The sequence below is a fragment of the Chamaea fasciata genome, unplaced genomic scaffold, assembly GCF_029207755.1.
Source record: "Chamaea fasciata isolate MVZ Bird 193981 ecotype frontalis unplaced genomic scaffold, bChaFas1.0.hap1 SCAF_1, whole genome shotgun sequence".
Taxonomy (NCBI): Eukaryota; Metazoa; Chordata; class Aves; order Passeriformes; family Sylviidae; genus Chamaea; species Chamaea fasciata.
Window position 1 is genome coordinate 137305028 of NW_027094086.1, and position 72089 is coordinate 137377116.

General features: G+C 41.0%; 1 protein-coding gene and 1 non-coding gene across 2 annotated transcripts; one reads left to right on the top strand and one right to left on the bottom strand.

The window, feature by feature from the left end:
• The first annotated feature begins 12369 nt into the window (after positions 1-12369).
• On the top strand, positions 12370-26001 carry RAB18 (RAB18, member RAS oncogene family). The gene is made up of 7 exons (XM_066199478.1): positions 12370-12510; positions 15069-15124; positions 20296-20357; positions 21398-21470; positions 22983-23101; positions 23182-23248; positions 24740-26001. The coding sequence occupies exons 1-7, from the start codon at positions 12443-12445 to the stop codon at positions 24916-24918; spliced, it is 624 nt and encodes a 207-aa protein (XP_066055575.1). The 5' UTR covers positions 12370-12442; the 3' UTR covers positions 24919-26001.
• A 4030-nt stretch (positions 26002-30031) lies between these two features.
• On the bottom strand, positions 30032-30105 carry TRNAN-GUU (transfer RNA asparagine (anticodon GUU)). Its single transcript has one exon. It is a non-coding gene; the product is annotated as a tRNA-Asn (tRNA).
• Between the last annotated feature and the right edge of the window lie 41984 nt (positions 30106-72089).

A 72089-nucleotide genomic window follows, 5' to 3' on the forward strand; every position in this document is an offset into this window, starting at 1 on the left:
ATGATTATAATCTGAACTTTTGCCCTGGACCTAATCAATCTCTTTTACAAATTAATAATTAATTTAGTTTTGGCTTTAGAGTCTATAACCCTTTAAAGCCTGTAGTTCCCTATAATATCCAGGCAGAACATGCCAGCTTCTTCAATGGTACATATGAATACCTGAATGAAAAAGCAGCAGGCTTTTGTTTATACCAGTTGAATCAATAGGATATTTTTGCTGATAGCCACACATCTTAATTTAGCACATATTTATGAGACAAAGAAAAACTATTCTAATTTTGCTTATTGAAAGGACAAATCCTGAAACCTGCATTCAGCTTGATCCCTCATCCTGGTGGAAGGATATTTTCATGGAAGCTGAGGGGAAAAAACCAACCTCTTCTATGTTGCTAGTACAGTCTCGGGATTACATTGCCTTGTGGAGGTAATCTATTTCAACTCCATGGAATTAGTGAGGGAATGGATGGCAGGCTCGGGCTGTCCTGTTCTTCGTAGTAATAATGACATCTAGCAGTGTGCCCTGCACTGTCGGCTCCCAAAGCACAGGGACCATGTACAATCTCCTTTTGCTGTTCCTTAGATGTTACAGGCAGCATGGCAGGACTATGCCTTCAGCTTGGATTAAGGAAGAGGTAGGACCTGACTGAATTTGGCTGGAATATGATCTTAGCAGACAATGCAGCTTTAGAAAAAAAGGAAGCTATGAAGTTGTGGACAGGACTGCTTATGTTTGTAATACAGAATTGCCTTTCCCATGTCAGCCAGTCTGTGGATGTGCCCTCTCTTAAGGCATCTAAAGGTCAAAAGGAAGTCTTCCACTATCCCCTTTCTTTGCTTTTGTAATCCTTGTAAGACACAGTGCAGCACACAGAGCTAAAGTTTCACACTGTTTCTGCCTCACAGTATGGTTCTAAAGAAATGTCTATCTCTTTCATGCTTTCCATCACTAGAAATGTTCTGTAAAGGAGCTTATTTTCTTGTACTGAATTTACAGATGAAGAAAGGAAGGTAACAATAACCTAAATGCATAGTTTAATTTTTATAAGTCATCCAACCAACTGCCTCAAAATTGCACCCTGGTCACTAATCACTATGGTGTGATCTAACTACATAACAGAGCTTTCCCTGTGTGTACTCAGCCAGAGTGGTACACCTGTTGTTTGTATGGTAAGTCATATATCATGAAACTTCCTGCAGCCATGCTCGGGGAGAGATTGTTTACATTTAACACAAAGGGTAACATAATAAGCTCTAAGCAATTTTAAGAGCTGTTGGCTTGTACATGTATCTAAAAGGTACTAGTATAGAACATGTGCTTCTTTATTTGGTCAAAAATTAGGCTGTTGCTAAGATTTCAAGACAGGAGGAGTTTCCGATCTGTCCAGACCCTTCTGTGTGACTGAAAAACATCCTCTGGTTTCCTGACTAGCCTCTTTTGTTCTGTCTCTCCTCCATAAATTAATCTCCACTGTCACTCTTGTATCCTGACTTCAGGTCACAGCTCTCCCCTTTTTCCAAGATCCCTTCATCAAGGTGAACTCTGTCCCTGAGAACAGCTCTACACTAATTCTTTACCATGTTCATATTTATTTGTACTAAGAAGCTGACATTTTCTGATAAATTACATCATCCAAGAGTACAGGGAAATATTGGAGTATCTCAAATAGCTCAAGATGCTGACTGTTGGTTGTCCTTAATAAATTTGTCTCCAGCCATTTCTGCCTATACAAGTCCAAGAGCACATCCTGAATAGCAAAACATTACACAAAAATACTTCCTTTCTTATAGCCCTGAACATTGTCCACTCAACCCAACACACCAAATCATATCAAATGAATAAAAGCTTACAGAAAATATATGCTTGCAACTGCTTGTTCAGTGAGTCTTAAAAAACTTAGCAATGTAAGGTGATGCACAAAGAAATCACAGTTGAGATAAAATTAAAAAATAGGGAAGAGACAAAACCAACAGAAGACTAAAAAAACCCAGCAATTCTATTGAAGAAATCACTACAGCGTGTGAAGGAAGGAAACCATTATGAATTAGTTCTGATTATACAGAAATTAGCATGACATTCTAGTTTGCAGGAGCAGGACCAAACTCTGTATAAGTGGGTAGTGAATGAAAACAAGAGGTCTGGTACTGAACTGGTGGCAGTTAACATCCTCTCATGCCCAATGTCTGCATTTAGATATTGCAACATGTACAGATGCAAAATAACAAAAGCTCATGGTTAAATAGCTCTGTAAAAAGTTGCCAGGTTCCTGGAAAGCAATTTAACACCAAAGGTTGTTTGCCCCTATAGGGAAAAAAATATCTAATAGTTTCTTAGCACCATCTGAGCACTCTCTAATATCACAAACTACATTTGCATATAAATGTATTGAAGCAGACTGTAAAGCTCAGAAATGATCTGCAAGTAAAAAAATTATATATATATGAACTTTATGGTGCTGACATTTCAGTGAAAATGAGATTAATTTCACTGATCTTAACAGGAGCTGAGAAAAAGCTAAAATATAAAGTAATTTTAAGTATTTATACTTTATAGCAATAAAAATGAATAAGCACCTATATATAGTTGTCTACTATAAACAAATACCTCTGTGGACATGAAACTCTTGGAAAAACCAACAGCCAAACAAACTCAAAAGTTCATGGAGGTCTAGATCCCTGACTGCCCATGCAAATGCCAAATAACATGTTTGCTGAAATGCAATAGTAATAGGTATTTGTGCATTGCCAAATATTAGTCAAGACAGGGACACAGGTATTGCATCTTGAAAAACGACTTTGTTTGAAGGTGTACAGATTACTCAAAGACCACGGAAAACAGGAAGTTATTGCTGTCACGGGACTTCAGAATAGAGGGGAACATACCATGCCTCACCAACTCAAATAGTAATGGAGGTGATTTAAACCTGTATTATCTTGTCAAAACTGTGAATGCAAAGGATTCTTAAGATCAAAGGATCAAATATATACAAGATCTGCAAAAGTGCTTCCAAAGTTCAGTGCCCTTCTAGGACCTGAGGTAGAAAGCTCAAGTGACAAATGGAAACCAAAGGCTTTAAAGTCCTTAGCAAATACTAGGTATCACTTCATAATTGAAATGTCTGTGGGAAAAACTACTTTGACACAATGGATGGCAGATGATGGAACAAAAGATCTTAAGGGTTGAATACAAGACCTTGGGGCCTCTAGTAGTCTGTCCAAAGACTCAATGACAGATCTAAAAACTGTAACTTCATTCAGGTTACCGGACACTCCATAAACAGAGTTGAGCAGACGAAACCAGAGAATCAAGGGGAAGTATTACAGTGATGCAGGAAACCCAGTGGAAAAGTAATCTTTTCAAACTCATGGGGGAAAAAAAAAAAACCCTATGTGTAACTATATATATTATATAACAGAGGAGGATTAGGAGAAAGACAAGGAATAATCCTCTCATGCCAGGAAAATGCAGTCATCTAATTCAAACTCCTGATACAGAAGAAAATATTTTGGTTTATTTGCAAGTGTTTTAGCTTACATGTTGTCATGAGGAGATGACAGCAGATTATACTTAATGTTGCTATGCAGGACATGTAGCCTGATCACTATCATGAGACAGATATCACCACAAAAAACTGTTATGTTATAGGAAAAATTCATGCCTGGATAAGTAGGGATAGTTTTCTCTTTCAACAATTTCAGAAGTCTGTGATTTTGCAGAAATGAATACAGTTGGGATCTGTTCTAATGAAAGTCTCCAGGCATTCATGCAGTGGAAATATAGGAATAACAGGAAATCAGTACCTCAGCTTGATATTAAGGAGATTTGCTCATTTACTGGCACTGTTTCGTATCTGATGAGAAATAAGGAAAAAGATCATGAACATGAGCTGTAGATTCCCATTGCAATTTTTGTAATAGTAGAAGGGTACTGTTAGTATCACTACATTTTGACTGTGTCCACCTATGTTTTGGCTTCAGTTTTAAATTGAGATTGTGTTTTGCCTTGCTTTTTCTTCTAAACTGGTCTTCAGGGTTGATGTGTCCCACAGATTCTGGCTTCCACCTCAAAGACCTTTGCTTCAATGGATGTCAAAGATCCTCCTACAAATTTTACAGATAACACTTAGGAGAAAGGGATTATACAAATATCTAATCACTGCAATTTTTTTATTATAGACTTGATAGCACTAAGAACTGACTACTACATCTCTTCTTGAAAGGATGGTGCAATAGATTATCAGCACGTCTCAACAATGTTTCAAAATATTAGCATACTCAAAGTGCAAGAGAAACCTGATGAAAGTGCAAAAGAGCTACTCAAACACACTATCAAATCCTTCCCAAACTCTGATGGTGCAGTTTGTATAAGGGAAGACCTAATGATGCACAATGTTTGTTATCATGCTGCCATGGCCACCTAGTAAGGAACCTCCTTCAACCAAAGTCAAATTACACAAAACTTGGCATAAGCCCTCTGTTGGACAAAAAGAACAAGGGTCCTCTGCCAAGTATATTGGTGGATGAAATAAACTGTGCTCATGAAGGAGAAAAGAATGTCACATTCTTCATGCTGAATTTCTTTCTAATGCCCATGCATTCACAATGAAGCTCAAACTTAGAAGGTACTCCATCTACTGGAGATATTTCCAGAGACAGATAGCCCAACCTCTTCCAAATGGCCATTCCCACTGCCTCCCTTTGCCACATTCCCAATGTACTATAAAGGAATTGTTACGTGGCTTCACTCCTAGGTTTGTAAGTTCCTATCTTATCAGCTGTCTTGGGTGTTAGAGCAACCTTTGAGCCACATGGTTATTATGAATATTAAGACTTTTCCTGATTGGAAACAGATTACTTAACAGTCAGACAACAACCATGTAAAATTAGGAGTGTGCAACATATTGCCTGACCAAGGTAACCGCAGGGACACTGAAGTGAAGACCTTCTCAGCCAGGTGGAGAGGACAAGAAACTCAAATAATAATGAAAACTTCAGTTAGCTCTAAAACATAATGTCTGGACATAGTCCTAGGAATAAAGGTCTGGATTTAAAAAAATGATTTCTTCACTTGTTGGGAATGACTGGTTTAGATCACTTAAAGAATCAACACCAAAGGAACTAGAAAAAGCAGGTTTAATATAAATTTAATGAAAGCATGACTTAATAAAGTTTGGTGGCAAGGTTTACTCTATTACTTGCTCCATGGATGAAAAATACAAAGAAAGTTAGATTATAATCAATTTAGAATGGTTTACATGGAGACCAGAGATGCAAAAGGATAAAAGAATCACTCCCACTGAATCATGAGGTTCAGAGAGGACCCCTTGCTTCCTAAACTCCTGCTGGAGTCTAAGTACAGCTAGATCTAATCTTAGTCTCAGATTGGGTAAGTGGTTTATATTTAAAGGATTTAGCAGCACTTAATCAAGGATTAATTGAACATTTACAAAGTGACCCAGTAGGATTTACTACAACCACAACAGTGACTTTATTACAGATCTGAGATGGCAATATTCATACTACATTTGTTATAGGATATTTAAGTCAATTCACACACATGCACCCCAGCACAAAAATATATACGCATCCCATATAAGGATATACCTGTTAAAAATTCCTTTTGAAATACTCACATCAAATGCATTGTTATTTCTCAGTGGGCAAGGGTTGAGCCTTGAGGAGTGGTTGGGAGTATCAGCCCAGGACCTGTCCTTGGCTTTCAGTGGCAGTCCTTCAAGTATTGTAAACATGAGAGTTGGTGAGCTCAGAGATGTGTCTCACTCCAAGGGAGATGCTGGTAACAGCCCACTGCCCTTCCAGAAAGCTCAAAGGGTGTCTTCGAGAACCACTGTTTATAGGGTCCCCAAAATTTTTGCTTTAGTTATCAGTAAATTTCTATCTTGGCCTCAATACAGGTCAATAATTACTGTAATATTCAAAAGTCCAGTCACAATGGTACCATTCCATTCAGGCTACAAATTGGGTACGGAATGAGCCAAAGCTGTCATGGGATGATGGATTAGCTCTTTTTCTTCACTGAGGTCAGGCAAGAGGAGTACCTGGTATGATCAGTGCTGCCCCCACCTTAGTCCTGTGAGAGTTCCTGCTGAGGTCAATGGACACTTCTCACAACTCATTATACAAAAGCTGAGGTCAAATGAAAATTCCTGAGAGCACTGAGTGGCCCCAAGGAGGGAGAAAGGGAATGCACCACCACATCTCTAAACAAATAGCTCAGCACAAGAGGAAGAACAACTATTGATATTGGCCTGGATGAGGGGAACAGAATCACAGAATAATAAATTCCTGAGTTGGAAGGGAAACACAGTCAAAATGTAACTATGAAAAAGTCTTAAAGTAACAATTGTATTCAGTAGTCTTGTAGAAATAGCAAAAGGAGGAAAACCCCGCATCTAAAAAAACCCCTAAAAAGCTCTAATGAAGAACAATTTAAAGATGACTAAAGGGTAGAATGGAGGTGAAATGCAAACTATATTAAGGACACCACAACTGAAGCTCAGAGTATCAGTAAGCCACCTGTCAGTAGCAGCTTTTGAATTATTGGAAAGGCCGACTTGCGTAAAGAGCAAGATAAAGGAGAATTTTGAATCCCTCATGGCATTCGTCATGGCTGTTTAGCCTGGAGAACAGATAGCTCACAGTGGATCTTGTCAATGTGGATTGACACCTGATGGGAGTGGACTGAAGAAGATAGAGCCAGATTCCCCTCAGCAGTATCCAGTGACAAGTGGCAATGGGCACAAATTGAAATGCAAGAAATTCTCTCCTTCTGCTCTGTGATCTTCTTTTAAACATATCCTAAAAGTACATTTGTAATGAAGAGCATTGGCCAGGCTGTCACCACCCCAGAATGAATGGGAGGGCAGGATTTCAGACAAATACTGTTTATACTGTAGGAGTAAAAGGACAGGAATAAATAGGCAAAGCAAGGATTTAGGAAACATTATAATGTACAGATCTATGAAAATGTTAACTCAGAGCTAACTGGTAACCATTAAAACCAACAGACTGTTAGAAAATATTAAAAAAAAAAAAAACAACCTCATAGAACAAACCAGAAACATCTTATTTTCAGGCCTAAGGACACAAATTTTTTCTGTACTTTCTCTAGTTTAGTCTTCTCATCTGAAATATGATACATCAGGAAAGCAACTGTACAGCAAAGTGAAAAGATGATAATTAAAGTTTTAATGGCTTCCATATGAGGAATGGTTAAACAGATCTCTAATCCTCTAGCTGAAAAATTGGAACTATGGGAGGGTATGCTGGAGATCTACAAAATCATGTGTGGTATAGACTAACAGTTGCTCACAGTTGTGCCTTATCTGAGAAGGGAAATGAATTGAAGGCAATAGGCAGAAAGAATAAAACAAAAATAAACATGTATATGTAGTTAATTTGTACAACTCTGCCGCAGGAGGCTCTATGTGTTCTTTTGGATTAGAAGTACATGGATGACAAATTACCTTCTATGAAGAGAAATAGTGCTATTCTTTAAGAGAAATACAGCTATTATATATGAAGACACCAGTACAATGGACTCAAAAAGGCCTGAGTCACAAGCTGCTCCAGTCTGCAGTAATATTCTTGGCAAGTGCTATTTCATGCTTGTCCTGTCTGTATGCTGTTGCTTAAGCAAAGTTACTATCACTGGTGACAGATGGACTTTGCTCTGACCTGATAAAACTGTTGCCATAGAAGGCCCTGATTTGCCCCCAAATGAATTTACACTTCTATGTGCATTTCCTACAATGACCATTACAGATTTAACACAAATTCTTTTTCAGCTTATTTGGCAATCCCTGCCTTGACATAGTGTCTCTGCACTTTGCCCACCAGATTTTCTGATTTACCAGAATTGCTTCACACCATGTTGAGCAAAGAGCGGGATACTGATGGCAGTGGTTAGTCAATCCACCCTGTCCTATTCTCACAGCTAACCCTGCAGGCGCGTGTGATCTAATGCTGGATGAGGTATGTTATCCCTTCAGAGGGGTTATGGATAAGATGGTCTCACAGCAGGGAAGGGGTTATTCCTCCCCTTCCCCCTTAACATTAACCATATTAAGTACTGAAAGCAACTGAAGAAGAAATAAGTTCTTTATTATATGCAAACTCACTCCATTCCATATTCCCCCCTCTCCCTTGAAATGATAATTTGAAGTATACCCTCTTTGAAAGCAGGAAGAGTTCTTTCAGAACAGCTGCTTTGCTGATTCCTGTCATAGCCCCAATGCTTTTTTAAACTGTGTTGACTATAAGCAGTGTATTTTAATTGCCCAGAGCTAATGTGCTTATAGTCTTAAATCCCCCTTACTGTTCACAGAAACCAAGCAGACACAGAAGATCAACAGATGGGAGTGCCCAGCTCTTGCTGCTGTTGGAAGTGGGAATACTATAATGTAGTTTCTTCGTAAAAATAGGCTGATTCTTTAGAAAAGGAATGGCCACACATAGCAGAGTGATTTACATTGCACTGTGGTCTCCAGAGGAATCCTGCTCAGAGTTCTGGAACTGCTGCAGCATTTTCACTCCTTGCTTTTATTCACTGAATGTGAAATCATATAGATATGCTGAGTGTGTTTAAGGATGTCACACAGAAAAGGAACCTCCCTTAATATGACACATATAGCGCCAGTTTTACAAACCTTGCAAATTACTTCATGAAGCAGCAAAAAAGAATGAGTGTGTGTATGTGTGTCATCTCTACAGGGAGGGACTGGTGAGTTTAGTAATCATGCTTGTTTCACTGTGAATCATAATTCTTGACTCATTGCCACAACAACATATGGGTCTGCCTCACAATGTGGAAATGGGACAGCAGGATTAGTCTTTGCAGCAGTAGATTGCTTTTGACTTCTCTCTGAAGTGGCTGAGCTTCTCAGCTTCTGCTGCACACTGTGCATGATTAGCCTAACTGAGAAAATCTTTGAGTGTCAATGAATTAAGGACTTTGACACCTAGAGAGGTGCATGCTCCCGAGACCTGTGTGTACCTAGACAGCCTAAACAGAACCTATACATTTCAAGGCCTATTTTCACTTGTGATGGCATAGAGAGACAGGAGGACAGCCATGTAGTTAAGGGAACACTCTCCCATCATGAATTTCAGAGCTCATGCTAAACAAAGCAGTGCTGGCAGCTTAGCTCCCTTGACCCATTGCTGTTTCTGCAGTCTGCTATAGCAAATACCATTATCCCCATATTTAAGCTGGGGAAGTAAGGCAGATGGTTCAAGTGAACTTACCAAAGGTTCCCAGGTGTCTTTCATATACAGAATGTGACTGAGGGAGCTCTTTGGTTTTTACTCCAGATTGTCTCTCATGGTAATGACTGATTATTACTGACACTCATCTCTGTTGCCAAGGTTACCCTGCAGCCGGTTCAGCAGGAACAAACTGGATGGAGATCCTTCTCACCTTTACTTGCTCTCAGTGCCTGCATAAGGGCACTGCACTATGCAACTGCTCTACAATCCCTTGAGGGTACATGAAGTGCAATGGTCCTTTCATTACTGATCCCAGCCCTGAGGGAGTGACTATAAATAGTTTCCTATTTATTTTCATGGTCAAAGATATAGCCCAGTCTGTAATACAGTGGACAGGAAATTTTAACGGTGAGAGTACACAAGATCATTGTCAAGACGTCTTTCCTTGTCACATCCCTGAAGTAATCAAAAGCTCAGGAACACTGATTGCATACATTTGCACAAGCTGAGATGGACCTGATATTTTTCTACTTGTCTGAGCCCTGTATCAAACCAGGAGCCAAGCAGAATTCATGCAAGACTGTAAAACATGAGGTGAAACTCTGAAGTGCAAAGTTGATGTCTGTCTGTCTGTCTGTCTGTCTGTCTGTCTGTCTCTGTGTCTCCCCTTGTCAGTGACCTGCCTTGGAATCAGTTATGCTAGTTTTCCACCATCAGACTGCTTCCCTTAGCAATGTGTCTAGAATAAGGAAACTATACATGCATAATAATTTATAAAAATTATCTGCTGACAAAAATGATCTGCTCTGTGCCATTCTGTCAGAGATCAGTGAGAAGAAATCAAGAGGAAACCGCATAGCATGAAACAAACAAACCAAAACCAAATCTCCAGTGTTCTTCTAGGAAGACTGATTATCAGGGAAGGGCTAACCACACTGCTCTGGTTTGACCCTTCCACATTTGAGGTCAGGATCAAACAGGACAGCAAATGATAAAAAGAGAAACCCTCCCAGACTTATTCAAGGGACTGGGCTAATTGTTAGGAGTAAGCAAGGACTCCTGATAAGTTCGGAAAAGTAGGCAAGGAAAAAGACAGGAACCTATGAATTGGAGCAGGTTAGATACCTCTCCCAGTTTAGAGATGGCTTCAATGAAGAAGCTATACAAAAAATCGTTGAAAGATGTTCTGATCATTGCACATCTTTCAATGAATAAATAATATTCTTGTTTAGAAGGACTGAGACACCTTGATTATCCAATAGCTGGTTCCTGCAATAGGCCTGGATTTCCAGAATTAAATTAAATGTGCAGACAGCAAACAGGCTGACTGCAGTACTCAGATCCAATCTCAATGTGAGAGACTACATAGTTCCACCTGAAGGAGAACAGCTTGGAGAAATACCTGTTCTCAAAGGGCATACCTAAGAAGGTCTAAAACATCACATCCATAAGTTTGAGTTATGGAATTGTTCATTTAGGGCAGGTTTTCCCTCTTTTCTGGTGCATGCTCATCATCAAAGTCAAAGATCTGAATGCCATCCTGACCAACCCTTCATTCTGAGTGAGGTATAGGATTATGATCTGAATCAGGACTAATATCCACATTAAATAGTTTAATTCTATGGCTGCAGTGGGGGAAAAAAAAAAAAACAAACAAATCCCAGAATACAAATACTGTCTGACTTCAAGAGATTCAGTAGCCTTAGTGGAATACTTTGCTCTTTGGATATACCTTCCAAATTTAAATCCTCATCCTGATCCATGCTAAGACCCCGCAGTTCCTGTACACTTCAACAAAAACTAGAGAGTATAGACATTCTGCTTTCTTGCATGACTGCAAAGCACATTCCAAACTACAAAAATTGTCACGCCAAATTTTAGATTATTAATTCAAATAAACAAATTTTAGATTATTAATTACAAACAGGCACAGCGCTGTTGTAAACACAGTCAGCCGTTTGCACATTTAATTATAGAATATGTTTCCATAGTTTAATAGGATAATTACTGTTATTGTACTCATCCTGGGACTTATTTTTCTGAGGTAAAAGCCAGGAGACCAGATCCTGAAAGTGGAAGAAGCCAGGCAACAGAGAGGTTTACCACAAAACTCAAGAGAACAGTTTCTGTGTTGACTCTGGAACTCAGGTGAAGGCAACTGCTCAGCAGAGGCAGGACTGCTGGAAGAACTGAGCCCTCTGCAGCCATCGTTCTGACAGAAACAACGTTGGTCTCACAAGTGCACCTGCCTTGTGCAAACTGCTGACATCGCCTGATCTCTTCCTTTAGAGTGACTGGTTGTGTGACATGTGAATATGGAAGAGCCTGAACTTGTTTATTTGATGGAGTCAGTCTCTAGCATGCCCAAAGGCTACCAGTCCCAGAGGACTACAGCACTGGTCGAGGAATCTCATGCTCACATCGGACATGTACTCTCTTAATTTTAGAAGAGTTGCACTTGTTTACACATGGCCTGAGGTAGGTTTCAAGCAGTAATAGCAGGTTAGCGAATTGGTTATAAAGAGACTTTCTCGTAGGAATCGGTTTAAAAATAAACCAAACATTTTTGGCTTTTAATGGAGAAGATGTTGGTAGAAAATCACGTGGTGTCACGTCTCAGCCGGCCTGCAGTGCTGGTTTGTCCCCAGACGAGCCCATGTTTTGGTGGCAGGCTCCGGACCAGCTGCTCCCCGCGGGAGGCGGCAGCTGCCTCTGCTTCCGCACCGGGCGCTGGCCGGCTGCCTTCGTGCGGCGTAAGCACTCACAGAATCAGTGAGGCTGGAAAACACCCGTGAGCTCATCGAGTCCAACCGATGACCGCTCACCACCTTGTCAATCACACCGCAGCACTGCATGCCACGTCCAGTCTTTCCTTAAACACCTCCAGGGGCGGGGACTCCACCACCACCAGCCTGGGCAGCCCATTCCAGCGTGTAATAAGCCGCTGCCATTTTCTCTGGTCCCTTTCCCCCCGCACGGCCCTGGATTCCGACACCGGCAGCAGCCGCCAACGCCGCCGGCCCGCCGGCCCCCCTCAGGTCACGGCCCGGGCGCGCCGCGCTCCCTCCGCCGCGGGCCCCGCGCACGCGCGCACGGCCCGGCCCGCCCCGCCCGCTGTAAACAAACGGCGGGCGGCCCCGCGCAGGCGCAGCGCTGCCGCCGCAGCTGCGCACGGAGCGTCGGGCGGTTGGGGCCGGTCCGGGGGCGCTGCCGGGATGGACGAGGACGTGCTGACCACCCTGAAGATCCTCATCATCGGCGAGAGCGGCGTCGGCAAGTCCAGGTGAGGGGGCGCCCGCCAGCCTTCCGCAGCCTCTCCTGGCCGGCCGACTCCGGCCTAGGCCCCTTGTCCGACAGCGCCGTCTGGGCGCGGCCTGCGCCCCGCAGGGCCGGGCCCGCGGGGGGAGCTCCCTCGCCCCTTCCCGGCCAGCTCTCCGGCGGGCGAGAGATCCCCCCCCACCGCTCCTCCTCCTCCTCCGCAGCGCTCCCCCAGCCGCCGGCCCCGAGCTGCTGTCTGCCAGGCTCAGAAGCGAACAGATGAAGCGGGGGTTCTGTCGGGTTGCCCAGGGTCACCTGGGCCGCCCTGTGCCCGGGGCAGCGTTGCGTCGTGGGGATATAGGTGCCCTTGTACATCTCCATAGCGCTTTGGGGTTAATGTCTAGTCCATAATACGTATATACAGAGTCACAAGTGACCCAGCATTGGGTGTGTGCGGGGGAGCACGGAGTCGCAGCAAAGTAGTTCTAACACAGGTTTTTTTGCTAATTACAGGCTTTATCAAATACCTTGAGGTTGATTTTTTCCTCCCTGTGGTATTCGTGGCTTTAGCTAAGCTGTAGACCCCAACCCTAAGGAGTTGGGATTTTATTTGTGTGGTGTTTTTAACTTCTTTTGATAGCAACATAGTTCTTACTAAAGGGTGTGAGATAGAAATGCAGGAGGGCATCTGGGAATGTACCACACTGGTAATTTTATATTTGATATTTTAATGACAATAATGCCTGTCATCTGCCGTGACCCTAAATTACATACAAGTTGCTAATTAGGGGGAAAAAGTGCCCACATTTGTTAAAAGTCTGTCAGTTACTCATTTGAGTTAGCTACTAAATTGATAATTAGTACAGTAGGCCCCTGGTGACAGACATGATCTGAGCAAATTTCTTTTAGTTGAGATCATCTCTTATATATGAGTGGCCATATGGAAGAATTTTTCCTGGGGCAGATAAAACACACAGTGGTTTTGCATACCTATTCATATACGTGTTTCTTTACATCAGAAAGCTTATTAAAAGAGCCATTATGTGAGGGAAATAAAAATGCTATTAAACGGTAACAGTGCAGTTGTTCAGGTACAGGAACTTAATATTGAATTATTCCTAAACTTGTGTCTCTTACCTATGGGTTGACTAGGAAAGGTCAGATGTTAAACAGGTATTAGCATGGTGGAGTTAGTGGTTGGAGTCCTGACTTCTGAACAAAGGCTCTCTTAAACATGGTCCTTGTGAGGGTGCTGTGCCTTGTAGAAGATGATAGCTACATATGAAGAAAAGGTAGAAGTTGGCTGGGCTTGGCATGCAGGACTGGTAAAATGACTGTTTTATTCTAGTAGCAGTATAAGGGTTCCATAATTCCTCTGGTCTGAATGAAACTAGTATTGGTTGTAACTAAAAATAGCTGCTCTTAAATAACATCCTTATACAACTATCTGAAGGTACTGGTAAAAACCTGTATGCCATGTTTGTTTTTTTTTTAATATTATTATTTTAATTATTCTTTGATAAATAAAGCTACCATTTGGTTTTGGGGTTCTGGAGTAAGGAGAGAAAAAATGTTGGTTTGTGATTACCTTGGAGTTGTCATCCTCATTGAAATAAAGGAATTTTTGCAGTTGCTGTTTTTGTCAATGCAGGACTGTGTCCAAATGCTGAAAACCACTTGACTTCTAATTTCACATGCAGAAAGAGGAGAAAAGAACAGGGTGGTTCTCTATCCTGAAAATTTCCTAGTAGAAGCTGTGGTCGTAGCAAACAGCTGCCTGCTACATGCGCTTGCCACAGATGCATAAGACTATTGATTTTAGAAACTGCTGAGAATCTTTGTCTCTCACGGAAATATTTACATTTGACTCTGGTGGCATTATGGGCACTGCTGTAAGGGACCCTGCAGTGCTATGGTGTGATGTGCTGTTAAGTCTTTGTTGTAACTTTTTTCTACTGGTGGCAAACACCTTCAACGAGATACGGAGAAATGTTGTGTGAGTGAGTAGTTATATATAAAGAAATATAAAGTCATAAAACGTTGGGGAGCTATTTCTACTCTTCAGCTTCTGTGTCTTTATTTCTGATGGTTGTCGTCCTTGCTATTCCCCTGTATGCCCAATTCAAGGAGTTATTTCTGGGATGAAAAGCTGACTTGGAATTTATTTCTCAAGCTTACAGAAATACTGTATGAAGCAATATTGAAGCCAAACAAAAAAATTACTACTTTTGTACTGGATTCTGGAAAAAGAAAGGTAGAATAAGGTTGAAGTAAAATGCTTTGCAAAGCAGATCACATGGCTTTTCAGGTAACTGTTTCAACAACTTGTGGGGTACTTTGTTTTCAAAGAGACTTTCTTGGTAATACATGCAGAGAAGGCTCAGGTAGCAGAGCATGTCTGCTCTATTCTTTCCGTTTTCTTTTCCATATACTTATTCCTACCAAAAAAACCCCCCTCACATCTGAAGTTTTTTTAGCGATGTGATCTTTCTGTTCCTTTCAGACTTGTAATTTATGGGCTTCCAGCAAGGTATGGATATGCTGCAATAATAGTTTCTCTTATTTTTCTTTTTTCACTGTCAGCCTTCTGCTGCGGTTCACAGATGATACATTTGACCCAGAACTTGCAGCAACAATTGGTAAGTATGTGCTGATAGTACCTTAGAAAAATTGATAACATTTTCAGTGTAAAATTGTGGTTTGTTCAGACTTGTCTGACATGTAGTGAAGTTCAGACATGTTTGCCTCTCTGTAAGAACTGCTACTTTCTGTCTGATCTATCTGTGCAAAATAGCTGTCAGGTTTTTGAGTGGTAATATTGCTGTCCAGACCTTGTGTCTATGTAATGTGATACTTAGTAGCTATCTTAAGAGACTGTAGCAGGTAGTGTTAACTCTTCCAACTTCTGACAATACTTGAGTGCTCTGGGCTCTGCCTGGCTTCTGCCTTTCCTCTGTAGGGAGGAAATTACAATGTGGCTTTTTTCTTCTACTTAGCAATCAGTTCCTTGGCAGCTAGACTCCTGAGAAAAGGGGAAGAGAGCCAAGAATCTGGAGCTGCTGGGGGAAAAGGCAGTGACGTGTCATTGCTGTGCTGATATTTTGCCTACCAGCATGGGTCAGTTGTGCTGGGGGAGAGTGACCCAGAATGCAGGATACACTAAGAAGATTGGTTCTCAAAGGAAGCAAAATGGAACTTTTAAGGGTGTCATGCAACTCTGTGGCAAAGTAATAGCTGAAATAATGGAAAATAGAGATATCTTTTCACACCGTAATTTCAGTTGCGTTTTTTACTTTCTCTGTAGGAAGAGTTCTGTCTAAGAGCTTAAATAGAATTTTTTCTTTGAGTTCAGCTGTTGGTAAGCAAAACTTGTTCTAATTTATTAAGAATGAAATAAATTGATCTTATTAATGTTAATTTTAAAAAGATTCAGGAGTTCTATTTCCTATAAAGCACTGGCAAGCCAAGGGGAAGAAAGTGGCCTATTTTTGTTCATTCCATTGCTTATGAAAAATGAAGTTGTGCAAGTAGCCCCACCTCAGTTTATGAGGGAGGATAGCATGGAAGGAAACAGGAATGAAATAGATCAGGTGGTGAAGATGGCAATCTTGGATTCTAATCTAATAGTTTTGGCACTGTATATACTTCTGATCTTGTTAATTTCTTCATATGTCAACCATGTGAGCCAGGAAGTTAGTGCAGAATAGCTACTGAAGCTTTCATGGTGTTTTGGGATACCAAAAGAGTTGTTCAGTCTCTGAGTGCATCTGGGCATTTTTATTGTTTGGGGTTTTTTTGTTTTTAATGATGGGTTTCTTTTTTTTTTTTTTTTCTTCTGCTGTTTGTATCTGTGTCAAAAACTGGCATCACTGTGCTATTTGAGAAACAAAGGAATTATTTCCTGAAGTAATTCTTCTTTGGGTTTGTCAAAATGCACAACAGCATGTGTGGTAGCTAATCACTGGTTGTTAAATAAAAACAATTCAAGGTTTGCTGCTGGCAGATCCTACCTGGCCGGTCCTACTCTGCTCTATTTCTGATGTGGGAAAGGAGGAGGAGTACTCAATGTAAGCATTGCTTCAGACAGAGTTTGAGTTCTGAAGCAAAAGTACTAATTTGGAATGAATGTGATCATTTGGGAAAAGTCAGTGTGTAGATCACCCTGTTAGACCCATCTAGCTGATATTTGAGGTAGTGCTGTGCAGTAGAGCTACTGTGACCCCAGCTGTGCAAGTCCTACAGCATGGTGTGTGGGGCACTTCTAGGGGATAGCAGATTCATTTTTTTGTCCACTTAACTGGAAGAGGACGGAATCTCGATTCTTATTTGTTTTCTTGTTTTTCTTTTTAAGCTACTATCCAGTGGCATTGCCACTTTTCTGGTAAAGGTATTTCTAAGAAGCAAAATGTCAGCTTTAAATTCAGGGCATGATTTATTGTTCATATAGATAAAGCAGCTGGAGTGAGTTCCTAGAGGTAACTATTCTGCTTCGTGAAGACAGACCCTAGAAGCCAATTTCAGGTACTTCCAAGATGGTGAAATGTCAAAACACTGTGAGTCTTGGCTTGGAGTTCTCTTTGTGCTAATTAAACACTTTTGTTTTGAGTTAGGGATCAGAAGGACAGAAGAGATTTTAAAGCGTTTCCTGTTGAAACTGAAGAGTATGGTGCTTTTTCAAAATGAATGAAATATAAGTTATGTCTTCTTTCAATGTCATCTACATACTGACTGGTGAACTGGCTAACGTGACTTTATTTTTTTATTTGGATTAGAAAGTGAGGAGAACTTTGGTTGGTTTGGTTTTCTTTAAGATCTAGCAAGAACTGCACACAAACCCATGATACTGAGGAAAGCCTTGACAGCAGTACAACTGATCCCCTGTGATCACCTGTTGAGAAATATCTTACCTTCATAGATTGCACAGACCTATTGGGTACAATTTAAAAGAAACCCTAAATGATTGTTTCATGTGGGTTATTCTTCAGAACTTAGTAAAAATCCTGTGATACTCTTCAAAGAATAAGCTGCTTTTGGCAAATAGTTCAGCTTTAGTACCTTCAGTTGGATTAAACATGTATTTAACCTAGCAGCTTACCTGTCCTTGTATTCTCTTGAGCCTGGCCTGTTTGTTGGGCTTCATCACGTGTATACATACAAATACATACATGTACCCCAGTATTTCCAGTTGTCCTTACTGCCCATGCTTGTCTTCACTTGCTTGCTCTTTGTATGACAGATTCTAGATAAGTGTTCAGTGCAATCTGTATTTCACAAATGAAGTGACGTATTGCACAGATCTGATGTTTCTTAACTTTTTAGCTTTACTTGCATTTGGAGTCCTCAAACTCCTAAGCTGTCCAACTTGTCACTTACCTACAACACAGATACTACACTGTAGCTAATTGTGGACTTCCTGTAAATACAGGGTGGCATTACTGGCCTGAATGTGAGAGCGGTATCAGTGACAGCTGCTTCTTGCAGACTGTAAGTCCATAGTATGTTAGTGTGTAGTGCTGAGGCAGGAGGTGTTAACTCACAGGAGTACAGTCAAGTAGTGCTGCCTTGTTTCTGGCTGTCTTCCAAGGCATGGTGGAAAGCACTGTCAGCTTTCTGCTGTCAAGGGTAGACACATCACTCTTGCAAGGTCAGAACTGATACCTGGTGCACGAACATGTCTGTATTTCACTGTTGGTTTTAAGAAATACAAGTACCCTCTTTGTTCAATTCAACAAGGTTTTCTTGAGCCTTAAATTTTTTCTACTTGTCTTTCCTTATGGCAGATTGGCAACCAAAAGCTCAAGTATTTTAAAGTTTTCTTTTTGTTAATTGGCTTTTATACGTGTTGAGCTCCTTTGTTAGAATTCTGTTTTACATGCCTCAATCACTTTAAAGGGTGTATTTTGGTGTGTTATTAGTTCATTTTCACACTTTTGCTTTTCAACAGTCAGTTTAACACATGGAGTTTAGTCACTATTTTAGTTTTTTATTGTACTTGCATTGCTTTTGCAAAATTTAAAGCAAATTTTAAACCAGTGGCAGGGCTAACATAAAGGTATATATATCCATTTCCATTAAATGAAGGCTGCTGAACTGTGCAGGCACAAGATACTGAATCTGTTTACTGAATGGGAGAAGGATACTGTGGCTTCAGAATTCGTATAATATGTTTAACTTAAGGAAGAAAGTTTTCTTTCTTGAAATTATTATGACATTTTAATTTGTCATGGTAAGAATCCAATAGACTTGTAGTATCTGCAGTTACAGGTTTTGGTGCCAGACTGATGGATTAAAGAAGGCACTGTGGACTATTGGACATGCTGACTGAACTGCAGATGGAGATTTTTGGAGTTCAGGGGAAGAAGCATGCAATTACCGTGGAAGAAAGAGATTCTTTTAGTCTGAAAGTTACTGCTGAGTGCTGAAAAGCAGACAGAACAGAATGTTCTCTAGGATTAAATTGAGTCAAAGTGCTAGCGTAGCAGTCTTCTGTGAACTAGGTAAAGTTCTAAGAACTGATGTTGTGTTTAAAATAAAGTTAATAACGACTGGTCTTTTCTATGAGCATAACTGTAGAATAAGGTACTGTTGTTGTGCATGATACTGAGCATTATATTACTGCTGAGTTAGGGACTAGGAGTCCTAGTGCCTGAAAAAAACTGTTCAGTTGCTACAAAAATTGATGTACTTTGGGAAAATTTTGTTTGAGAGAGAGTATGGGCTTCTTCCAGTGCAAAATGTTGTCTGAAAAACACGTGACACTTCAGGGAATGCTTCAATGAGCTGAAGCTGTGAAACAGTGGAATAAAACTTTTGTTTATCTTTTTTGAAACAAAGCTCTTTTAAAGTTCAGTGCAACTGAACTTTAAATCTGCTTATAAGTTTCTTAATCATCCTATATATCCTTTGTGACTTTAGGTTGAATGTATTTTGGCAGTTGTTTGTTTTATATTTGTAATCTGCATGAATTTGGGAATGTAAGTGCAGCACGCTCATCCTGACACTCTACTCATTTTGTATTCGAATAGTTAAATTCTTTTTCTGGTAGGGAATGTGATGATTGATATTGTAATTCCAAGTAGAAAAAGGTTGCTGTTGCACTTGGAAGTTATTCTTATAGAAGTATCAGCTTTCTATACTGCTACTTCATTTTAGAGCTGCTGCCTGGTGGGAAGTGAAAGTTGCTCCAAAATACTAGTTAGTTACTTTCTATTAGTAACCTAAGGGTTAAATTAAAACATAATGGATCATAACTGTGCTGAGCCTCTCAAACAGATGCGTGTCACTATATCCTTTAAATTCCCAGTCACTAACATGTTGTTCTCCTTGGCCTGAGTTTGGTGCATCTTGTCCTTGAGCAATTGATAGGCTGCTAGTTCCTGGGGGGGGGGGGGGGGGGGCGGAGGACACTTGAAGGGGGAAGATTTGTTACGTGTTGGAGTAGATGACTGGGCAGCAGAACCATTACCTTGTTGTCTGTTTGGAGAACGTTTGTGAGTAATGAATAGAAAGTTAATCCATTTGAATTATGAACTTGAAAATTTGTCCTGGAATATGTGCTTTAGTACAAGAGATGTAGTATTGCCTTACTTCCATAAAATATTTTAAGTCAAGGGCTTAAAATGCCCTGTCAGCAAGAAAATATTGCATTTTGAGCAAGCTTCATTAATAGCTAATGAAACTTATTCTTTCTGCTCCTGTCAAAACATGGGGTTTTTTGGTGTTTGATTTTATTTTTTCCATTTCTCTTTATTTTCTTTTTCAAAGATAGCTGTAATATGTTTGAAGAACTGACATATTTTTCCTCCTCTAGGTGTGGACTTCAAGGTGAAAACTATTTCTGTTGATGGAAACAAAGCTAAACTGGCAATATGGGTAAGTCTCTCCTAAGTTTTTCATGCTTTTCTTTAAGAATTGCTAGGGTTTCTATACTGTATAATTTGTATAGAATGCTTTTCTATTAATATTAAAGTGATTTGGAGAAGTAGGAGATTCATACTGCAGCATTCAGAAGGTGCAGTGAACTGTGAGACAATGGACTGATGGGGTAGCTCTGTTGCCTGTGAGCTTCTGCAGTACTAATTCCTGGTCTGGTTGGGATAGAAGTAGATAAAAGCAAGAATTAAATGGTATTAAATCTGTAGAAGGGTGCACTTCTTTATTAAATTTTGCCTATAACACTTAGGTTGTGTATTGATAGGTTAAGAATTACAGTTGCATGCTCATATGTTACCTCTTTAAACCTGTTTTTGTCTAAACTTAATAGCCATCATATGAAGGCTTTTATAGGTTCCATGTCAGAGTTATTTGTAGCAGATGCATTTCAAAGAGAGAAGGGGCAGTGTTGTTAATCATAGCTTTAGTGTGTTCAACTTCTGCTCTAGTTAAAATAGAACTTCCATTACAGCAAGTAAAGAAAAAGTACTTCCAAGCTTTTAAAAAATACTCTCCATTGTGCTGTGTTATAGCATGTTAATGCATTTACCCAGATACTCAGTCAAATTTAGTTGGACCAAGTGATTGAAGTGACTGAACTTGTTTTGTTCCTTCACTGGTTTTGTCATGGGCTGTGATGCTTGTTAGAAAATCTTAGTACTGCAGCTATGCTGCTTTCTTGCTGGTTGCTGCAGTACTAGCTGCAGATTAAATGCCTTTGCAGAAATGGCCATCTTACTGTTATACAATACAGTTGCATACTGTATCTAATAGTTCAAAGGTGTTTCCCAGAACAGGCTACATAAAATCTCCAAGTTAAGGTGTAGTAAAACAGCAGGGGATGGAATAAACTCAGCTAATCTGCTATTTGAATATAGTTTAAATTGTACTTTGTATGTTCATCAGAAGTAGAATACCTGAAAGCTAAATTACGTTCTACTCAAATTCTGAATAACGGAATTTTTTGAATGGTTTATTAGGATACTGCAGGTCAGGAGCGGTTCAGAACATTAACCCCCAGTTACTACAGAGGTGCACAAGGTGTCATCCTAGGTAAGTGTATTTTTGCATGCTAGTTCAAATGTTTGTGGTTTCCTCGTGAATTGGAATTAGGCAAACTCATATAGCCTTTATATAATGTGTAATTGATATTAGAAGTCTTTGTATCTATGTTGAACAACTCATATCCAAGCATCTTTGTGTCTCAACCTCTTTCTCATGTAGTCAGTCTTGGCTTGAGAACCTCTGATTTTTGCATGAGAATAAAAGCTACTGCTATTTGAATAGATAGCTTGGCACTGTTATCTTTGTGCTGTCATGAATTAGTCTTTTATTTATGGCTTTTTATTTTTTGCCCATGCTTACTAAGTGCAGAGTAAAAAAATTCTCCTCAGTGTAGTCTCTCTGTATCAGTGTTCTACAGCTTTTTCTTTTTCTTATCCCTGTTGTCTTTTTCCTGATGAAATTAATAATATAAACTATGTGGAATCTGGCTGAGGTTTTTTTGCTATTCGTCTCCAAACTGATGGAATGTTACACGGTCAGAATCGCTTGGGAAAGACGAGTTGGGCATGTAGAAAGCACAAATCTGTGTGTGAGAAACCTATGAAATTATGGCAAAACCCATAATTTCAGCTTCACAGTGAAGTCTCATTTGTGGTTTTTTTTGGTGTATGGAAGCCCATTTGCTCAGGCACTGATCTCTGCAGTTCTGTGTCTCCGCTGTTAGGAGTGAGGAGCTGTCTAAAGTAAGGGCAGGGATGTACATTTAATTTTCTTGAAGTTGCTTCTGACTTTAGAGAATCTTGCTAAGCTCTTGTGTCCAGTTGAATTGTTTAATGTGGAATAACATGTCATATGACCTCCTGGTAGGTTTCCCAAATCATGAGTTGTGTTATCTTCCTGGTATAGGAAGGTGCTGTCAGAGCATGTCGTGTCAAGTCCCTTCCTTGCACTGAACCTGCCACTCACTGTTGAAAGCTGTAAACAAGCACTGTTTGGGAGATAGAAGGTTCTGCTGTTGAGATTTGCTCTCCCATTTTATTCAGTATCTCCTGACTATTTCTTTGTTACTCGTCTTCCAAAAAAAAAAAAAAAAAGATTGTTCGCACAAGTCAAGTTACAGATTTGATTGAAAGAAGCTGTTTTTGCCTGTCTGCATGTGGGATATGAATACAAAGGAAAAAAACACTTTCATAGCTTCAGTACTGAAGGTCATGCCATCTTCTTTGCGTAGCTGTTTTGTAGTGATTTTGGGTATCCTAAATGAGGGATCGGCTAGTGTAGAATTCCTTGGAGAACAGCAGTCTCTAGCCTGTAAGCTAGGGTGTATCAAGGAATATTAGCCTGAGAACTGTAGGTGGGTGAACTTTGGAGTTGTTCTGCATCAGTAAATTGAGCTGGTGGATGTCCTACTTTTTCCAGTGGTTGGTATAGAAGGTAAATTTGACTCCTTAGAACTCCTTCAGTTTTTTGATTCAAAAAGCCATCATTTTTGCTCCTTTTGTGTTGTAAGCTGTAATTCTTGGAAAAATATTGTGGAATAATATCACTAATATCTTTCAGTTTATGATGTCACGAGAAGAGATACTTTTGTCAAGCTGGATAACTGGTTAAATGAATTGGAAACATACTGCACGAGGAATGACATAGTGCAAATGTTAGTTGGAAACAAGATTGATAAGGTAAACCAAATTCAATTGCAGTAAGTAATCTACTGGTGTATCTTGTTAATAAGGAATATTAATGCTTTGTTTTATTACAGGAAAATCGTGAAGTTGACAGAAATGAAGGCCTCAAATTTGCAAGAAAACATTCCATGTTGTTCATAGGTATGTTATAGATATTTGCAGAGATCTGTCTTGATTTTTGTTGTGTAAGGAGAAGTACTCCTTCTGTAGGATTGAGACTCTTTGTGTACTGTCCAATTAATGGTATTTCTCACCTGCACTGGACACAAAAATAATGGGTATTCCAGTTATTTAATGTTGTGCCCATGTCCAGATATCTGTTCTAACTGTGGAAGATTATGTAGAAATTCAAAAGGATGAAGGGCAGAGTGCAGGCTCTTTGTAGCGTGATGAAACCTGTTTTTGCGTTTGGGGTTTTGTCTGGTTTCTTTTCCCAGCTGACCTCCTAAATTCATAACAGAAGCAAAATGAGAGGGAAAACTGGTGCTAGGGCCAGCCTTCAGTATAGCAAAATAGCTGGTACCTGAGAGAAATCTGTATTAGAACTGGGATGTAGAAGTAGGTGGATATATAATTAACTTATAAATGGTGGGTAGGATTGAATAATGACATAATTATGATTGGAGCAAATGTATTGATCTCATCTTGCTGCAAAATGAAATGGGTCTTGGCAAAGCCATGTAATGATAAATTGAAAAATGGGTGTTGAAGTGACTCTTTATGCATATGTTTATTATGTGTTTCACCTAAGGATCAGAAGGGATAATTTTACAGGATTATTCCAGTAGCAAAGCAGTTCATTGACATGTACTCATTCATTCTTGGACTTTGACCTGTATTCTTTATCTCTGACTGAAGACTTATTTTTGTTTAGTGTCCTGCTGGTGTTTCTTTTGAGCTACAGTGTCAGATGTGGGAATGAAAGCTCAGAGCTGAGGCACAAGCTACCAAGTGCTTGGAAGATGAAAACAAAAGTGAAAATTAGACTATAAGTGTGCATAAAGTTATATGCATGCTACATATGTTAAGTATCTGCATGACTGTGTAGATGAACAGGGCAAGCCCTTGTGAAGCTGAACAATTCCTGATGGTGTCCGTTTTTCTTAAAACATAAACTATGGGCAGATTTCTTAGTCTTGGCCAAAGTAAGGATCCGGAGTGAAATTACCTAGAATTCTGCTACCTGCAAAAGGAATGAGATCCCTTATTGCTTTTTATCATGGAGACTGACCCAGAATCCTGCAGGGTGGATCCTTGATTCATATGTTCTGGTGGTACTACAGTTATGATTAATGTGCGGAACTGAAATACAGAACAGCAACCAGGTTTTTCAGACAAGAATCCTAATTTTTCTTATTGGAATGCTTTCCATAGAAAAAGTAAAGCTAAGCTATAGCTGTCTCCATATGTTCTGGTGAAGTTTGACTTGAAAGCTCTTCTATTAAAAATATTTTGAGGTGCTACCTGTGTGGTGACAAATCCACGTAGGTGCCAATTTTGGTAATGCTGTGTTTTTAAAGAATAGGTTATAGAAGTTTTAAGTCTGTTGTAGGTTGAAACTTAACTAAAAGAGAAATATTAAACAAATTACCAGAAGTTATGCTAACACTTGACTTTGTGTCTCTTCTCCAGAGGCAAGTGCAAAAACATGTGATGGTGTGCAGTGTGCCTTTGAAGAACTTGTTGAAAAAATCATTCAGACACCTGGACTGTGGGAGAGTGAAAGCCAAAACAGAGGTGTAAAGTTATCAAACAAGGAAGAAGGATATGGAGGAGGAGGAGCATGTGGTGGATATTGTTCTATGTTATAAACTTTGGGAAGCTTATTCTTTGCATATATAAACAGATAGTTACATCTTTCTGTACATAAAGTCATTAAATGCTATTTTTAGGGACCTTGCAGTTTGCACATATTTGTTTTGTATCATGGCAGTGAACACTTGTAGAAAAAAATGTTCTGCGGCTTCCCCAGTTTGAAAATGTTATGGTAAGCATGCCCAATTTGCAATCTTCAGGTTTTTATAAGTAGCATAAATAATGTGCAAGAACAAATGCACTAAAAATTTTACAACTGTATACATTAGTTGTGTAACTATTCTAAACAGATCCATCTTACAAATACTGCATTGTCTGCTCTTTGTCTTATTTTTAAATTCTGTTGAAATTATAGAACTATATAGTGTGCACAAATCTTGGAAACAGTATGAACTATAAATGTTACGTTTCATCTCTTCTAGTAAATGCTTTTTTAAGGTATTAAAAGCAGCAGAATTATACAGTTCTTAGACAAATCTGCTAAAATTTTGTCTTTCAGCAGTGCCGTCTAAAACACAAATTGGCACAGGCCCTAGTTGGCATCAGCACTTCCTTGAAGAGATGCTTTGAAAGCTTCCTTTGCAAAGCTGGGAGACGCCATGTTTTCCTTTTAATCATCACTTCAGTTGATGGTTTAACTGGAGTTTTAATCCTGTGATATTTATATACTAAATTTGTGGTATTCTTGCACTCTAGGTTTTTATGATGGTCTGCTCTAGACTTGCTGCAGAAAGTCTTCATTATTGGCAAGGGGTCTGAGTGATGTCATTGTTCTTTCATTGTGAATCATTTTGCCACACTTCAGTATGGATTCCTAATTTTCTGAAATGTTTGTAATATAAGTTTATCTCAACTGTAGCTCACTGTGACTGTGAGATCTCTTATCACGTCTGCTTTGTGCAGCTACTTATTCAGAAATAAAACTTCTGTCACAGACACTAAATGGGAAGCTATAGGGCTTCTTGATCTCTGTATGAAAAAATACTATTGCAATGAGTATTCACTTGAGTTTACTGTATCAAAGCCAATGGTTTGTTTCAGAAGACTTGTATAGACTTAATAAATTTTTTTCCACAGTATTCAACTTTTTTAACCTCTTTCTATTGCAGAGTTCTATATTTTCTATCACATATGGTTTAAACAAGGTCATTTCGTACGTACAAATTATTTCTAAAGGACAAGACAAAGATGCTGAGCTGTGTGGGTTTTTTAAAATAATCTCTATAGTGCAGCCAGTAAGTGAACTATTAGGCGGTTTCTTGTAAACATAGTGAATGACAGCATCTTTTATTACTGCAAGGTTTTATCTAAATGTCAGCACACATGATCTGTGTTTCGCAACAGGTCTTGGCTGCCTCTGTTAAAATACTCTTTCTTCTTCACATGGAAACTTTGTTTTCTATTCTGCTTTATACTTGATAGAAAACTACAAAAATTTGAAGACTTAACTATGCTAGTTGTTTTTTCTAAATATTGTATCTAGTATTGTTAATGTAGTAGGATAAATTAAATATGTAAATGTAATAATATTAAATATGCATAAACATTATATTAAAATCTTAGATTTGCGTTACTCTTGCATGCAGAGTATGTGTGCTGAGCAAATCATGTTTGTTAGCATTGAGATAAAAGGATTTTGGCTTTTTGTAGACTCACAATAGACGAAGGTTGTAGGTGAATTAAAACTCTGAATAACTTAATTTTGTCAGCAGTAGTTGGCAAGTATCATAATGCTGGCAGATGCTTGTAATTTATTTCCATATTTGTTTCTCCTCTAGTTTGGGTGCATCCCTATCCTTAGAAGAGACTTAACTTTTGGTTTCTCACAGAAGGTCCTTTTATCACAGGACCTGGATTCCTCTTTTATTCTGCTTTTGCCAGATCTGACAGCTTTTGTCAGAGGGAGGGAATGGCAGTGCGCTCTGAATAGTGGGTATTGTTCTGAGAAATAATTAAGTAATTTATTCCTTATTGCACTGCAAAACATTTCTGGGAGAGAAGTATTCTGAAACAGCATAATTAGTGAGACTGAAAGCAGTTAGAGGTGTGTTTTTGTTTTTGGTTTTTTTTAAGTAGATGTTTTCTAATTGACTTGCAACTAGCTTTTCTGTCTTCATCTTTTAAGCATGTTTAGTTATGTTTCTGAGGAATGTCTTTCCTAGAGTGTCACTTTTCATCATTGCTCTGTCAAGAAGCTCTGCACTGGAAGGCTGGGTTCCTGTGCTTCCAGTATTTGTTAAAGAAAATTTAGCAACACTTACTGTGCTACATTTTTTAGTCTTTTCTCTTACCTTTCTTTTTTATGGGGGGGTTGGGTTGTGGAGCTGCCATCTTTCAAATAAATCTGTTCCCATCCTTCTCAAGTTGTTTTCCCCTTTGTAGGTCAGGTTATCTCTTAAGTGCACAACCACTGTTGTAGTTGTAATACAAGCGTATCTGAAACTACTTCAAGCTATACCCTAAGCTCTGCTCAAAACTGATGTAGGCCTATTTGTAGAATAGTGGGTGTATTGTATGCAGGGATGTGCAAGAGGTCCTTCAGCCTACCTCAGCAAGTAGCAGAGGGATAATGGAGAGAGTGGTTTGCTCTTCATCAAGTAATGAGAATGTGTCCATGTCCATTTTATACACTAAAACTCTAAACCACAGTGATGTAACTAAGAAATCTTCCCATGATCGTGAAGGACTGTTAAAACTGAAGTTGCTTCCAGTTGATTTACTCTAGTCAATAAAGTACTGATTAGCAGTTTAGTACTCAGGCCTGGCAGGTGTTTTTTGTAGGCTTTACGCTAGCCTGGAAGAATATGGCACAGCACTTGCATCTTCTTAAATTTACACTTGAGAATACTGTTAAATGTTGTTACAGTTTTGTCTTGTATTTCTTCTACTGCTGTTTTAAAAAGGGAGGTGGGGCAGGCTTCTGATGGAGGTTTCAAGATGCTGGGGTTTTTATTGCTAGCAGGGCTTTTGTCCAAACTACAGCATCACTTTTCCTGTTCTCCTGATGCAATAATGAGATCAACAGCTGGCTCAGAGTCTTAACTAAATGAAAATGGGAGTTCAGTGAGTCCCCAGACAATAACAGCGACTGCCTCATCAGCCATGGCAGAACTTCAGGGCATGGCGGTCTGTGTACCACAGTGATAACTGCTCTGTATGATTCCTTTTTGGTTCCCTTGTTTGCCAGTAACCTGATACATAGTGAGCTACAATAACCCCTCTAATTTTGCCCTATAGTTTGGTGCAGTAATTCTATGATTTGAGGCCTAACTGATAATTTTTTTCAAAACGTTAAAAACTTGGACAACCTGTGTTGTGATCAATACAAGTTACTGCCATTTAGCTACTGGAGGATTGATGCAAGTGGTCCTGGTGTTGTGTCCATCCTGTCCAAAGTCCCTGTGGTAGGTTTGTGTCTTGCTGTCCTTCTGCTGCCTTACTGATGCCTTAGTAGTGCCTTATTGATGAAAGCATCAATAAGCAATGTTAGCATGAGCAGGACTTTTTCACGTTGCTAGACAAATCACTACATACATTTCAGACCTAACTGAGCCTAGAGGGGCAAAATATAAGGTGTTTTTCCAGGCCACTGTCCAGCAGTGGGAGAAAAAAGAGAGAAGCTCTCCATTGAAACTTCCAATTTTTTATTTTTTGTTTCTACCCCCTTTGTTTGTGAGTACCTGTGGCACCTTAATTAAAAATTTATGAAGTGTTACATGGCCAAAGAACTGTGAAGATGTGTTTTTAAACTACTGCATGCATGTATTCTGTGATTGATTTAATGCAATGGAAATTTTGTCCATATCCTTGTGTCTGAGTAACATCTGGTCCTTTCTATTAGAGTGAAAATGGTCACAAGTGAGTAAGCACGTTTTATGTGCAATGATAGCAAAATTCCCAGTCAACTTTTAGAATTTCTTGGGTCTAGTTCTTTATTTTAGAAGCTTAAAACAATCTCAGAAGAGTTTTAAAACAGAAGTGTCAAATCAGGATTGGAAGGAAACTCTTCTAGTGTTTTCTGTGTATCATCAGCTCTGGATTTACTAGCATCTGGTAATGTCTGCTTGGATCCTTTTGATAGGAGTGCTTGGTTCCCAGTTCTTAATGCTTGCCAGGCTGGACTTTCTGAGGAATGCAGCTATCCAGATGTTGTTGACAGCACGAAATTTGTTCTTTAACAGTAATGAGAATGTCCAGATGTAGCTACTTAGGATTAGGAGCGAAGCTGTGAACTGGGGTTCAGGGAACAGCAGTAGCAGCCCCCCAAACTGTGGAGAGTTTTTAATAATGTCTAATACATTGTGTACACAAAACAAGCTATTATAATGCATGGTATAGTAAGTATATTTAATATAGCTAACAGTACTTTATTAATACAATTTAATAAAATACATAAATGTATAAGCTTTTTATATCAGGGATTATCTATAGTCTCTTGAAATTCAGCTTTAGACATAATTATTTTTGTTCAGGTTAGGTGATAGATAGATAGATAGATAGATAGATAGATAGATAGATAGATAGATACATGGTAAGCCTGTAGGCAGGTGTCATCCAGAAGACCAGGAGTAGTAAGGATGCTTATGCAAGAAACATGGAGGGAACCTGAGGGACTGGTATAAAGTTGTCAGGAGAGGCTTAGGTTGGATATTAGAAAAAGGTTCTTCACCCAGAGTGTGGCTGGACACTGGAACAGGCTACCAGGGCAGTGGTCACAGCACCGAGCCTGACAGAGTTCAAGAGTTTGGACAGTACTCTGAGGTACATGGTGTGAAATCTTTGGGCTGCCCTATGCAGGGCGGGAGTTGGACTTCAATGAACCTTTTGGGTGACTTCCAACTCAGAATATTCTTTAGAGAGCTGAGCTTTCCCCAGTTGAGCTGGAGTTGAACTTTCCCTGGAAATGGACCTGGGGGTTCTGGCAGACACTGAGTGAACAGAAGCCAGCGAAGTGCCATTGTGACAGGTCCCTTTCTGTGAAGCTGCTGTTCAGTGGGGTGTCCACATCATGTACTGGTGCCTGTGGTTATTCCTTCCGTGGGCAGGACTTGGCGCTTCCCCTTACTGGGCTTCACGAGGTTCTTTTTGGCCCTTAAAAGGAATCTCCTCCGTCCCTGGGTGGGCTCGAACCACCAACCTTTCAGTTAACAGCCGAACGCGCTCGCCGATTGCGCCACAGAGACCGATGTGTTGCATTTCCCAGAGGAGCTGAATTGCTGACTGTGTTCAGTAAGTGCTGCTGGTGGTGTCTGCATGTGCTGAACAATGACACTGGTACTGCCGACACACTGCTGCAGCAAACCTGACGTGCTATTGTGTCAGAATACAGGGGGAAGAAATGCCGTTACCTCCTGTGGGGAGTGAAAAATGAGATTTTCTTTTGAAGCAGCTCACTGCTTACCTCTCTCAGGAGAGGAGGTCTTGGGGTCGTGTCATGCCAGGCAATTTGCTAGTGGTTCCAAGTTAACAGCACTGTTTCTTGTGTTTCTTGTGCTTTTTGTGCTTCTGGAAATTTACAGCTATAAGAAGTCTGAAAACTTGTGTGGCTTGTTAATTGTATGTTAATGCAATTAAAGCAAAATACGCAAATGCTTCAGAACGTGGATTGTGAGACATCAAACTTCCTGACTGCAGAATTCTCGATGCAGCTGGGAGCTGGGGATAAGAGGTGAGAGTGCTGTTGGGCAGGTCTTAATGAACAGGGAAGATTTCATGATGAAACTTGCATTTTTAAGCTTCTGCAAAGAAACAAGATGTTATCAATGCTAGTGGGCATATGTATTTTTTTACTGTCAGTTGTCAGCCAGGAAAAGGTGGAGCCTCCTGCTCTCTGTATTGCTGGAAACAAAAGGATTTGAACTACTGAGATAGATGGCAGGAGCTGAGTTCTGTTCAGCTAGTGAGTCTGTACCTGGTATGTCTAGTTTTCTGCCAGAACAAAACTGTTTTAGTATCCAACCTTTTTGTTGTTGTTCATTTGGTGAAGGAAATACAGCAAAATGTTGGCTTGAAAATGGTTGTATTGCTTTTGAAAGTTAGGAAGCTTAATCTCTGCAGGGCTGTGCTTTGGAGTGCTGCTGGAAGCTTTGCTGGTGAAGTTCTCCTGTCTTCCTAGGCTGCAAAAGCATAGACAGATATGTAAACTGTAGAAGGGATTGGAGCAACTTTCTTTTTGAGAGATAGGAACTGTTAGGTGGAGAAAAATGTGCTCTCAGTAGCAGCAGTAAATGGCCTTTCCTAGCAGGGAGTATGGCAGTGAGCTGATTCCTTTCCTATCTTCTGGTATTTTAAGCTGTACTGTAAGGCACTCTACACCGTGTGCCTCAAAACTGTGGGGCAGGTCTGTCCCACAGTGTACTCTGGGGTCTTACTGCTCCAGCTGCCCCCCTGAGGAACTAAAGTGCTGGTACTTGGCTCCTATCTGCCCTGCACTCTGGGTTACCTGTCAGGATCCCTCATATAAGATGAGGGTGGAGATCCAGGTTTGATCCTGAGCTGGATTTGGAGGGTGACTGGGCTGTATGGACCTGGCGTGGCCTGTGTTAAGTGCTAAAGAGAGAATCCGCTCCTTTTTGCCTCCCCCACCCCCCAGCTGCTTGCAAGTCAGATGGGCATAATGGTCCCTTTTCTGGACTCCACCATTGCTCAAGTGCATGTGTGCATTGCATGAAAAATGATACTTAATCATGTATAAAATAACTTTCAGATGTGAGAGTTTGTGTGTGTTCTCATGCTCTGTAATTTCCACCTCCCTTGCAGCCTCTACTGTAGGCTTTGCGAGGGAGGGTTAGATGAGTTTGCCACCAAGCAGAACTCTTTCCTCCAGAGCTTTTATCTTTTAAATTACCTATTGAAAAACTCTCCCATTGCCTGTGCACTGCGGATATCTATCAAGTCCTGTCAAATCTCCTAATCCGTTTTCATCTTATGGTACAATTTACTTTTATCCCAAAACACATCTCTCCAAATTTTCCAAAGAAAACACTGGGCACTATAGAAAGATTGTTTTAAATGAAGGTGTTTGGAGAAATCTGTTAGGAAAGTAAAAAAAGTTGAAGAAAAGGAAAAAAGGCAATGTGTATTATATATATATATTTAAAAAGATCTTTCATGCTCTGATTAGAGACTAAGTGGACCCTTGAAACCACAGTCTCTTTCCTCATTGAAATTTTATGTCTCTCAGTTAATAAAGGGCCATGAAAGTGCTGGATTTTTTATTTAAAGTCCAATGTGAACATTAGAAGATCTTTTCAGGCATAACAGAAATATACTGCTAAATGGGACTTGCCGTACTGATACAAGAGAAGATATTTGTCCTGAGCACCTGCAGCTGCCCCTCTCCAAATCTTGTGTTTTCCATAATCATTAGTCCTCTGCAGTGCATAGAGAGAGGCTTGCAAAGGCAGTGCAAGATGAGTCTTGATTCCTGTAGAAGCACTTAGGTGGCAAACTCCCTTGGAGTATTTGGGCACAAATTACTTGTGTAAAAACTTACAAGGACACAGAAATCTGCAGCTTAAACTAACACACCTGAGTTCCCACTTAGTGTCCTTGGTGCCAACCACTTTTTTCCCCCTAGTTCAGTAGTTGTAGCTTTCCTGTATTAGTTCACAGGTGCTCTATATAAACTTCATTTAGGTGCATATGGGGAGATAGGGATTATGGCCATTATGTTGTAGGAGCCTTGGTTGCATACTACCCAAATCTAGCTAGTACAGCTTAATAATGTGGAGTTATTGCATTGAAGCTGTTCATTCTCAGTAGGAATTTTTTAATGTCTTCCCTGGTTACTAGTGGGTTGAAAACCCTTTCATGAGGAGGAAGAGGATAAAGAAGAGCTCAGATCAGGTAAAATGAAGTGTTTGACCAGTGATTGTATTTTATGGCTTGGTGCAAGGTCCAGAGGGGCTGGGGAGGCACAGGTTTGCTGTTAGAGTGTCAGTGTTAGCTGCTTTGGGAGGGCCTAGGAAGACACTTGGCTCCTCTCATACTGGTCATACTCCTTTCAAAAATATTTATGATTTTTGGAATCTAATGATTTAGATGCTCAAGCTTAATATTGTGTCCTAGGTCATGACAAGAAAGCTGAACTTGCCTGAGCCCTGTGTTCATACCAATGCAGTATCTTGGCCTTGCTGAACACTCTCCTTTCGCAGGCAGTCCTTATCTGAAAACTTGCTTTCCTATGAAGCATAACATGGAAATCTGTGGGAGAAATTTCCTTTCAGAACAAAATCAAAATCTCTCAGCAAATCTCTCCGGTGTTCTGCAGATTCATCTCGTTGTGACTTACGGATGGTGAAATTAAACCTTTTTGCTGGCTTCAGGCTTTAACTGGCTTATTTTCATTTATTTTAGCATTTTAAAAGTCACACCTTTAGTAAAACTGGTTCAAGCTGGCCATGTAGAGAAGTCCACAGATGGAACACACTAAATGACTGCCTGAAAACTGGGCAAAATTGATGACTCTATCCTGTAGTGGTTGAATGGCTCCAGCTGGCTTTTGTTTTATCTTACAAGAAACCTCTGTCTGAGGCAGTGTCAGGATTAACAGCCTGGCTGGTTTGTTCCCTTTCTTGGAAAACTACTCCATTTGCCTTCCTGGATGCTGTGAAAGTTACTGTAAAATCAGAGGTGAAAAAGTAAGTTCCCCAAAGAATACCTCATCACAATAGGCAGATTTTTGCAAGGCAAGGAAATTCTTAAAAAAAAAATAAGTTATAACAGAGTAGACCAAGGAAGGTGAAGAAGTGCAGGAAAGGAGGAAGAGCAGAATGGGATTTGCACCAAGTGCTTTTCAAGTTCTCTTCCATAAGATGGCAGCAACTTATTTTATGAACTGGACTTGGGAGGCTGATTTGCTGAAAGCTCTACAGAAGAAGCATTAAGGCTAAGACTTTAATTCTATTTTCTTGGTACACGTCCCTTATAATTGTCCTGATATAGATCAGTTCTCAACCTTACTTTATGTGCAAAACTGTTTTCTGTTGTTGCACACAGAGGTCATTTTTTAACATATTTTTTCTAAATACAGGCACAGATGCTTTTGCATTTGTAAGAGTTTAGTATGCAAGATGTAGGGACAGTGACAGAGTTGTTTGTCCTATTTTGATATTTTATAAGTGTTTCACTTTGTGTGACTATTTTGTTAATAATTTTCCAAGACAACTTGAGTTCTGTGAATAGAAGAGATAGAAAAACAGCTGGGATTTTCCTCTCCTCAAATGATTTGAGTTCAGTTTCGTGACATAACTGTTTTCAGTGGAATCAAGACACTCGTTTTCTTTTGAAAAGGGAGACTGTGGAAAGTGGGGATTTCCCCTCCCCCTCAACAGAAAACAGTGGAAGGAAAAACATATGGGAAGAACTATTTTCTGAAGTCTTATGACATAAAGGATTTTATATTTCAGCTATTTCACTTTCTCTTCTAAACGTTTTCCACATTTTCAGTGACACCCTCAGTGGTGTGTGCAATACAGTTTTGCAGTTTGACTGTCTCCTGTTCTTTCATGCATTTTTTCTCCGCAGATGAGCGTCAGACACTTATCCTGTTAGTACTAAGTACTTAACAGTCATAAACTGCTGTAATACCCACTAATAGAAGATTTTGTTTAAGTACAAATTATGAACAATCTTCTCAGGGTTTGTGTTCATTCCGAGTAGCTGGATAACATGGGAGGAGCGAAAAGCAGCCTGTTTTTGCTTTCCCTGGTGCTTATGCTTACAGGCTAATGTTAGTCATCTGTTTTGGTTTCCTGTGGCCCATTAGTATCCAATCTATCAAGTGCGCAGGAGCCGCAGTAGCAAAGTTGTAAACTTGAAGACTCAAGGAACAAGACTGTAGTATTTTCTTTCTGTTAATTATTAAATTAAACTGTTTAAGTTCTGTGATTCTGATTTCTGGTGTTGATGTACTGTTGCAGTACAGCCCAAATGGGGTCCACCACGAGTCAGTTCTGACATTGCTCCCCTGTCCTCAAGTTCATGCTCTGGCTTGCTGAGGACCCCAGGGCTGGATCTTTTCTGGAACTGAGTGGGCCAAGCACAGCAAGTGTGAGCAGTTTCCACAGATGTGCTGGGAAAGGGATGTGCCCAAATTACTAATGACAGGAGTCTGATAGTTTTAGTCCCGAAGGAGAATTTGGGTGTTTAGAGGCCAAGAGCAACTCTCTCTTAACTGTTGGACCTGCTTTTCTACTGAAAACATTGACTGAGATGAATTGCTTTAGCCCTTTCTTCCTTTCTCTGAACTATGCCCCACGTTGAACTAGGAAAAGAAAGACTTTGAACTCACAAATTTTGGCCAGTAAAGTTTAAAGTCTTCAAAGAAGTTATGCTTGGCAAGAAATGCAGTATTTTAAGGGATCATTTCATTGTTACTGGTGTGCAGTGCGTGTGTTGCCTGATTTATACCAAGGAGACTCCTGGAATGTGTGTCCTGGTAACTTCTTTCCTTCTTTCTTTCTTTCCAATTAACTTTAAAGAAATGAAAAGAGAGATGAAAGCAAGTTATTTGAATAATGTTTGAAATGTATTTATTCTAGACAGGTTCACATTCTTTTCAAGAGTCCACTTTCTTCCACTTTTGGAATGGAGTCTTTTGCACCTCAGATTATTTGCCTTGTGATAGCATCCAGAGATCTTGGTCAGGATGGCTCCAGAGGACTTGGGGAAACAAAATGGGTGAAATGAAAAGTAATGAGAGCAGTTTGGAGTGTATGCAGGGTTGGCTTGTGGCACTGAGCACAGGAACAGATCAACACAGAGCTGGAGCCTGAATGGGGAGGACCAAGCTCAAAGTAAAATGCCTGGTTTATTCCGTTTAGGTGGAGTGAATGAGCCTGAGAGGGCTGGCCCTACTTGTAGCTGAGTGTTAGCTTAAGGATGGGGCTTTTCGTGGCCACATACAGTGCCTTTGCTTTTCTTTCCTGCAAAGTTTTCTTACAGAACAAGTTAATGGCAATAATTTTGGTTAGTAACTAATTCCTTGGAGCAAATATCTTGAAGTCAATTGAGTATCAGATGTTGTCACATATTACTTTGTTTTGGTGTTTAGCCACAAATAACTCATGACAGTATTTGTATTATAGTACACCATAATTTACTTTAAGCAAGCATGTAATTCCTAAGAGACAGAGTGGCATTGGGCTTATGTGTTCTTTGGTCTGCTCTGTATTGAATCCAGCACAATGGGTGCAGCTGGTTGATTTACTGTCATCCTAAAAGAATTCACACAGGCTGCTGAAAAAAAAAGCAGGCCATGGAAATAAATTGTAACTGTGTTCTTAAATATAGGGCTGCAATGCACGCAGAGTGTGTATAGTGCTATTGCCTGCTGAACTTTTTCAACTGTCTTGAAGCCTTAACGTCCTGTGGAATAAGCAAAAAATAAGAGAACCCTGTAGAGTAAATACCACTAAACAGTAAATTCTGTGAAATGCTCCTTTCATGTGAGACAGGTGGAAGTTCAGGATTCCAGTGCAGTTCCGGAGAAATGTGAAATTCATAGCAAGCATGAAGGTATTCTGTTTATTGGCACAATGGTTTAAGTAAGAGTGAGAAATCCAATAAATCTGTTAAAATCTTTCTTCTAGATGGAGGTAACTTTTGGGCAGTTTTCAAGTCTGCTGTATATCAAAGCAGTTTGCTACTTCACTGCCTGTTCACGGGCTGGGTGGCCAAAAGAGTCATGGAGCTGATCAATAAGTTTAAAATAGGTTGGCCTGCAGTGGTATACACCAGAGCTGACAGTTGGTGCAAATATGCTTGTTCCTCTGACCAGATCCTGACATGACACTAGCACTAGGTGTTGGTTTGTGTTACAGAAAAATCGATAGAAATTCAGTGTTTTGCTTGATAAGCCAAATTATCTGGGAAACACGTAAAGGGTCGATGCTTGCTCCATTAAAGTTGAGAAATAGCATACACAGTCACCTCTGGCTTGCACCACTTCCAGCAAACTGACGTTGTCTTGATTTTGGAGAGGTTGTGTTTTAAAAGTGTCAGTATTCAACTGAGAGAGGCTATTTACTTTTTATTTACTAGACAAACCATGTGATTCCTTGCATTAGGATGTTCATTAATTCTGCTTTGTTTTAACTATGTCAGAAACCTACTAAAAAGGTTTCAGAAAAATTCCCTGTCAGATATTTCAATGTACTTTAGATGATTTATTTTATTCTATTTATAACTTGTATTTAAAATTATACTTGAATACATTCCTGAATATAGGCCTAAATAAATCATTTTTATTTCAAAAACAATGAAAGTAACTTCACTCAATACACAGAAGGATATTGCTGAGCAAGTGTAATGCTTGCTCCATGTTTTTGTATGCTGCTCTTGAAATAGTACCTATGGCAACTCTAAGTCACATTTTTCTGGTACAATTGTCCCCAGTGCTGCAATAGGATCTGCCTGTTAGGAAGCTTGCAGCCCTTGAATCCCACTGAGCTCTGGGGGACTTTGTATGAGGATCCTGAGGATCTGTGCCAGGGTCAACTTTGTTGCAAAGTGGAGGCTGCAGTGCTGAAAATGGAGAGACAAGATGGGTTGAGAAAATTTGAGCCCTCTTGTAGTGTCTCCTGCCCAGAGAAATTACATCTTTGGGTCTTCCAGGGTTTAAGCAGGTTATATTTCCTAGTCTTATAGTATTTGATTAAAAGATAGTTAGGAGTGTACTAAAGAGGCAAAAACCCAGAAATTTTCCCTACCCTGATGGGTTGGTGCAGGTTGATGCCATTTACCTTAGCATGCCTGTTGTTGGAAAAACTGGTACCAGTAAAATGTGTACTAGTAAGAAGCCAATTTATGTACCAGAAATGACTACATGTGTTACATAATTACAATACCTGCCCCAACTGCTGAAAGCTATTGCTGCTGGGCCTGCTTTTAATCTAGCATCGTCTCTTCAGCTTACAGGATGAAATGTAGCTGGGGAGCCTTATGAGATCCAGATGGGAAGCCTGGCTGAAGGGCTGCTGGGGATGGAGACTACCTTGTCCCACTCTGAGCCAAGTGTACTGTGTGTCTTTGAATGATACCTTAATCCGTGATAAAGACAGACAGCTCACTTTTCCAAAATCAAAACCATATTCATCAATGGTAGCCTCTTTCCAACACAATATAGGCTACTGCTCTGAGAGATGCTGTCTGGAACAGCTTGATACAGGCAGAACTAGATGACTACACATGGATAAGATAAAATCATTCAGCTACCTAATAAATAAAGTTGAAAGATGTTCTAAGATGATACAAATTCAAGTACTAGCTTGATTTATTTTCCCAGAGGGATGTTTGCTCCACCTTTCAGTCACTGAATCCTGATTTATGGTGCACATTTTTAGACTTGATTTCTTCCCCCCTTTTAAAGAAAGAAAACCTTTAAAATATAGCTAGTTGACCTAGTGCTCTGTCCAGCTAGCTTCATACTGCTTAAATTAATACAACTCATTCAAAACTGTTGTTGAATGGATAGGTTTTTAAATCAGGAAGAATTCAGCTATGGTAAATAAATGTTATTACTATATTCTAGAATACCAGTAGAAGTAAAGTCAATAAACTCTAAAGGCAAATAAATTAAAGAATTCTTATGCAGAATGATTTTCCTCTTGCCATCAAGGGAAAAGATTGTATTTTACACAGGAACTGAGATGTTTCCCTTTCTGTGGTCCTGTGTGGATTTAACTAAAGCAGCAACTAAGAGAAACAGGAGTTTCATAAAGAAAGCCTTGTTGATAATTATAGAGTGGTTGTAAGCATATGTTCATAGCCTTTATTTTTCTTGTTCAGAATTTTATTATGGATCTTTAAGTTTCAAATGACTCTTGATACTTTGCATGTGTGAGACAGATTCTAGATAAATAAACATAACTTATTATTTTTAGACAATACTTCAAATGTATATTTTCAAGGGTGTGTTCTTTGTTTGACCACATATTACTCCTATAAATCTATAAACTATTTTAAACCAGATTATCAGATTGTAAATAGGATAAAATGGAGCTAAAGGGAGAAATAAATACTTTTTCTAGTTAACAGTTCTAGTTGTATCAAATTGCCCATACATGGTGCAGGTATAAATTATGAATTGGTTGTTCAAGGTTTTCATCATGGTTGGAGTTTAAAAAAATCAACCACAAAAAACATAAGACATTGTGTTCATTTGCTAAATCAGGGGCTACATTTATATTTACAGAAGTAAGAATCTTTGACAGCCATCTTCTGAACAGCATGAAGTGTTTATCATCTACATATTCCATCAGGAGCAGAAAAATTTGATTGAGGAAAATATGAAACTTAGTGTACCAAGTTCTGTCTACAACGATAAAATACTTCCTTGGCTAGGATTCTGCCTGTTACTTTTTTAATATCTGTTGAACTCCAGTGGTGGAATTTTTTATAGCCCTGCACATGTGAACAACTTGGTGGTACAAGTAACCTTCAAGAGTAAGGCATTCATTGATCTGGAAGAAAAACTTTAAGTAACCTCCCTTCTTTTCAGGTGATGTTCTCCTTTGCAAACAATTTATATTAAACTCACAGTGTCCTTGACACTAAGGCTATGATTGGTACAGCCAGTACACTGTGTTATATGCCATAGCAGTTGAACCATTGTGTGTTGTGAATTATTTTCACAAGCCACTGATTCAAAAGGCTGTGGACTTCAGAACAGCATGTTTTGAAACTTTGAAGGCTTAACAAAAGACACTCAATCCACCAGAAAAATGAGTCTTATGGGCACGGTTTGTAGTGCTGCTGCCTGCAGCATTGGGTGGATATCCAGATATAAGAATCATACTTCTGTCTTTGCTGTAATTTATTATGTCCACGTTTTGCTGGAACTGGTAGCAAAATTAATCATATCAGTCCTTTTTCTTCTTTTTTTCTATATTTAAAAGGTTAAGATTTCAGAGAGCCGGGTCTTAAGCTGTATTCCTTCTGTTTTGAACTTGTAGTGTCTCCATTTGCATATGACACCATGAATTTCTTTGATTTATTATTTTAGTCAGGGAATAAGAAAAACATTCAAAGCCTACTGTAGGTTCTGACAAATAAAATTACTGATTTCTTACATCTGAAAAGCCAAGTACCCATAGTCTGGCTGGTTCAGATTTATCTAACTGCAAAGGTGTTAGACTGCTTCTTATTCATGCTTCATTTGAGATTCCAACCATTTAAAGAATGTTATCCTACTAGTATGTTCAATCCATCTATTTTATTGCACATACTTTGTTATCTAATGCCACACAGAGTTTTCAAGGTGGGTTAGATTAAGTAAAAAGGCAGCGTCAACTATTAATATCTACAACTTAAACCAGACCTGATGGAGTAAAGGGAAAAACATTAATCACAAGATGCCAGTGTGCCAACAGTGAAACTTGCCCTTGCATGGTAAGACAGGTCCTACAGGCTGGTAGAACTTGGTTTTGGTCTGACTCCTGGGGATGTCTTGAGCAGCAATCGGCCTTCTGCCACTGCTGCACTGAGAAAGGTGGTGGACAGTGGTGCCCAGACCCAAACCCAGTGATGGACTGCAGGCAGGGAGGGATGGTGCCCTGTGACAGCCAATCTAACAGTGGGAAGAGGCACAACCTTGGGAGAAAGTTACACTTAAACCTCAGGCAGTGCAGAAAGGGGAGCTGTGAATGACATCAGCTGTGGAGACTCACAGGGCCAGAGCTAAAAATGGCCTGATTTTTTATTTGCAGTTTCAAAGAGGTGTTTTGCATGGCTTAAGGCAATGCTGAAAGTGGGAGGTGATGAGGACATGAGTTAAGTCCCTTCTCCATCTGAGCCAATATTCTCTGCCTGTCATTTGCCTCATATACAATATGTTTCAGTACAAAGAACTCAGAGTGTATTGCTCCACAAAGAAGGAAGCTAAGCTTTTCACTATCTAATCAACATTTCCTGAAGAGTTGCCAATGTCTCCTGAGCAGAGTCATGATGTTTCTCCAATAAATAATGCCATTACTGACCTTAAACTTTCCCTGGACAAATGTCCTCCTTCCTGACAAGTGACATTTCAAACAGGAATATAAGCATTTAAGACAAGGACAGTGTGTTCTACAAAGCACATTCTTGGTGTTCTGCAGACAATAATATTTGAATTACTTGTGATGATAATTCTGGGGGATTTCATAATGCCTCAGTACATATGCCAGAATCCTGGATTTTTACCAAGAGGGTGTTATAAATAATAAACATCAGTTGCATTGCCGTCCACTGTAGCTAACTACTGTCTTGCATGCAGATTACTTTGTACACTTGTATTGCACCCAGACATATACAAAGTTTAGATTTCTCTTGAAAACTCTTGGTGTTTTGGTAACTAACTAAATGAATAAACATATAATCTTTCAGGAACTGGCAGAACAGCATCTAGTTCTCATTACCCGCTTTGTTTCTCTCCTCCCTTTGGCTCTCACCATAATTGAAGACAACTGCTCTGGCCATTCAGCCCAGCATCTGCAAGATGAAGTTATACATCTTCCAGACGTGGCACTCAGTTGCCAGCACTTTTCTTACCCTTTGGTATGCTTTGGGCCTCTGATTTGGCCTCAGAGCCATCTACCTGTCTCCAAGGCTGCTGCTGATGCACTTTTAACCATGGTGCATAGTATTGGATCCCTGTGTTGCTCTCTGTAATACTATGGAAAAGGAAAAGAATGGGGAATGCTGTGAGAGACAATTACATCGAGCTAACAGTGGGCTCATTTTATTTGGAAACATATCCAGAGCAATCTAGTTATTTCAGAGCTGATGTCAAGCTTTTTTCTGTGACAGAGATGCAAGCAGAGGAGTACTCTCTGCTGTCACGCCATGGGTCAGAGTACCTGCATATTTCTGTAACAGCAGCAGTTGATTTTCTATTTTAAGTAGAATGGTATTGCCAGAAAATTGTTATTGTTAACATTTGCATAGAGCAGGTTAGCTCTTTTAAGTGGCTTCATGCCACTAAGTAGGAATGTAACCACAATATAGCAGTTGATCCACAGAGAGGAAAAATAACCCTTCAAACCCCTGGCACCAGTTTCACATTAGAGCTAAATTACTGTAGCAGATTGAAATGACAAGACTCACATTTTTAAATGAGCATGTAAACAAATCATGTGCCCAGACTGGGACAGGCATCCTAATTTGCACATATGCCTTGGGATTTGTGCATGCACACAAAAACAATTAAAAAATAATCAGGCAAAAAAACATAACGCAAGACTGGAGAGATGAGTTTAATATTCTTACACCAGTAGTGTGTGAGAAGACCTAAGCAGACTTTCAGTATCCAGTGTTTTGTCTAAGAAGTAGTACCAGGACAGCTCACCAGAAATGCCCAAGGAAACTTGTTACGGCATGCATACATAAAGTGTATATATAGAGTGTATATAAAGTCTGCCTAGTCTAGAATATTTATGCATAAATCTACTCTAGAATAGAGGCCTCTTAATTGTCTTTTTCAGCTTTGTAGATGCGGTGCAAGAGGCTAGACAGTCTGCAGTCATTGGACAGGTCTGTTCCTCTCTCAGCAGATGAAACAAGAGTTGCCAGTTTGTCCTGGACTGCAGGAGAGCAAGTTGTCAGTTGAAACATTTCTTGTTGTTCTCCCTTTCAGGTGATGTATCCAGTAGGATTGCTTTATGAACAGCTCTTTAGGGGGCTGTTAGATGCAGGCAGCCCCTTTGTGCTTTCCCACATGCCTGGTGATAACCTCAGCAAGGCTGAGAGTGGCTGGCCTTTGCCAGGCTGTGCCCAGCTGAGGCCATGGTATCCTGCTACACACCGGGAAGGGTTCTTGACTAGCAAATCCAGGCTTTGTAAAATTATTCTATTTTGCCAGCCATGAATAAAGCACGTGTTTAAGTGGTGGAGATCTGCATGTCCTGGAGCACGGGGTGTGTGGTGGGGCACAGTGGCAGATGAGGCTGGATGATCAAAAGGTTGAGCCTGGCACCGGTGCCCTGCTGCCACCACAGCCAGGCTCAGCTGCAATGGGTGTAGCAGTTATTTGGGCTGCAAGGCCAGTGCTGGGGCTGGCTGTACAGTAGCCTCAAATACTAATTAGTGTCTTAGAGGTAGTTTCAAAACTGTACTGTCTTAATGCCACTCTGATTTCATACAATTGTTTTATATATCTGAATCTTTGGTAACTGGCCAAGTGGAAACCCCACTTTAAGGTGAAATCCATATATTTCTCAATGTAAAGACTGTTTTAATAGTTCACTAATATCATGCTGTCTGATGCTTTATTGTTATAGTATCTGACTTTCAAATATGATGACACTGTGAAGTAACTGTTCATGTGAGTTAGTAGAAAACTATGAATAGGGGATGGGAGCTCCATCGATCTATGTCTAAGCACAGATGAAGTGACTGACCCCGATCCAAAGGCCTTTCAGCTGAGCAAATTCAAGAGTTGTACTCAGTCGCTCAAACCCAGCTTATGTCTCACATTTATGCCTTTTATTTTTCTGTCTTGGGCAAAGCTGAACAGAAAGTTTTTGCTGTTGGTTAAGTGTACATGGAAATTTTCACTTCCAGCCCACTTGCTGCCAGTGTTACAATGCATATAATAATAATTTTTTTAAAAGAAACAAAAAAATCCTCTTCCCCACCCCTGTCCCAAACCATATAAAATGTCATGGGGTGGCTTTTCCAATAACATCTTGAACTTGTAATTCTGCGGTGTTGTCTCTGAGCCATTAATGAAACCCATATTGCAGGCATGGCCTTGAATAATGGAGGCAGGAGAAAGCAGCTGTATTTCCTATCCTCTGGCTCTGTGTTTTTCATTACGTGCTCGCTTATTTTTGTTTTGGGGTATATTTTCTGGAGCAAACAACCTTCCTGGGAATGGTCTGCTACAGAGACCAGGTTGAATGCCTATTGCTGGCTCTCCAAGGGTGCCAGATGTGAGACTGCAACCTGTTAAGCAAAGCACCAGGGTGCTCGTAAAGGAGAAGCAGCATTTTCAGGGTGAAAGTTCTGGCACAAATATTTGAATGACTGTGAGCATTGTTACTGAAAAACCAACCCAACCAGCATGATACTGCCGGAGTTAGCCTAATGATCCCAGCACTTTACATAGCTGATGATCACGACAGGTTTATTCCCTCTCAAAATGACACATTGGAAAAATATTAGCTAACTGTCTGTAGCCTGACTGGAGCGTCTCCTTCCAGACACATAATTGGTACTGTCACCTCTCATGCTGTATGGTATGCAAAGCTGATGCCTATGAATTTTGCCCATATGTTTTTTAAGTGCACTGGAGGCAGTCAGTCTTGAATTCTGAACAAATAGTGATGGGTCAATTAATAACGGACTGAAAAAGCACGAAATTAAAGCATGTTAGAGTGCATACATTAGCAAGATGGTTTTTCAACAAGCTGTCAGACAGCATATGTAAGAAAAGTAAAGCTGCTATGGTAGAGACAAAGAGGTTTCACTTCGATAACTAAAGCACAACTCGTCTTTGATCAGGTTTGCAAAACTGGATTCGCTTTGCTTTTTCCTTGCTTCATGCAATTTGTGTCTATCTATAGACATTGTAGTGGGGCAAAGGGTTGAAGCTCACATGGACCAAAGAGCTCTAGAGATGGCTTTAATCCCCTTCTAATCTATAGTATGCAAACAAATCTTCCCCCTAATTAAAGACTACAAAATTGAAAAAAAATTATTAGACATGGGATACATTTTTAAAGGATCAAAATAATATAGGCACAACACTGCTTGGTTTTTTTTGGCTCCTTAGTAACTAATTTCTCCCAAAATGTATCTGCACATTTGTAATGCAAAATGTTTTACTTCACATTAATGTAAGCGTGTTTATTTATGCAGCTTCATTTCCAATAAAAGCTACACTTTACAGTGCATCATGCAGAATGACAGCAGTGCACTGAATTGCAAGGTCACGCTATAGATCATACTCACTCTGCCAAACACCCAGTAAGGAATTTTGGAGTAAGCTGTAATAAGGGGCTGAGCAGTGAGCAGAGCCAGAAACAATACAGGTTAGAAAAATGTTTGGTTTATTTAGTGAAAGAAGAAAGAGTTTGACTTATTAGGGAGGCTTTTCCTACTGTATTCATTCTGGGTCCAGGTCCTGGAAAGAAAGCTTGGGATGGAACTTCCTGAAGCTGACCCTAATCTGTCCTCAGAGCCTCATGCGTCTTCCTCTAAACTGAGGGCTATGGGGTGTGTTTGAAGATCTAACCAGCAGCTTATGCTGTGAACTGTTATTTTACCAGACCCTCTCCTTTTTCCATTTCGTATGTGAGGCTACATGTCTGGTGAAAGGTGAAGTGTCATCCTCTGCACATAGATTAGGTGTGTGCTACTGTGCAGCTGAAAGCAGTGGGTCTAAATGGTAAGAATGCCTTATTCCAGGTGTTTGCAGCAGTAATTTGTCCTCCAGAAGAAAAATTTACCCTTGGACAGAGAGGGTGACCAAAGTAACAATGCACAGTGCAACCACTGTATGGGTTTGTGCATTTTCTGTCCGTGGAAAATCATTTGAAGATAACAGATGTCTAGGAGGCCAAGAAGTGCCAAAGCCAGTGTGGCAAATAGCTTCTCTTTAGGCGGGATACAGTTTTCAGGCCCCGTTTCAGATGTGGGACAAGAGAAGCAGCACCAATTATGAAAGCAGAGTGCCACAAGAGAAGTTATTGTCACACCCACACAAAACATGAGAGCAAAGTAGAATTTCACCATGCCAGGCTGTTCTCCAGATGTTGTTGGTGGGCTGTACCAAAAGCATTGAGTATGCCTATAGTAAACTGGCCTTGCAACAGATTCAAAGCTGAGCAACAACATATGGTATTCCCCAATAGACACAGCTGGTTATTTTGTGGGGGAATAGAAACTGGTGTGGTTGTACTGCCTGAGGGGGTGAATTTTGGACAGCACAGAGGTGGTGGTGCTAAGTTACAAATCTTACTTTTTCCTTGTGTTTTACCAGGGTATTTACTGCATAAGAAAGAAACCGGTGATGAAGTGAGAAACATCCTTGGTACAGACCAACTTATTTATCTAATTTTTTATGTATTTAGATGCAGAGAAAGCACAGGAAACTCATTTGCAGCAATGAAACAAATTGACAGCAGAAGACATTTCCAAGTCTCACTTACTGACTTTGACAGAACTGCCTCCTCCTTCAGACATGCTTCATCAGGGCTCTCATAGCACTGATTTGTTGACCAGAACTTTGGTTTGTTATTGCCTCTTTGTCCCTGTCAGGAAATCACATTTCTCTGGGTGGTTGTTATCGTCAGGTGCCATTGTAACATGGGATTGATAGTCTCAGGGCCTTGTCCCACTGTTGGCAGCACAAATCACCAGTTTTAATTCCTCATCCAGGGGACTTAATATCTGCACTTAATGCAAGTGTTCCTGATGTATTTGCCTGAATATTGTCATCATTTTCAGATGAAGTGAGGTCACTCAAGAGTGAGAAATGGAAAACTGGGATGGAGACAACTAAAGCAGGGTATTAAATGGTTGGTGATGAAAGTCCATAACAATAGAGAAGAGGTGGACGTGACTTTCTTTACATGGATCCATAAAGGAGCTAAGTGACTTCTATAGTTTATCCAGAAGAAGACTGGCTCTTTCAACCTGAACTTCAGCAAACCTAAGAAAGAATGGTATCAGTGGCCCAAACTGAAGTAGCTTTGATGAAAGTATGTTCTACCTCACCCTTTCTTGCTATCGTAGTTCTTCACACCTGCTGTGCATTACAGCTGCATGCTTTTGAACACAGCAGAGTCTCCAGGGTGTTACAGCAGGTCAGTCTCTCATTCTCCCTAGTCAATACACATCTCCACTCCTCTTGCACTGCAGTGCTTGTCTTCTGTTTGGAGCCTTTCAGTCTCATCATGCAAAAGGGTCCTGTTTATACCCAGCTTAAGGGAACTTCACAGTGATATTGCTTTTATAGTAAGCATTGCTGCCAACAGCCTGTTTCAAAGTTTATTGACAGCTCTTCATGGAACCTGTCATGTTGTTCTTGTTCCAGCCTACCAGATGACTGAGGACTACAATGTCAGGTCAGATAAGACACAGCTTTACTGTTTTAGCCCAGTCATGCCCTGTCAGATTGTCATTGTGTCCACCAAGATTTTACATGAAATAGTATTTACAGCTTAACACACTGAAAATGTTATCCATGCTGTCTGGCAATACAAGAAGCTATTAAGAAAGGGCAACCTCTGCTCTCTGTGCTGAGCTGGTATCTCAGATCCATGCTGCAAAAATTGCTGCATTTGTCTCCTGGACCAGACAGGCAATGACATTGCTCCCTCTGTGTTCAGCACTTGTGAGGCTTCAGCTTGAGTCCTGTGTCCAGTCCTGGGCCTCTCACTGCAAGAAAGGCACTGGGGTGCTAGGGCATGTCCAGAGAAGAACACAGCTGGTGAAGGGTCTGGAGAGTGAATAATTTGAGAAGCAGCTGAGAGAGCTGGGGTTGTTTAGCCTGAAGAAATGGAGGCTCAGGGAAGACCTTATCACTCTCTACAATTGCTTGAAAGGAGGGTGTAGCCAAGAGGGGGTCAGCGTCTTCTCCCAGGTAACCAGTGACAGGACAAGAGAACATGGCCTCGAGTTGTGCCAGGGAAAGTTCAAGTAAAACATCAGGAAGAATTTCTTCACTGAAAGGGTGGTTAGGTATTGGAATGGGCTGCCCAGGGGAGTGATGGAGTAACCACTCTTGGAGGTATTCAAGAAATATGGACGTGGCACTCAGTGCCTTGGTTTGCTTGACATGGTGTTCAGTCACAGGTTGGATTTGATGATCCTGGAGGTCTTTTCCAACCAAATGATTCTAGGATTTTATGGGTATTTCCCATCTATGCTGACCATCCCAATGCTGAGCTGTCTATTAATGTGTGACCTATCGAGATTAAGGCTGATGTTAGGAGCAGCTGGATCCTACTCTGATTTCAAAAGCAGTTAAAAAGTTATTGTTGATGGGCTTGTCAGTGTGTACAAGGCAGTGTCTGAACTTTAATGCTTCACTGGGACTTGTGCTCTTGCACAATATGTAAAGCAAAGACAGTTAACGTAGTGTGTTAACAGTCTGTGTACTGGTTAGGGATGGGTGGCTCTTGCTAGTAGAAGTTTCCTTTTGAGGAAGAGTTTCTCTGGACAGATTCATGTTTAAGTCAGTGATTACTGCTGTAATTTCATTACCTCTTAGTAAGTGAAGAAAAAGTGGATCTGACTGAAACTGAATAGATTGCTTTTATTGAATTCTTCTTTAATTAAAGCTCTTACTGCCTTTATGCTGTTTTGATGGTGTAGCACAGTTTAGATTTTTACACTGAATGACAGGAGAAGGGAGAAAAAAGAGGAAATGTTTATTTAATTCATGCTATAGAATGTAATGACAAGAGATTGTTTCCATACGTACTGTTTTTCTTGACCTTTTAACATTTGGAAATGTCAGGAAATACCATTACTGTAGGTCTATCCAGCTTTAATGTTACAATAACTTTATAGCTATTCACAAAGGAAATTATTATACATTGCCTGAAACAGTGAAGGTGTATGCAAGCATGCACACAGATCTCTCTTTCTCCCTTCCTGCCAAGTAGATCTCTGTGGCTGCACGCAGTCTCTGTTAAAAATGCAACTTTTGCGTCCTTGCAATTTTGACTTTACCAGACTTACTGAGACAGCAAATAGGCATGTTTCTGGGAAGTTTAAGGAAGCTTAAAATAATGTATGATGCATTTTGAATTACTGTGATTAGACATTTGCCAAAATTTCACAGGCTCTTCAAGCACAGATATTAAGCTTTGCTTGGCTTGAGTTGTTTTGAGAGGGCCTGTTGAGATTCAGGGAAGTTGAAAAGCTGGTACTTGGATCTTTGCATATTGTCTTGCCTTTAGAACTGAGGAAGAGGTTCCAGTCATGACTGGTACTCATGTCCCCAGAACATGGAAGCAGTGCTGCTGAAGCAATGCTCTCCCTGGCGGTGTGAGCAGTGCAGCACCCAGCTGTGTTGAGTTGTGTGTCGTGGAACAGCCCCAGGGGCAGCTGAGCATGGCAGGACTCCGTTACCTTGGACAGCACCAGGTGAGAAACTGATTTGTGATGGTGCCCTCGTCTCCCACAGAAACAGATCAACAGAGAGACCCAAGAGAAAGTGATTAACATCAAGCACTTTGCTTGTCAGATTCTGGCGTGGAACGTGAACCTTCAGTGGATTGAGAGGGATGGGGATTTTGTCCTTTGGTTAGAAAAAAAGAGCACAGTAGCTGATGGGAATTGACTCTTTCCCCTCAAAATCTCAGCTGAGGGCTTCAAGTACTAAAAGAGGGAAACTGAAACCAACAAACAGAAATATATGTATTTGAAAATATTTTAAAGTGTTAAAATTAATAGTGAGAATGGGCATAATTACTGCATGTTTTACAGAACCAAACCAAGAAAATGTTAGGGAATTACCTCTAAGTTTGTAATTAATTTTACACTGTCTTCTCAGAAATATCCTGAACCCTCCACTGTCTGGGGAAGGAAGCTCTTCTGCCTCCAGCAGAATCACAGTCAGTTGTGAATCTGGTTGATTTTACTTATCACATGTACAATTAAAAACCAGTGATAACTCAAAACACTCAAATAGAAATGCCTTACACAAAAATCGTAATCTGAACTAAATGAGAAAGTTTAGTTGTTGCCACTTCACAAGCTGAATTTGATTTTGAAACAAAGCAATTTTGAAATACAGAAAATGAGTAGTAATTGTCAGGTGTGATTTATTACTTTGCAGAAGTTTGGAAATGAGAACTGTGAAAAATGTCTACTTGAGAGTACCAACAAATCTCTTCCACTGCCTGAGATCAAGCTCACAGCTGAAGTTTGTATATATTGAAGAACAGATTTGAATAGAATAAATTTTAAAAGATTTTAATTTTGACAGAATTTGTTCATATTTATTTGTGCATAGTATTTTAACTATATATATATATGTATGCGTTTTCATAAGCATAATGTCATTTACAGAATAATCTGACTACACAGTCTTCCTTTGCAATTTGTTTGCATGATATCAGTATAAATAAAAATTATCTTCCAGATATACTGACCAAGAGGCTGAATTTAATTGTATCAGTCATACTTTGCTATGTGTCTTAAAATTATGGATATTATTAAAAACTTTGAATGGTAGTGGATTATTCTCATAATGATTAAATTTAAATCAAAATCATTAACAAATTTTATTTGTTATTCATTGCATCTGTTAGAGAAAAATCTAAATAAGCTTTAGAATGGGTCAAAAAAAAAAATCTTTGGTGGTCTTAGTATTTGTGCATATATACCTATACTGTGAATACTCACAAAAATACACATATGGGATTCAGTTCTGTGCTTGATCTCAGCCAGAAGGAGAAATTTCTACTACATGTGGATAGCCAGTTTTCACAGTTGTTGTTTCCAAAATTTTGTGAAGTTGTAAACTATACCTGACAGTTTGGACCGATGTAGTCATGCAGTCTCTATGTTAGTAGCTTGCATGTGCTTTATTACTTTGGCTGCATAATTATTTATGGTCTTTAAACATAAACTCAGACACTGTGATGTGTGTGAACACTAACACACGTGCTTCATTTAGAGGTGTAATGTGCTTCCAAATTATTACATGTGATTGCTGGCAATATCTGTTGTCTTTCTGACACCTTTTCCATCTAGATATTGAAAAATAATTTTCCATTATTTTCTAATCTGGTAGATTTCTGTTTTGTACAATTAAGCACAAAAATAGACTTTAATACACCTGATAATCAATCTAGTGGTGACCTACTTTGAGATAAGGTTTTGTACAGGTTTTTCTGGCCGATTTTTCATTTGTGAAGGATAGACGATTTATTGGCCCAGGTTGCTGCTGCTAGTGCCTAAAGCAGAAACAGTCCTTCAGTATGTTGGCCTGTTGAGAGTCCCCATGTGCTAGGACTGGAGTGATTCCCAGGGTGGGCCTCCTGCTGCAAGATGACCTAAAGGGAAACTATATAAAATAATTGCTTGGTGTAGATGTCTGGTATTCCTTGCGAAGGAAGCTAAAAGTTGGGGTAAGCCTCTGGAGCCCTCCAAATCAGACAGGCAAGGTTTGAAGCTGGATCATTTATAGCATAAGACATCTGAGATAACTGCTGGGCTAGAGACAGGGGGTGGGAGGGAAAGAAGGCAAACCTGCCTTCTCCTCCCCTCTCGGAGCCAGCTGATGAACCTTGGCTTCCGTAGGTGCCCATGCTACCGTGCAAATTTGCAGGAGCTGCAGTAGATATTTAATAACTAATTTTGTACTGTTTTGCTTGCTTCAAATCAAGAGGCCCTTTTATCCTTTGCAATCTGCTGAATTGAGCACTTGCTTAGCCATTTGTACAGCCTTGGTAATAGTTTTTGTAAAACGGTGCCCAATTTAGGTGAGGTAACTGCAAAACCCTTAATTTCATAGAACAAGTACATATCAAGCAGCAGATGTATGGGTGAAGTTATCTAAATAGCGGTAGCCTTCAAAGGGTCACAAAAGCTCATATATTTGAGGTACTGAGGCCTTGGTTTTGCAAAAGTGTCAAAAAGTCTGCAGCTGGCTGTGGTGGCAGGGACTGAAAGTCAGTGATCCACAATGAGGTATCGGCCATTAAACATGAGGCTTACTCCCTCCTCGCCTGCACTCTCTCTGCTAGTGGAAAAAAAATCCTGCCTCTATGGCAGAAGCTTTGGTCAAGACCTGAACGGTCCTCAGGCACAAGTGGTAGGTGCTAAAAGAGAAAAATATGCATGATTTGATGCATGCATATTAGCAATGAGTGCAGTGTTGAAAATTCCTGGCTGTGGGTCAATTTAGCAAAACATTTGGACAACATTTCCCTGAACTGATGTTTCTTAGTCTGGAAATCCAAACTGGTGATAAGAACTAGTTGTTCCCTTTGCTTCTGTCCTTAATTAGAAATCAGGGGCGGGGAGAGTGGGGGGTGGGTGCAGAGAAACAAATGAAAAACAATCAATCATTTTCAAACCTGTCCAAAGGTGAAGGTCAACCCAAACTTAAGCCATGGCTTATGGTTGATTTGTATTTGATGTGAACCATCACACATCCCTCAGACTTTAATACATCCTGGCAATCAGACATTCCAGGGCTGCGTTTTTCCCTTTACTTGCCAGACAGCGGCAGGGTGGCTCCTTGCAGAAGGCTTTAAGGAACAGAGAAAGGCAAGAGGTCATCAGTGACCACTAAAGGATCAAAGACGGGGAAGCTGGGTGGTTTCATACAGTCAGTCTCCTATGAAAAATTATGTTATATTGCTCAAAGTCCGTGTCTGGGGCAGTCCATTGTTACTGCTTTTCTAAATATCCTGACTTGTTCAGAAATGCAGTAAAAGGCTTTCATCCCAGCCCATTCAACTTAAAAAATGGAAAACAAAATCCTCTTAATCCTTCCTTGGATCAGCCTGCACAATGAAGTAGCCAAACTGGTAGTCACAGTATTGCTATGGTGCTCAGCCTGCTGCGATTCCTCCACTGTGTCCTTCTCAGATCACCAGTAGGATCAGTCATTCTCTATTAGGTTAGAAAAGCTCAGAAAATAAGAACAAGAAAAATGCTAAACGTGCTGTGGAATTTCATTCCACTTCTATAATGAGCTTAGCAAACTCTCAAGCAGAGAATACGTAATTTTAAACAGATTTTTAAGCAGCTTTTTTGTCAACTCTCTTAGAAGAGAAGCAGAGCCAGATGATGATGCCTTTTTAGGAGCAGAAGCAGGGGCTTTCTGGGCTTGATTACTGTGGTGCTGACTGCCCCTGGCTTCTCTTGCCGTGGGCTAAGCTGCACTTTGTGGGGTTGGTAAGGGAGTTTCAGGGTGCTCCTGCTCCTACCTATAGTGCAATGGTGGCAACACAAAAACCCCTGGTATTTGGGCATGGAGGAAGCCAGCTGGGCCCTGCAAAGGGTCTGGCTCCTTTTCACGGGAGGACGACATTGCACAGATGTAATTGTAGTTTCAAAAATTCCTCCACCATCTTCAGTTTCATTTAATTCCTCCCTTAACAAGTGTCTGCTTTGAAGGAAAAGATGCAAAAAGAGCTTTTCTATTATGGGATTTCTTCTGGACACCTTAAACAATGGCTATAAAGTAAGGAGGAGGATTGCAACCCAAGACCATCACATCTTCTCTTTGTTCTTCATCTCGTTTGACTCAACAGAGCAATAAGAAAAGCATTTGAAGAATCCCATCAATCCAGAACAGATTTTTAACACTGGCCAGTCCAATTAGACTATTATGGGTGGCCAAAATAAGATCCCCATGCTCTTGATAAGTCACATGAATAAAGTACTGGATGATCGTGCTGTGCTGAGCATTTTGAAGCCAAAAGCAAGAACATTTCTAGTCTCAGTTTCTGTCTAGAGAAGCAGACAACATGGAAAGGATCTGCTGCTCTTGATTTAAAAAAATAGAGCTGGAAATGAAACAGATGAAACCATTAGTTTAATTCACTTGAAAGCTTCTGCTTTGAGGAGAGCTATGCCATATTGTTCAGTACAAGGACACCAGATTAATCGCCTTTTCTCTCCTTCACCTTTTATAGTGATGCTGCACAAATGGTATCAAGCTGACAGAGAAAATTATAAATATACTGTGGCTGCAATTTAGCAGCATTAATCACACAAATTTAGTAGTTTTAGATGGTAGTAGGTCATCCATTAGCTGAAAAGTTGACAGTAGTAGCATAGAAGCCCGAGTTCAGGCCTCATCTTCCCCTTTCAGGCAATCTATTTCTTTCTCGGCAAAAACATCTGGTCATTTAAAAACTGTAATTTTCATACATTTTAGCTAACAGTGGAATGTTGAAAAGCTGTTCTGAAAAACATAGTTCTTTCCTGTGCCAAACCAGTTGGCCTAGAGTTAGCAAATGTTGTTATAAATCTTCCCTTCGCTTTTTCAACAGCTCTAAAACTACAGAATTAAATGCTCCATAAAGACTAGCCAGTGGATTCAAGTTAGTATGCTGAAGAAGTTGAGCATGCAAAGCCCAAAAGACCCTTTGAGTGCTGCCCCAGTCACCCCACAGAAAACCCAAGCTGCTTCCCCACCACAAGGAGGCAGATGATCCTTTGGTTTTATTTCCTTCTCCTCAAGCACGGCTTAATATAAGCCTCTGAAGTATAGTTGCACTGAGAAGGCTCAGAAAGAAAATAACAAGACAGAAAACCTGCCTTCTGTCACATGCATCCACTCTTGACTCATCCACTCTTCATGTGCACTGGAGGTGGTCTTTCCCGTTGCTTGTCTACCATCCAAAAGAAGTAAAAATCCAGAGAGAAACAGCAGCACAGCAATATTTGTCAACCCAAAAGAATTAGCAATATGAAGTGGTGAGACAATTTTTGACTTTTCCATTGTAAGTTTCATGCAGAGGGAACTGAGAACATCAGAGGTGTGTCAGCTGCCATGCTGCTTTGTCCCACCAAAGACTGTGGGAATGGCAAAGCCAGCTCCTTCCTTCTCCAACAGATATGTGATGATATATGTTAATAGAAGGAGCGGGGATTCTGGGAGTGCTCTACCCCTATGGATCCTATGGTACATGGCTAGGGTGTGCCACACACAGACCTGCTTTTGTTGGAAACCTTGTTCTGCCTCAGGCATAACAATGCAAAATCCCACCTCTCCTCCCCACACAAATCTCCTGGCTTCAGCTCTGGAGGCTTGTGCAGGAGAGATGCCATCCCACATGCTGTGAAGGGTGCATGGGTCTGTATTGCCAATGCTATCACTATGGCTCAATTGTGCTATTTTTAAAAATACACAGGGAAACAAGGTGACCCATTCAATCAGTGCAGAGTTCTTGGTGTTCTGAAAATTCAAGAATTATTCAAACTCCAAGTCTAAGCCAAAGCAATTTTTTTTTTAATTAACATTTCGGTTTTGTGATCCTGACGAGGACAGTGGGAATGGAATGTTCTCTGCTACCAAATCCTGACGTGATAACAGCCCTCACCCAGAGCAGCAGCCCTGGGACAAAGCAAGAAGAAAATACTGACTGCATGGGGTATCTTCTCAGAGCCATGACAAAATTTCTGGTCAGAGGCAGGCAGCTGTGTTTCAGAAAAGCCCAGCAGACCATAATAGCTGTCGAACATATGGAGAAGGAAAATTCAAATTGCTCATCTGTGTGGCAAATCCCAAACAATTACTTGGCTGCCAGAAATGCTGGGGTTCGCTCTTTCTCTCATGCTCATCATCTGCAATTAAAATTGTTCTGCTTTTTGTAAGGATCAGCCAGAGTAAAAATTAAAACCAAACTGCTAAGCTGCAAGCCTAGTGTCTGTCTGTGAAGCTGTTCACAAGAGGCACTAGCCAGCAAACAGCTTCTCTTGCTCAGTAGAAGATGAAGACTTCAAAACTCTTCATTTGACAAAGAACAGGGACTTCAATATGGGTCTTCCTCAAGGTAGGTATGCAGCCTCAAAACTGGTGCTCTGGATAAGAGATCTTGCAGGCTCATTTTTTCTGTTTCTGCATAAAATGTGAAATAACCATCTTTTCCTCCAGAGAAAGACATTTTTAGATCTCCCTAAAGTAACAGATGCTGGGAACCTGAGCAGGACTTTTTGTGGTCACAGAAGACCAGAGCCAGTCACACATTATGTTAGGAAGAAGAGTCAGGCAGAAAAATTATTTTTGGCCCCTTCTGCCACTCTTTAATGTAATGTCTAGTGCCTGGTACCTAAGCCACTGGCCTGGGATGCTCAGCACACAACAGTGAGACGCCTCTTGCAGAAAACAGCACCAGCAACAACAGTTGCCTTAACCCTGATAATACGATTTGCTTTCAGACAGATTCCCTCAGCTCAGCCAAGGCCTTCTCCAGTCTTAAAGCTGTCAAACAGACAGATAATACCCACCCTTGGCAAGACCAAGAAATAAAGGTACAGAAAGTAAGGTGTGAGTCCCAGCTGCTGGCTGGACAAGCTTTCAGGCTCACGTTTCAATAGCGTCCATGCGGAAAAACACTTCTTATTTCCAAGTCCTTCAGCCAGTCATGGTTAAATTGCAAAATAGCTCCTTATGAGCCAATACCTCTTGTCATGTGCTGTCCAGAAATGTGGAAGCCTGTTCAGTTTCTAATGGAAATGAATTGAGCAATGCTGTTCGCCTTCCCCCAGTTCAGAAATCTCAATGCACAGATAAAATTATGGGAGAAGGGCTTCTTGCCCTTCAGTTCTTCTCAGCCTAAGTCTATGATGCTTTTATGCCTGTACAAACTGGTAAAAAATATTATTTTGCTGTCATGGTGGTGTTTTATATCAAAACTACACAGATATATAGTGACTTTGCAAGCTGTAAGTGAGATGGGAATCAGAGTTTTGGTTACCTAAACAGCACTTCCAGAACCTTGAAACAGACTGCCACTTTGCAGACCTGACCATGCAGGAGAGGGAGAAGTATCTGTATGACATCTGTTATCCAGTCTCCCCTACACCACGCTCCAGCCCCTCCACTCTGTAGGGTGGTGTTCAAGGCAGTAGCAAAGTTATTTCAATACTACAAACAGATCTGGCTTTGGTTTAACCTTGCCACAAATTCAATTCCCTTCTATCTGAACTAGTTACCCTGTTCTTTTGCACTGATGGACTTTCTGCATGTTTACATAAAGTGTGATGACATTGAGGCTGATAGTTATTTTGCAAGAATACATGTTTTTCTGCTTGTCCATCTCACCTTTGCCTTTGCCAGCAGTAGCCACCAAGGCTTCCCTTCCTTTTCCACACATTGCCCTTCTCTTAGAAATAAGATGTCTGCGTGCTTTATAACCAGAGGACGTGTATTGAATTTTAGAAGCTGTTTTGGGAAGTGTGGATTTTTCTCCCTGCCTCTCCACTGGCTGTAACCAGTGGCCCATTTATAGCCGTGTCTGTGCTGTGAGAGCTGTGCTGCCTTCACCCCTTCTGGGCTGGGGCTGGGGTTTCCTGGCCAGTGCTCAGGCCTGGCAATCACACAGGCTGCAACTAGAAGAGCCAAGGAGAAAAAATTTAGAAAGCTACTTAACAAAGAGATCGCATATGTGCAGCTCAACCTGAGAAATGAACAATTACTTTCCTGACTGCTCCGAAAGGGGACTGCTTTATTTCAGTATAAGAAAAGAGATTCTGGCTCTCTCTCCAAATACGGGCAGAGCAATCCTTCATTCATGATGCTATGTGGAGACTTGTATCAGCCTCGGAGCAAGCTCAGCTCCTTCAGCTTCTTGAGCATGTCTCTGATCATTGCAGTTTTCTCTTAAAGCTCTTCATGAGCATGCGATGGCTCTCACTGTTGGTGAGACAGAGGAAGAGGAGAGCCCTTGCTCTCACCCCGGCACTGTCAGTCAAGGTGATCCAGGGAGGGTGGTCTCATGTGTTGCAAGGAAGGTGTTGTCACTCCTTTCTCCCATGTTTTCAGCCATATCTCTTCATTTTGGCCCGCCATACAGTGCAAAACAGAAAACTTTCCCTACACACATGGGAAGAGGACACAAAACAAAATCTATCAGACTCAAGGGAAGGAAGTGAAATTCCTTTTCTTCATTACATTTAAACCATTTAAACTTTAAGACGTGCTGCTGCTTTTCCCCCCGCCCCCTCCCAGCTTTCTCTGCCGCTCCTCAAGGGCAGCTTCTCACCTAGAGCAGGACACACAAGTGAAAGTGGCCTCAAATCCCAGGAATGAGTTACAGATCCCCTTTTTGTGTACATCCTCCACCTCTGAACCCCTTGCTGCAGAGAACATCTGTCAAATGGCTAATGCCCCGTGATGGGGTCTTGTTTATGGCCAAAGCTCCAAGAGATAGTACTGCAGCATGTCAGTGAGACGGGGCCTGTGGTGGCTGCCAAAAGAGTTGTGAGGATATTCTCTCGGCAAGAGGTAATAGAAGAGGTGGAAACAGTAAAGAAAGGACTGGAGGCTGAAGGGGAAGAGACAGACGAAGTTGTGCATTCAAAGTGCCAGAGCCCTTGCAATGAGCTCAGATTGCTTACACGGCAGTCTGTGCAAACTGTTTACAAAGGCCCAAAGTTTAAATTATGGTGATGTCAGCAACCATTAAAATTTGCTGCACTGGAAGTATTTTATGCCTGTCAAAATCTACCTTCTGCTCTAATACACTTGAAAGACTTACAGGAATAAAAATAAAAGTAAGATGACTTTATTCTTTTTGTTCTATTACCCTACTCCCCACCATCACCAAAAAAAAAAAAAAAAAAAGCATCAAAGAGGTCCTGCACAGAAGTTAGTCTCATAATTATGCTTTAATTGATGAATCTACTTTTCCTGTAGTAATTAGGCCTGGCTGTGCCATTCAAAGACTTACCTACATACTTTCTATGGCAATCTGACCCTTTTTCCTTACCATGACTTCTAAACATTCCCTAAATACTGTCAGACACTGTAGAGAGTGTCTGCATAGGAAAAAAAAAAAAAAAAAACCAAAAACCCAAACCAAAGAACTAGGGAACTCTCTCAACAGTTGTCCCACAGCCCACACAGTTTTGTACAAAAAGCTGAATAAACAAGTTTAGGAACATACATGATGCCCTCCCACCCCCCTTCAAGCATGAAAAAATTGTTAAGTATCTGTGTTGAATTGAATTAACCAAAAACTGTAATTTTGATGTTGTTTTCTCCAGGCAGGATGACCTACCAGAGGTTTAATTGATATTTGAGCCTTACTGGGGAGAGGCTGAAGGGCTCAACCTGCAGCACAGTGTTTTTATTAGACCAACATAGTGTGGTCACTGTTGCTTAAGGCTTAATTTTATTCCACTCAAAATGTCTTGGGGCAGGAAACTTCAGGTCTGGTCTCACTGCACTTTGAAAAAGGCAGAACTCAATTTGCCATCTGAGGTAATTCCCTCACTGTGCATAGGAGCACAGTTAGACTTGGAGCCCCTTCGTGCAGGAGACATAGAGATGATTTTCAATACTGGTTTTCAGGTACCTGCCCTCTCCTGCCTGACGAAAGCAGTATTCTACTTCAGTTGACTTGTCCTCCGTTTGTAGAGCTCAAGAATAAACCTTTAGTGTAACTGGGTCTTCCTCAGGTAGCAAACAAGCCTCTCAGAAAATAAACATTTGTAATTATCCTCGGCTGCCGCTGGATGTCAGTGATTGCTGGACTTTAGCAGTGGATTTGTTAAAAAACAATAAAGGACATTTTCAGACCTGCCTGAGCCTAGGGGTATCAGAACCAGGCAGTGCAAGGGCAAACAAATGACGGGGCAGCCAAGCTGGGGACCAGAGGAGCTGTATTTTCTGAGACTGCATTGCTGCCTTTGCACCCACACATGCTTGTAGGCACTCATTTGTAAAAGCATATTTTAAGAGAGATAAGAGACTGGTGAAAAAGAGGTGCTCTTTGAGCTGATAGACACATTAGAGTTCAATGGTCTCCATTTATCTGCTCAGTTTCAGGCTCATGAAAGCTTTTCAGAAATTGTAATCTCAAAACGTGGCCTTGGCAGATGGAAAAAAGGAACCCACTGAGAAAGGAAAGTCCATTAGTTCATGCTGAGTGACCCTCCAGAGCAGAGCAAAGGGAAACAGGAGGCACAAGAGAGCAATACCAAGTCTTAGACAGACACCCCTGGATTTTTGCAGGCATAGGCAGCAGAGGTGTGGGGTCACCTGCGTTTTCTGGGTGCAGTCAGTGTTGATGATAACAAACCAAGTAGATCTCTTCCTACACATGAGCTGGTCACAGAAGCAATACTCCCCACATGCTTTGTGGGCATGCTGGATGCTTTCCCCATGGATTGCTGAGTGTGTAACTGAGGAAAAAGGAGATGTAAATGTAAACACTTGAAGAGCAATCTGTTAACATGCTATAGCAGCCTTCAAGACTGGGGAGAAAACCTGTAGAAGCAAACTGGATGACAGGTTGGAGGGAAGAAAGGTTGACATGCTCAATTTGTTCTGCTTCCATAGTTAAAACATGAGGCATGTACACATGCCATGAATGATAAAGTGAAAAACTGCATAAAGCAGCTGCAGTAAGCAGCTTCCCATTGGTGTGGGGAGCTCTGAAGAGGCTGTCAGACACTTCAGGCATGAGAAACTCCATGGAGCTCTGTCTCTGGCACACAGTCTTTGAGGCATTTGTTGTCCCACAAGGAGGGTGCAGGCTGCCGTCACTGGTTGGGGAAGTTTGCTGGGAGAAGGACATTTGGGCTTCCCTTAAAAGGAGCTTCCAGAGATAGGACCTGACCTTTCTTCTCCCAGTGCTGCTCACTGTCTTATGCTCCCATTCTCTTCTACCTTTGTGCCTCTCTCCTTCACAGACCCCTCTGTACCCTCCTCTCACAAGAAATGCTCCGTTTCAGCAGACGGAACAGACTGACACTCCCAGCAGGGTGACCACACAGCCCTCTTGGTGGTCCTGCACACTCACAGGAGGGAATGCACCAGCATTGAAACCTGGTCCTCCAGCTACCAGCAAAATGCCCTAGCCACTGCACTAGGTAGAAGTATCAAGGGTCATATTGCTGGATATATTTTAAGGAAAGATCTTCTCATGATTTTGTGCTGAGGCATTATACGGTATGCATATAGAAGAGCAGATAGAATCCTATGGGTACTTAGGAAAAGAAGAAAGTCAAGCCCAGAATCCCAAATGGTTTTAGGTATAAGTTAGGACTGACCTAAGTTGGTTCCTTGAGGTACCAAAAAACCAAATGGGGGCTGAAGAGGAGACCTAGGCATAATGAGGGTCTCTTAATAAGGGACCATTTTCAAAATAATCAGTTTTAACTTAGCTATTTAAATCTTCCTTGGTTTTAGATTTCAAAAGAATAAAGTCATAAAGAATCGACCACAGCTGTAGATAAGTTTTGGTGAAAAAATACCCGAACACTTAAAAAGGAAGTAGGGAAGAAATTTTAGTACCTTAAATACACCTGCAGAAAATATCAGCAGATTTCATGGTAACTAGGTAGAAGAAGAAAATGGTTTCATAGCAGCAGCATAGAAGATACCACTGATACCAGGCTGCTGTCAGCCTGCCTTTGTAATTCAGGCCATTTGAATAGACCTAGGAGATAAATTAATAAGTCTACAAGGACCTAGTCACAGTATTCACTGTACTTCACAGAAGCTGAAGACTGTGCACACCAAGGGCCATGACTCGTAGGGCACTACAGTAGGTACCACATGCCAAGTGTCACTGAGAGTGTAATGGAGGGGTCCTATGACAAGTGCCGAGTATGGCGAAGTAGTCCACATCCTCTCTCATCTGTCTCCAGGGATTTCAACACAGACAGGTGCAGAAATTTCACAGTTCCCATACTGTGAAGAACCACATGCTTGAGTGTGCTGCATTGTGGAATCCTCCCGTTTTGAAGAAGCTGAAATCTGATCTTAGTCTCCTTCTGTTATCTCCTCCCTTGACCCAAACCTTGCATCTGGAGCTGCAGGTGAAGAAGATGAAGTAGAGGGCTGAAGGAACTTCAGGCCTTGCAGCTCCCCTCTGAGCAGCTGCTTTACACTTGAGTGGTGGCCTTGCACTGTCCCCCAGTTTCCAGCTGCAGTGGAACAGCCATGAGAAGCTGAGCCTGCTCCCCTCTGTCCTCCCCCTGCTGCAACACCCGTGGGTGAGATGACGTGTGGGGGTGCTGCTGGCAGGCTCCAGGAGCCCAGGACCAGGGCAGCGTGCAGGCTGACTCTTGGCTCCATGTGCTGCCCCACTGGAAAGCCAGCTCAGGCAGCACTGCCTGGCACTGCTGTCACTGAAGGAACGAGGTCCCAGAACAGCCCTTAAGCTCCTGCTCTACCTAAAGACAACATTTTCTTTCTGTTAATTGTAGCTTGTGCTGAAAGCCCATTACAGAAAAAGCCACTGAGAGTACCTGATTTGGGGTAAATAAATATTTCCTAACTTATTAGGAAAACAGGAATGGAGGGTAAAAGTCCTTTGCTCAATCCTGTTCCTGAAAATAAAGACTTCTTTCACTCTATTGTTAATGTAAGTATTGAGATGGTTGTCTCTTTCTAGAGTCTGGTTTTCCCAGCCCATAGGGGCTCGCAACGGATTAGTACCCTCCTTTCACTCACCCTCCCTTGCCACCACAGCTTTGATGCTGTCTTTGGTAAGCGCTTTCATTAAATAAGAAATTGTTTGGATTATTTGCCACAATCATGTGCTCAAAATCACTTGCTTTAAAACTAAAAATGATCCCTTGTCCTAGCTGTCACCATCTGGCTTGTGAATCATTTAGCCTGATTGTCGTGGGATGTGAATGAATGTTGGGCCTGACTTCAGTGCAGGCTCTGCAGAACTTTGTAGACATGAGGAAACACTCCTGCACTGATGGCCAGCCCTCTCTCACACCAGGTACTGCAAACACAGCAAAATCAGTGGGGACACGTAGATTTCCAGCTTGTCACACACAGGGTTTGACTCTTTGCCTTGAAAAGATAGCTGTAACAAATGAAGTAATTTTCCTTCACAAGTGTGTGCTTTCTGCTTTAATTTTGTGTGAGCAGTATTTTATATTTTCACATATATCCAGAGGCACATTTTAAAAGTCCCTTGGAAAAATGACACACATACTTTATTCACATTCAGTAATTTTATGTCACGCTACACAGAAACTTCAGTACTTTATAGCAACCGTATTTCTCTGGATGCATTTACCATCACTATTAGTAGGCAAGGGAAAGAAGAGTGAAGAAAGCTGGCAGGTGTAAGGCTAAGAGGAACACATTTCAGAAGGTCTTTTTCAGACTACCAGGCAAAGTTGTTATATAAATCCTAATCTTCAAGCTAAAAGAGCCGGCACAAAAAAAATTCTCTCCAACATCCCCCAAATAGCCCATTGTGGTAATTACTGCCTTTATACTTATGGTCTGAGAGCTCTGACAAAGGGCAGCAGATTAACTGTAGGTCTGTCTATTCTGTCCTATCCAACAGCTCATAAAAAGTAAAGTTTCCTTTGAAAGCTCTTGCACTCCTTAGCTCTTGGGCAGCTTTAGGAGGCAATATAACAAAAAGGGCTAGGAGCACCTGTACTATTTCAGCAGTGCTCAAGCTAGGTTTTTGGATAAGTTGTTTAACTCACAACAAGAAGCATGCCCTAAACCAAGCCAAAGCCCCTAGGCTTAGCTTGATTCTCCCCCAAACTGATCTCACAACAACACATCTTCCAGCCCGGGTGGCAGCACAGGTTTCCTGCTGTAGCTGGAGCCCAACAGCAGTGCCAGAGGGAGCTGGAGCAGGCAGGCCTGTTGCATTCACACAGCAGCTGATTTATTATCTGCTGGGCACACACAGATGAATTCCACTGCAAATAATAGACACTGCTGGCACAATGAGGGAAAATAGACTCCCAAAACTGCTGCTGACATTTGCTTGCCTACTGATCACTGTATCCCACGTGCCTCTGTTGGTCTCCATCACACCCTGCTTAAGCACTTTGCAGTCATTATGAGCTTGATTCTCCACTGCCTCTCACATTGTGCAGTCATTTTCACCTGTGTAAAGTGAGTGCAAAGTGAGTTTACATCTACTTTGCACAGGTGTAAATGATTACACATCCCTGGAAGTTACGACTCTGTATTGAAGCTGCTCCGGCCAGAAGTAGCATCTCTGTTAACTATTAGGAATCTGTAGGGGGCAGGTGATACACTACTCAGTAGAGGAGAATAACGGATATGCCATGGAGAGAGTGTCCTTTTGGTTTAGCATGAGCTTGCCACATCTTACAGCACACAGCCATCGTTCTCAGAGGCACAAAGGTGATATGTAAGTTTGGTTTTTTAAAGAAACTCTGACACTCGGTGTTTTGTTACAGGGAAAAGAAGGTGAACCTGGAAATAAGGAGCTTATTGAAAGAATTTCAGTGGCTTGAAAGAGTTTCTAGATAACACAGTTACTGCTAGCACACAGATGCACATCACCTCATTTTGGAAAAGGACGAGTTCCTGCCTTGTAGCCTCAGTTAGTGCTACAGAAAACAGGGCTTGACTGTTTTTTTGATGAGGAAAAAAAAAGGGAGTGGTAGTTCTATCAGCAACCAGTTAATTTTATAACAGAGATTGATTCTTTTGAGGGAGTTTGAGTTATGTAGCTGAAGAAGGTTTTTAAAAATAATGTCATAAATAAGTCTGCTGAATACTTGCATGCAAACTTCATATATGAACTTTAATGACACTAAAAATATTTAAGCAAAAAACAGGACTATTCCCTTTTAACCTTAAATTGCTAACCCTTGAATTGCTCACTAAATAATATGGGGTTAATGCTGGCCACTTTATTCATAGTGATCACTCAAAGTTTTTTCTCCTCAACAGAGGAGGAATTAAACAGCAAGTGGTCAACATTCTGCTCATAGTTCCTTTCCCCTTTTGCAGGACACTTGGCCAAAGAATTTCTTTTTTTGAGCTTTTCACCTAGTTTCTTGGATCAAGATATTTATTTTCTTGTTCTTCTGCTATATGCTGTCCCAGCTAAGACCCGAGTTTCACAAAATAAGACCAAAAGAGATTTGTCTTTCCATAGATGGCTGTGTAGCATTTTCCATGGTTCATATGGAGGCTGTTGAGGTTGAAGTTCCAAAACACCTGTTGAAAGAGTAGTTACATTTAATCCATTAAAAGCACCTTTGAATCATTCTCACCAGTGTCATGCGTCTACAGTGGTGATAGTCTAAAGAGTATGTTCTAGACAAACAGAAATCTATCTGTGGCATCTATCACAATCATATTTGAGGCAGTTATAGTTAAATAGTTAAATAACAAATTATTACATAACTATGCAATGCCTTAGTGTGAGAGTATTTTCATTGCCATCCCATAGTTATTTTATTTCCATCTGATCAGTCTTGAAAATACACAAATAAGACTTTTAAGCCAAGGTGTACTTCAGAAATACAATAAGTTGACTCAGAGGCCTGAAACTTTTGCTGCAATCAGGACACTTTCAAAACCTTTATGTAGCTGTAGCAATACTGTCTCTAAACTAGTTCAGTATCTCTTCACATCTGTTTCCTATGTGAAAGGCATTTTAAAATCAACAAAACCAACTGTGAATGGTCTCAAGAGCCTTAGTAATTCCTTAGTAAGTAATACTAAATTATGTTCTGGTGACCATTGCAATCATTTTCTGCCACAAGCTCACTCAAACTAGTTGACATTGTGCAATATCTGCAAGCTTAGAAGTAAACATCTTGTTAGGAACCCAAGTTCTCCCTGATCCTGCACATCCAGGAGGAGTGGCTGTTTCAGGACCTCTCCACTATCATTCTGTCAGCAAAAACTCCTCCTGCACTCCCCATCTGCCCAAAGCAAACTGCTCTTTCATTAGGAAATACTCCCTTTCTTCGGAGTTTTGTTGCAGCCTGATAGACTGAAGCTTGTCTCAGACACCTGCACACCCCCTAGGAGGAGGCCATGGGTTTTGACGTGTGCATCAGAACCTGCTGAGGAGCCAGGGGAGGCAGCTTCCTCAGGGCATCTCACCACAGGATGGATGTGCCAGTGCCATGTGGAGGTGCTTGAAAGTAGTTTGATTGCGTTTCTGCAGGGCTCTGCTCAAGGTATAACCCCTTGCCCTAAGGCAGTGGGGAAGAAGGCAGATTTGGTGGTCACTGAGACAGTCATTCTGCCACTGTGTAACAGATTTTTCTACTGAGGTCCACAGCTGTTTGTGAAATCCAGAGTGGAAAACTAGGCTGCAGTGGTCCAGACTGAACAGGATGTGGGGCTGCCCTCTTTTCTCTGAATAAGCAGTGATACCCAAGGCAACGTTAGAGCTCAGTCTCACCTTTCTGAAATTCTAACCACCCAAAATATCTCCTGTACTTGGCTTCAGTTAAGCAGTGAAGTGGTTGCTCTGTGACCACCTTTTTATATTATTGTCCTGTGCTGCTTGGCAATGAGAAGGAGGACAACTCCAAAAGCCTCAGCAGCAGGGGTTTGTCATCCATCTTCAGCACTGAACACCAAGATGCCTGCATTTCTCTCCACTCTTCTTTCCCTGCTAGTTTTTGTCTGTATATTTGCTACATCTGTTTACTTTATTGTACTTTCTGGCACTTATTCTCTTTTTTCCTCTTTTATTTGCTCATCATCAAAAATGTCTAGCACACAAGGGGAAACAGACAAATACTTGAGCTGCTAAAATCCATTTGAGATCCTAGTCTCAAAACCAGTTTTAGCCTCTAGGAAGTGATTTCTTTGTCTGAAAAGCCCCCATGGCATGTCACCTATCAAGATGCCATTCCCTGCTCTGTGCAAAACAGTTGTCTACGTGCCATTTTACTCACCTGTGATCCATATTTTAAAAGAATTTTCACAGGCAGGCTTCGTAAGACATGTTTTCCTGGCACTTCCTCAGCTATTAGGCATAATGAAATCCAAACTGTTTATTAGCTCATCCACTATCTTGATTATCCAGAAATAAAGCTCTAATTCCAGATGTCCAATTTTCAAACCCAACTTTCCCAACTGTTGGACGCTTCTCTGTCACTGTCTCCATTTGAGAGCAATTAGTTGGCTCACTTTTGGACAGTCTACCCCTTGCCGTTTTTAGCATGTCTGCTCTATTAATGGTTATCCTTGAGGCAATGTCCACTTTTCCCATGCATTTCACAGATACCAGCAGACGATTTGTAACCAGCCTCCTCCTTCTGTTCTTCAACTGTGAGAATCTAAACAAAAACCTGGAGCCTCATTTGTGTACCTCTGTGATTCAGCAACATAACGTGGTGTCCTTGCAATCCTCAGACTGGGAAGGAGGATTTTTACTAGGCTCTTGTGATGTTTTGTTCTGGCCCAGACTCCTATTATAACAAGCTGACATTTTATAGCAAACTTTTGCACTGTACCAGCACTTAACTGCTTTCTTTAGTTTTTGCATTATTGCCAACTTCTCTTGTTTTACAAACCAAATCTATCACTATTTTTAATTGTTCCAAAATGCCACAGACCAGACTAGAGTCACCTTTTCCATTTGACATATCTGTGCTTATGGCGTTCATGGCAATTAATGTCCATCTTGCTAGCAGCTGCTTCCTTTCCTGATTGGCTGCTGCAGAGAAAAACTCAAATGATGAGGCGAATTCCCCAAGCCCTTGGGGTGTCTGATTTCCTTTCACTGATCTGGCCCTGCAAGCTGAAGTCCAGCTAAATATAAATTGTATAAATTGTTCCACTGCCCACTTATCCTGGGAGTCCTTGTTTGCACCAGATTATGCCAAGAACAGGTCTTGTCTGGTCCTCAGCCAGGCCAGAGGATTTAGCTTTCTCCTTGCTGCTAATTTTCTGATCTGGCTCTTTTTGCCTCATGGCTGCCTATGCACCACATCTCAACAGCTCCTGCAAAATTGGAGCGTTCTTGTCTGTCATGGACTGCTCTGCAGCACAGACAGGGCTGGCGTGTGCAGGCTGCCTGCTGGAAATCTCTGCTGTTCCTCCTCCTGGCCACTCGCTTGGGTGAGACGCTGAGCAGAGCCAAGAAGCCTGTCAAGGACTTTTCTCTCAAAGAAATCAAGTTTTGCATTATTTGAACTGGACAATCTCTCCTCTCCCTGATTGGCCTCTGAGGGTTATAAATGAAGTAGAAAATAGTTTTACTGAAGCCATTTGGCTAACCCACTTGTGCAGCCAGGTGGCTGAGTGAGGTCTGCTCTGACCTCTGCCCCTTTCATTGCTTTCTCAACACACTTTTTGAGATCTGTCATTCCTTGCTGCTGCTCATGTCTGCTAGCAGATTTTAGGTTGTCAGGACACCCTCAAGCCTCCTGGCTCTGTGGAAATCCTCCTTGTTCACAGCAGACAGGTCTCTGCTTACAACTATGGGGCTTCCCACTCTAGCTAGACACTGTGTGCAATATGTGCAGATGTTGCCTCAAAAGCAGTTCCATCTCCACCTACAAGTTGTCTCTCCACTGTTATCAAGAGACTTCTTGATTCTTCCTTCTTTATTTGATGCTTTCTGCTTTAGCCATGCCTCATGCTGCTGGTTCTAGGGAGACCTTTTTCCTGGGGGAGTTGAAGGAGTTCAAATGTGCTGAGGCTTGTCCCAGTCCTTTTCCAGCACCACACTGGAAATACAGGTGACATTGACAGACACATTGACAGCAGAGATGGAGGTGATGATAGACTCAGATTTTTTTTTATTATGGTCCTCTGTCTACAGGGAATGTGCAGTGACCTCAGACACAGGAGGAATTAGGTGCTGGTTTTTTCAGGTTACAATTGCCTTTTAATCATCTTAGCCAAAATTTCTCTCCTCCCCCATCTTACCTCTGTTCTTGGAGCCATAATCCTGATGTCTGTTTAGGCCAAGTCCTTGGCTTCTCTGATCTGCTCAGCCTTCTTTCCATAAACACACAAAACCAATAGCAGTGAGATATGAGATACCAGTAAGTAGAGGTAATTTCTTTATATCATTTTTGCAGGAATGCACATGTCTGTGTGGAGGCTGCTTCACTTTTTCTGGTTACACAAAGCATCTTGAAGGCTTCTGTCTCTTGTACTTATCCCAAAGTCATGGTGGCTCTTACAGGCCTCCTTGATTCCTCTGAGGACAATGTCAGTGCTTGTCTGACTGCACCATTGGCATCTCACTTTAAAAAAAAGACGTGGTTGTGTTTTTGTAGGTTACAGTCATTTAGCTCAGTATTGCTAATTTGCTTTAGCACTAATTAAAATGGCACGAGATTAGTACACAGTCAGGTATCTTCATGGTGGCCTTAGTCTAGAGTGGTTAGTTTGATGTCTGCAATCAAATTGCTGCCCTAGCTGAGAACTGTCTTGGGACCATTACCAGAAAGTCGCAGTGATGTCTAGTTCTTGGGGAAGGAGTACCCTCCTCCAGCTGTCTGAGATGGATTAGCACATCACCATCCAAAAAGCAGCTCCCAGGCTGTGGACAGCAAATGGAGCATTCAACCTAAAGAACAGTCTATCAAGGTACTTCTGCCAATGGTAAATTCAATCATTAGGCAAAACGTACTCAATGGAGACCTGTTCAAGTGTGATGCAAAGAAGCATGGGTGGGAAAGAGAGGTAGGGATCTAAAGAGTGGCTGGATCAAAGCTCTGGCTTTGTAATTCAAATGGAATGAGCTCAAGTCCTTTGAATGTTATCCATTTGAAAACATTTCTGCTAACTTTTTTTCCTCACATCAATTTGCTTATAGATTAATTTTCATAAGCTTTCCATAGGGGGAAAATTGATAATGTGACCCAAAATATTTCTTTTCCAAAAATGTCCAAGTTACAGTGGAAAAAAACAGTTCAGCCACATAAAGATGTGATAGTTATAAAAGCAATGTGAGGGACTTGCATAGCTCTCCACCTGCAGCAGCTAATTAAGAAGCAGAGGCTGAAGCCAGGTCTTTCTCCTTGCTCGGAAAGGACTGCTTCCTGTCGTCTGGCACTGCAAGAATTGGGGTTTGCTTCTGTGATTATCCACTGCCTCCAGCAATGTCAGTCAGCATGCGGGAGACTTAAAAGTCCTTTCCCAACAATGACTACGCTTTCCTGGAGGCAGCAAATAATTGCAGAATTGAGTTTTAATTCTGTTTTTCTCAGAGAGTTGCAGCTAGTTGAGTGATCAAAGCAGCAGACTGTTAGGAAAGGGTTAAGTATTTATACAGTCAAACAAACTGTATAAAGAAGCCACACTAGTGCTTCCGTGTTAGGTCTTCTATGGGGAGGGACAAAGACAGAGGAGCTTGTCCTTTCTTCTCTTGTGGTTCAGTTCTTCCATCACGGCTGCACTGTCCAGGGTATCACAGAATCATAGAATGGTTTGGTTTGGAAAGGACCTTAAAGTTCATCTATCTCCAATCCCATTGCCATAGGCAGGGAGTGTTCCACTAGACCAGGTTACTCAGAGTTCCATCCAAACTGACCTTGAACACTTCCAGGGATGGGGCATCCACATCTCCCCTGGGCAACCTGTCCAGTGCCTCACCACCCTGACAGTAAAGAATTTCTTCTTAATATGTAATCTAAACTTACCCTCCTGTGTTGCCCTCTTTAACTTTCCACTTACTGTATCTCTGTAAGCACACCCTGGTGCCTCACATTGGTTCCTCAGATCTTTAAGATCAAAGCTGAAACAGGTCTGCACATCTTTACCCTTCTCCCTCTGTGCAACATACCTCAAGCTGTAACCTAAAGAAAGTCTCTGGGCGCAACCACTGAATACGGAGAATGATGCATCCCAACTCATTTCTCAGCCAGGTTGACCTGAAATGAAATAACTTTATAGCTCTGAACACAAAAATTTTGAGGAAGGTTTGCTAGTTCCAGGAGGAAGGTCATCTGCTCCTTCTTGCCCTGCCCTGGGTGTTGATATCCCATGCTTTTGCAGCCAGCAGTGATCAGAGGGCTCTTTTCTTTGTTGGATAGAGCTGAGTGGTTTTGGTGGTGATTTGCTGCCCCTGGAGGATGGACATGTCTCATCCAAGGGACAGCACAGGTCTGGACAGAGCAGCCAATTTACAGCTGTGGTCACAGAGGTGCTGGAAATGGCCTGCTGGTGCTGCTGTGCTGCATCTCTAAGGGTAGGGTTTCACCTGGTGCCTGACACCTAATAGGGGGTTTCTGATGGCAGGTGTCCACAGGTGTCTGAGGTACAGGGGAGGTGCAGGCAGTTTAGCAAGAGAACAGTACTTCAGAGGGACAGAATCTCTCTTCATCCTTCCCTGGCAATTTTGGTGAGATCTCCATCATGTCAATGAAATTTAGCTGCCTGGTTCACATGGAAAGCTGCATCTTGACTCACAGATTTGGAGTCTTGAACTGAATCGCATCTTCAGGCTTCATCAGGATCAGCTCTCAGAAGGAGATGCTCATCCATCTTTGAGCTGCTTCACGGACCCAGAAGCCATTCCCAGGAGTGCTGTGAAAACCAGACTGCTATCTGCAGTTTACAGACAGCCTGCCTTCATAGCTTGGATTTGGGATATTTATAATGCTAGCTTCTCCTGGGCAGGTTCCTAGGAAAATTGTGATGGAGCATGCTTGGTTGGTGATCCAAGCACTCAGTAAATGCCCTGTAAAACTGGTTTGATGTATTCCTCTGGATAAGCAACATGGGAAGGCATCAGATCTGGGCTGACTGTTCTATGCAAACTGCTCTACATGGCAGACTAGTGCAACCGAACCAAAATCTGAGTTCATTTCCTGCCTGAAATTCAAATTCATTTGAACCTGACCTTCTACCTCCTGACTATCCCCTGCAGGCCTTAAACATTAACATTCATGACTGCCTTTGCCCTCATCCCAATGACATTCTGTTGCCTTTAGACAGAGTCTCTGAGAAAGATGCTACATGGTAGGCTGAGATATTAGGCTGAACCTAAGTAATATCCCACAGAGACAGCTTCAGCAGCTGGTCCTGGGGCTCAGTGTCAGGTCTGTGTCCAACATCTGCCTGGCAGCAGGAGAAAGCACAGTGACAGCTTCCTCCTTCCTTTCTTGGGGTTGAGCCTCAAGTTCACCACAGGCTCCTGAACTTAGACAGAGGACATATTTCTTGAAAGCTCCAAGTGAGCTGCCACGGCTGTGCATGAAAAAGTTGTCCTTGCTGATTCCTGTGGTTCCAGTGTGCAGCACCAGTGTAGGTTTGTTCCTCACTGTCTGCGGGCGCTGTCCCTGTGCCTCCTGGTGCCTTGCACAAAACCAGGCATGACCTCTGCCCAAAGGAATTCCACCAGGCAGTGAGATGTCTAGCTGCTAGAAAATCACCTGCAATTATTCACACCCTCAAAATTGCCGGAGCAAAATGAGAGCCTGCTTTTCAAAATCAGGTCCATTATGTGTCTGCAAAGTATATAATCTCCACATAATTCATCAACACCATTAATCTAAACTCCTAGGTACTGAGCTCAATAGAGCATGTGTTTTCCATGTGTGTGTAATATCAAACAAACCTGTGTTTAACTTGTCAGAATATAATCAACTCCCATTAATTACTTCAGTATGAAGTCTCCAGTACCAATGGTTCTTCATATAATCACTCAAAAAGCTTTTATTGGGGAGCTAAACAGCTCAATAACACTAATTAATTGTGTTTCTTGGACAACTGAGATTGTATAAGTGGAAAGGTGGTTTTGGTACATTTCCCACTACATTGATTTTCACATTTCTGGAACGCATTTCCCCATAATAGTCATTA

What these genes read in the sequence shown, in the direction of transcription:
- RAB18 (XM_066199478.1), top strand. Translation starts at nt 12,443, where the DNA reads ATGGACGAGGACGTGCTGACCACCCTGAAGATCCTCATCATCGGCGAG. An exon ending in AGCGGCGTCGGCAAGTCCAG is followed by an intron (nt 12,511 to 15,068) that starts GTGAGGGGGCGC and finishes TTTCACTGTCAG; the next exon opens with CCTTCTGCTGCGGTTCACAG. An exon ending in TGCACAAGGTGTCATCCTAG is followed by an intron (nt 21,471 to 22,982) that starts GTAAGTGTATTT and finishes AATATCTTTCAG; the next exon opens with TTTATGATGTCACGAGAAGA.